Here is a 72089-nt window from a genome sequence, read left to right as displayed (position 1 = left end):
GTATCTCACTTCCCATGTTGGATCACTCTCCCCTTTATTTACTCCATCGGTTAGCGTTAGCAGGTACTAGACTTGTCTATGTGTTCCCTTTGACTCCCAGTCCCTTCACCATGACCAACTGTGAACTGAAACTGATCACCTGGAACAGTGAGATGGCATTGGTACATGCCACCTCGATGGGATTGAATTGGAATCCCCTGGTATGCTTCCAACTCCACCACTTGGGGCAAGTCAGCCTGAGCATGTCCCAAATTATACATCTCTTCCCTCTCCCATTCCCACCACCATGTTCAACAGGGATCACATTTCAGTTAATTTTCAACACTTAAGAATAACTGTGCATCAATTAGTCCATGGGTGTTTTAAAATACCTGAATTTTCTTGGGCTTAAACTTTGAGAGTTTCCATTCACCACCTGTATGTACACATCTAAACCTCACATGTATAGGGACTGGAGGGAAAGCAGAGTACATTTTTACTCTCAGAGACTGAGTAATTATGTAGATATTGATTCTCGTGGTTAAATTCTTCTTTGTTATTTGACAAGAAATTCAAGAGCTCTGTTCCTGAGAGCTGAAAGGAAAGGAAAGATTGTGTCAGATTTCGGTCTGGCTTGTGTGTAAAATAAGGACACTGCAGAGGTTGAGATGCTAGTCCTGAAGTGTCCTGTGAGACATAGCTTGAGTTTCTACTCCATCAAAAACATTAAGGAGTCCCCAAGTGTGAAGTGTTGTAGTTTGGGTAATTAGACAAGACCCCTGCTTTAAAAAGAAATCTTAATCTGGTGATGCTGACAGACTGGAGTGAGTGTACACAAATCAGGTTTAGGGAATGAGCAAAATAGAGATGGTGGAGAAAATGCTGATAAGGTGATGTCACAGCCCACAGTTCTTAGAAGTGTCATCATTGAGAATTATCTTTTAATCTTCGTCTTTGCAAAGTGATCAGTGTTGCACTACCAAAGAGAGGAGGTACTTCTAAATAAATCCTACTGGAATCTGGAATTGGATAACATTCATTAGTGCACCAAAATATCTAGTCTTCTTAAAGACTATAAGTTACAATATCCGTAGTTCTTAAACCTTGGAACAGCTGTATCCCATAGAAGATGTGAATAAATTATGGTTCTTTTCCAAGACAGGGCTGGGGAAAATGTATAGGAACAAGTTCAGATACTTCTTTCTGGAGTCAGGTGCACTGCCGTTGTACCACAAGGTCAGCCTCAGGTACTTCTTTCTAAAATCTCTGGGTAAATCATTCAACATCCTTGTGCCTCATTTTCTCAGTCTGAAAAATGAGTTTGACAAAATCTATTCCAAAAAGTGGTTGGGAGAATGAGGAGGGATGATTGTAGAAAGGATCAGGCACAAATTCCAGAATCAATGTGCAACAAGTGATAGCCATTTCAACAATATTTTTTTCTTCCTTTTTTTTTTATTTGACAGGTAGAGTTACAGTGAGAGCAAGATAGAAAGAAAGGTCTTCCTTCCGTTGGTTCACTCCCCAAATGGCCGCTGCAGCTGGCGCTGCACCGATCAGAAGCCAGGAGCCAGAAGCTTCTTCCAGGTCTCCCATGTGGGTGCAGGTGCCCAAGGTCTTGGGCCATATTCTACTACTTTCCCAGGCCATAGCAGAGACCTGGATCAGAAGAGGAGCAGTCGGGACTAGAACCCGGTGCCTATGTGGGGTGCCGATGCCGCAGGCGGAGGATTAACTAAATGAGCCTGGGCGCCAGCCCTTTTCTTCCTTTTGACTGTGAAACTGTTATTACCCTCATAGCAATGGATCCCCTCACAGAGACAGAGCTGGGGTATCCTGTAAGGGAATGTTCACTGAGAAACGTGCAGGTGATGAGGATAAGTGAATTTCACACCCAGCCATAAAATATGATGAAAAAAGAAAACCTGAGAATTTCACAGGCAGTGTGGGAATGTCTAGAAGAATTTGTAAAGGAATTGTGAAGATGTCCTTCTAGCAACAGATATTTGGTGGGCTTGGTACAATAATCACACTATTAGTATTCATTTCAATATTGGTGGCAAATACGCCATCAATTATTATGTATCAGGCATTGTGTTTAGCTTTGTGGGCACAGATTTTCCTCTTTGTAATATGAATTCATGAATACAGCAGGATGAAATAATATAGTCCGTAATATTTCATCTGATATTCTTAAAAAAGAAATCTTTGCAAATGATAGTTTGAAGCAATTGATTCGGTAGAGTAACCTGATCTGAACTGACATGAGCCTGTTTCAGTCTTTAAGTCATGTAGAGCCAATGCTCAGGCATTTTAAAGTGGAGGTCGTGAAGTTCGGCTGGGGGGGGGGGGTCGCTCTGACACCTCTAGGGTCATGCTGCTTGTTGCCAGGCTGAAATGTGAAAGTCTCCTAATGCCACAGTTCACCTTGCCTGCGGGATTCGGATCAGGTAGGATGAGCCTTTGAGAAAAGCTCACATTTATTGAACTCTTAATCTGTGCAGGTTTTGCTTTGACTTTCTACTTATGCGCATTTATTTATCCTCAGGATCATCCTCAGAGGTAGATAGAATCATCACCCTTCTTGCTTTATAGCCTAGGAAACCCAAGTCCAGAAAGGTCAAATAACCAAGAGTACCAGAAAGTGACTTGGAAAAGTGGCTTTTGAGGCTGGCGCCGCGGCTCACTAGGCTAATCCTCCGCCTTGCGGCGCTAGCACACCGGGTTCTAGTCCCAGTCAGGGCGCTGGATTCTGTCCCGGTTGCCCCTCTTCCAGGCCAGCTCTTTGCTGTGGCCAGGGAGTGCAGTGGAGGATGGCCCAAGTACTTGGGCCCTGCACCCCATGGGAGACCAGGATAAATTCCTGGTTCCTGCCATCGGATCAGCGCGGTGCGCCAGCTGCAGCACGCCAGCCGCGGCGGCCATTGGAGGGTGAACCAACGGCAAAGGAAGACCTTTCTCTCTGTCTCTCTCTCTCACTGTCCACTCTGCCTGTTAAAAAAAAAAAGTGGCTTTTGAACCCAGACAACATGGATCTGGGAAGCTTTTACTTAGTAACTACACAGAGTGTCCCATTTGTATCATGCAAATGCTGAGAATGAAATGTCAAGTAATTAATATGAGATAAAACGTGAAGTTGGACAAGTTACTTAATCTCTCTGTGCCTCAACTTCCTTCCTGTAAAGTGGGGTACTGATAACACCACCGCACAGGGTTGTGGTGAGGACTGAGTTTAAAGCACTGAGGCAGTGGTGGACACATCTTCAGTCTGTTCATCCTAGATCTTTCTATGTATTGCAACCAGGCCCTGTGGACGTCAGGAGGAAGAAGGATGTAGTGAAAGTTAGTCTTCATGCAAAGAAGAGGAAAAGGGATACTGTTTTTCAGGCACTGAGTCGACACTTTCCATGTCTTTCACTCCCAGGTCTCTTGGTGTCTTGTTGCTGTCCTGCCTGTTGAAGGGTTTGTTGCTTCAAGGTGAGGATAGGTACAGAACAAGTAAGTCTTTTATTATTCTTTGGGGTCTGAGGCTGACGTGCTTGAGTCAATTGCAAGGCTTGAGTCAGAAAGCCACACTTGGTTGAGGAACAAAAATGGTTTACAGATTCCAAAAGCTGCTTTTTATACTTAAAAGTCTGGGGATTGGCTTGGTCAAATTGCAGCATTTCTAAGAAGTGGTAGCATAAAGAAAACAGAGATTCTATTGCAAAGGAAGTTTTCTTATAATAAGGAAGGGAAATGCCCTCCCTTTAGGAAGTTTATGATTTGGAAAATAGAGACAGAGAAGTGGGAGAATACAGGTAGGAGTGATTGACTCACCCACTTGGTGAGTTTAGTTTTCGAACCCATGGAGGAAGGAAGGGTGAGTGGTGTAAGCGCCATAGCAAAGCCCTGCATTCCGACTGGTATTGGTGTTCTGCAGACTCCAGACAAAAGGTCTGGGGAAACATTTGAAGGCTGTCTCACAGAATTCTGCACACTTTGTGAGGAAGGTCAGCTGATGCCTTTTGGATGTCCTATTGGATGACAGATTTGAGACAATCAGCAGGATGGACAAAAACCATCGTCGGGTCCTTAGGACTAAGAAACAGGACAAGATTTCGAGGTCTCAATGACAGATGACATCACAACACCATGGAACAAGAGCAGACCCTCAGCACACATTGTGGGGTATCCGTGATGAGGGAGGGTTGGTCCCAGCAGAAGACTGCATGTGCCCAAAGAGCTGTCCTTTAGCTTTGATATTGACCTGTCCCCAGGCGCCAGTTATGGGGGAAAGTGAGCCAGAGGAGCCACTGTAACAGGGAAGAAATCGTTGTGACTAATATGAAAGGACTGATTCTCTCCCCACCCCAAATATTTTAAAATCAAAAGAAGCTCAATTAATTTATTTAGTCAATTTTATTTATTTATTTCTTCAGTGAACAGAAGGAATTGGGCTCTAGAGAATATCTGAGATAAAATATTAAAGGCAACTCATGCATTTTAGAACTGAGTGTGCATTTCAATTTTATTTCAAAAGTATAAAGGATTTTCTAAATTATGTCAGAATTTTCCACACGAGATAACAAGGATGTGTGATTACTTTCTATAAACAACTAGAAAACTGGACAAAGTTTCAAAACAAAAGTATTTTAAGATTCCTAAATAGGTAACATAGGGCAGTGATTTTTGAGGAATGAGAAACAAATGATGTGAGCGTACATTCACCCAGACTTTCTGCCTGAAGGTAATTTCCATAGTGGAAATGTATATTGTTCTTTTTTTTTAAAAAAAAGAATTATTTTAGTTATTTGAAAGAGAGAGTTACAGAGAGAGGCAGAGCCCATTGAAAAATATTAGTTAAATGCTGTTCAGAGACAATGGAAAAAAAGTTCCACAGTTTTATTACGTCTTCAACTGCTTTCCCACTCTTCAGTCTTTCCTGTCCACGTAAAATCAAGAGCTATGTACTGAATCAAGGAAGGTAATGGATTTTTTTGAGCCAGATGATAAGTTGGAGGTTTAAAGAGTTTGACTCACATGATTATTGTGAGTATAAACAAGGTTTTATAAACCTTAACAGTATATGATAAAGCCTCATAAACATCTATATAAACACTCAAATTATCTTAGATTAGATAGTAAACTTTTAATTAAAATCTCCCCACATTTGCTCTTAGACTTCCTGGTTGCTTTCTCAGAATCCTGGGAGCCTCTGAGCAGTAGTTTAACAAAGCCTCTGAGGCAGTAGTGAAGTCATTTAAGAATCTAGTCCTAGTCCGAGAGTGGGCATTTGACCTAGCAGTTAAGATGCCTGCATCCCACATCCGAATTCTTGGGCTCCACACTTAGCTCCAACTCCTGATCCCAACTTCCTGCTAATGCAGACCTGGGAGGTGGTGGTGACGCCTCAAGTCACTGGGCTTCTGCCACACACATGGGAGACCTGGATTGTATTCCCAGCTCCTGGCTTCAGCTCAGGCCCAGCTCCTGCTCTTGCAGACATTTGGGGAGTGAGCCAGCAGGTAGGTGGTCTTTTTGTCTCTGGCTGTGTCTCAAAAAATAAATTTTTAAAAAATAATTAAAAAGAACCTAGCCAGTATTTTGTTCCTGTTCTGGATATTTCCTTTATGAACAGCATATGGATTGCATGAGTACACAAACACACACATATACACATCCATATGTAAAAGACTTCCTTTCTCATAAAATGTTTTTGCCTTATCCATAAACCAAGACTGGGTATCATCAAGGAGATTGTTCTTCCCACCACTCTTAGGGAACAACGTTTGTATTTTTTTATTCATTTATTTATTAATTTGAAAGGCAGAGTTACAGAGAGGCAGAGGCAGAGAGAAAGAGAGGTCTTCCATTGCTGGTTCACTCCCCAGATGGCTGCAACAGCTGGATCTGGGCCAAACTGAATCCAGGAGCTTCTTCCCGGGGTCTCCCACATCAGTGCAGGGGCCCAGGGATTTGGGCCATCCTCTACTGCTTTTCCAACGCCAGAGAACTATACAGATGTGGAGCAGCTGGGACTTGAATTAGTGCCCATATGGGATGCCAGCACTGCAGGGGACAGCTTTACCTGTTATGCCAGACCCATAGGGAACAATTTTGGATTTAAAGAGAAATAATTATTCATAAAATCTCCCAAAATTCTCAAGTTACATTTCACTCTTGTGTTGAAATAATGGTGAAATTTAATATGATTCATTTGTATCTTTACATTTTTCTTACTACACTGTGGGGAGCAACTGGGAGCAACTCGGACTAGACTAAGTTACTGGAATTAAGACTTATTCTATGCATCTGCTCTCCCACAATATGGCGCTGGGAGAGGAGGAAACAGCTTCTACACAGCTGCCTCCAGTTCAACCAATAAACTGTAGGACCTGCTCCTGATTGGAGGAGAGCAGCGTACTCGGCGTGTGGGTAGCAGAGTTGGGATTGGTGGAAGAGGACTATAAAGGAGGAGAGAGACAACATGCACCGAGGAACATCTATCTGAAGGAACACCTGTGCAGCCCCCGAGAGAGCCGGCCAGCAGTGTGCCACTCCCCCGCGGAAGTGGGGAAAGTGGCAGGGGGAGCCGCCCTTCCAAGGAGGTGGAAGGGACGGTAGCCAACCCGGGAAGAACCAGCAGCAAACCCGGGGAGGGCCGAGCAGACGAAAGAACAACGCAGGGTTCTGTGTCGTTCCTCCGCGAAGAGGGGGAGGGACATAATGGTGCCGTGACTCGGATAGGAAGCCTAGGCAGGGTTTAGTGTCGTTCCTCCATGAAGAGGGGGAGCGACACTACACTGTTTAGAAACAATCAATAGAATTAATCTGATGCCATTTTTATTTTTAATTTTTTTTTTGTTTGTTTTTGACAGGCAGAGTGGACAGTGAGAGAGAGAGACAGAGAGAAAGGTCTTCCTTTGCCGTTGGTTCACCCTCCAATGGCCGCCGCGGTTGGCGCGCTGCGGCCGGCGCACCGCGCTGATCCGATGGCAGGAGCCAGGAGCCAGGTGCTTTTCCTGGTCTCCCATGGGGTGCAGGGCCCAAGCACCTGGGCCATCCTCCACTGCACTCCCTGGCCACAGCAGAGAGCTGGCCTGGAAGAGGGGCAACCGGGACAGAATCCGGCGCCCCAACCGGGACTAGAACCCGGTGTGCCGGCGCCGCTAGGTGGAGGATTAGCCTAGTGAGCCGCGGCGCCGGCCTGATGCCATTTTTATTTTATGTTGACTTTAATGAAATCACTACTGTTCCTATTTGCTTATACAACATTTCTGAATTGTTCCAATATATCCACATTGTGATTTTTGGTAGTTTCTCATAACGTATACTATTTTATTTTTAGATATTTAGTCATAATTAAAGTGCCTTATTCTTCCTAGTTGAAGTAGTAATTTTCCTTTTCTTTAATATTCTGCAGAGGATGTGAGCAGATTCTCATATGTTAAAATATTTAAACATGTTCTCAAAATAAGAAGAAAAGGGCCGGTGCTGTGGTGTGACAGGTGAAGCCGCTGGCTGCAGTGCCAGCATCCCATAAAGGTGCCGGTTTGAGTCTTGGCTGCTCTACTTCCAATTCAGCTCTCTTCCTGGGAAAGCAGTAGAAGATGGCTCAAGTCCTTGAACCCCTGCACCCACGTGGGAGACCCAGAAGAAGCTCCTGGTTCCTGGCTTCAGCTTGGCGAAGCTCTGGCCATTGTAGCCATTTGGGGAGTGAACCAGTGTATGGAAGACCTCTCTCTCTCTCTCTCTTTCCTCTCTGCCTCTCCTTCTCTCTCTGTGTAACTCTGACTTTCAAATAAATAAATAAATCTTTTAAAAAAAAGAAAAAGAAAATATTTGCCACATTTTTAATAGCAGAAAATTCAAAGAAACAGATAGCCAATGAAATTACTTGTGAAACCCACTAAGAGATAAGTCATCTCAAGTCATTCACAAGATAACTACAAAAATTTTTTAAATGAGGGTTCAGCATTGTGGCACCGTGAGTTAAACCACTGTTTGAGATGCTGGCACCATATATCAGAGCTCTGGTCCTGTCCTGGCTGTTCCACTTTGATCATGCTCCCTGATAATGTGCCAGGGAAGGCGGTGGAAGATGGCCCAAGTGCTTGTTCCCCTGCCACCCGTGCAGGAGACCTGGATGGAACTCCTAGTGCCTGGATTCGGCCTGGCTCAGCCCTGGCTGTTGAGGCCATTTGGAGAGTAAACCACTGGATGGAACACTGATACCTCTCTCTCAGATCTCTCCTTCTCTCTCTCTCTCTCTTTCTCTCTCTGTTTCTCACCACACCCACCCACCCATTGCTTTGGCTGCCTTTCAAATAAACAAATTAATTAAATGAATCTTTTAAAATTAAAAAAAATTCAGTGCCAAGCATTTGAGCCATAATCTGTTTCTTTGAAATTTTTGAAGTGCTTTTTTTTTTATTTTTATTTTTTGTTTTGTTTTGTTTTTTGACAGGCAGAGTGGACAGTGAGAAAGAGAGACAGAGAGAAAGGTCTTCCTTTGCCGTTGGTTCACTCTCCAATGACCGCCGCAGCTGGCTGGCGCGCTGCGGTCGGCGCACCACGCTGATCCGATGGCAGGAGCCAGGAATTTATCCTGGTCTCCCATGGGGTGCAGGGCCCAAGGACTTGGGCCATCCTCCACTGCACTCCCTGGCCACAGCAGAGAGCTGGCCTGGAAGAGGGGCAACCGGGAAAGAATCCGGCGTCCTGACTGGGACTAGAACCCGGTGTGCCGGCGCCACAAGGCGGAGGTTTAGCCTAGTGAGCTGCAGCGCCGGCCTTGAAGTGCTTTAATACAACTTACTCATTTAAAATATGCACCTACTTGGGAGACCCAGATGGAGTTCCAGGCTCCTCCTTCAGCCTGGCCCAGCCCTGGCTATTGCAGGCATTTGCAGAGTGAACTAGTTGATGGAGGCTCTCTCTCTCTCTCTCTCTCTCTCTCTCTCTCTCTCTGCCTTTCAAGTAGATAAAAATAATAAATATTTTAGAAATTAAAAAAACAAAAATTTAAAAATAGTAAAATATGATAGGAAGGCAAGATTAGTAACTGTTTCTGAAATATAACAAGTTCTACAGGTATATATTAACAAATGTGAGTTAGTTTCAAACTTTGAATAATAAATTGCAAAAAGAAAATTTGAGTGTTTGCTGTTACATTTAGAAACTACAGAGTAATTTTAGAATAGATTATATCAATATTTATTTGAGAGAGATATAGAGTGCTCTCATCTGTTGGTTCACTCCCAAATGCCTGCAAATGTCAGGGCTGGAGCCAGGAGCCTGGAGCTCAATCTTGACTGCCCATAGGGTGGCATGAGCACATTGATTTGAGTCATTACTGTCACCTCCCAGGGTCTACTTTGGCAGGAGGTTGGAGTCAGGAGCTGGAGCTGAGATTTGAACCTGGATCATCCAATGTGTAATGTGAGTGTCTTAACTGCTAGACTAACCACTCCAAGAATAGGTTCATTTTACAGATCCTCCTTTCCACTGGCACCAGTCTGCTTAGCAGAAAGGCAGTTATTCTGTCAGGAGGAGCATTTGCTCTCCACTATGCCACAGTTCCTACCACTCCTCAGTGTCCCCAACTGTGAGAACAAATGTTGGTTGCTATTGACAAATGCACATAGTGCAAATTAGAATGATGTGGAGTTGTGACTGCTAAGAGAGCACGTAAGACAACAAATATATGAGAGAAATGTAGGGGCCAGTGAAATGTTATTAAAATGACAAGCATTTTGACTAAGCTGGACAGAGAGACGAACAAAGAATGCAGGTTCTAAGTGCCCAGCAATTATGTGAATATTGCTTGGAACTGATCCTATCTGGGAGAAAGTTGGTGGAGTCTGAATGGAGGTTACATGTTCAATTTGCCTGAGTCACAGGACAGATAGTGCTCTGCTAAAACGTGTTCTCAGTGGGTTCTGCCAACATCTCTAGCTTTTGTGTGACTTGAACTCTGTATTTATATTTCTGCTGCTTCCACTCTACAGATGTCCAATATCATTATCAGGAACATTATCAGGGAGCATGATCAAAGTGGAACAGCCAGGACAGGACCAGAGCTCTGATATATGGTGCCAGCATCTCAAACAGTGGTTTAACTCACGGTGCCACAATGCTGAACCCTCATTTAAAAAATTTTTGTAGTTATCTTGTGAATGACTTGAGATGACTTATCTCTTAGTGGGTTTCACAAGTAATTTCATTGGCTATCTGTTTCTTTGAATTTTCAATATCATAGGTTGCAGTTAGAATCTCCCCATATCTACTTCTTGAAATGAATTAGGTGCCATCAAATTAACTTTGATTGATGAATGGAGTACCTTTTATTACCTGCAATTTGGTGAATAATTCTTGTTGTATTAACGAGTATTGTTTTAGAATCAATAACTCCCACGCCACTCACATCTTCTGTTTGAAGACGGAACATTGGTTTTTGTTCAGATAATTTCACCTCTTTCATATGCTTTCCCAGTTAAATCACAGTGATCTCTCTCTTGGGTTTAGTGAAGGGTCGAATACATTTCTGGTCAAGGAGCCACAGGGAGAGAAAATGCTGGGGAAGGGGATTTATGGAAAAACTTACTCACAATTTAGAAAAGAGAATGACCTAAATGAAAGATCTCTGTGAGTGAGATCCCAGCGGAAAGAACGGGCCATCAAATAAGGAGGTACCTTTCTCTGAAGGGAGGAGAGAACTTCCACTTGGACTATGGCCTTGTCTAAATAAGATCGGAGTTAGCGAACTCAAAAGGCTTCCATAGCCTTGGCAACTCGTGACAAGAGCCTAAGGTGATTACTGACGTCATAAATAAGAGTGTCAATTGTTAAATCAACAACGGGAGTCACTGTGCACTTACTCCTCATGTAGGATCTCTGTCCTTAATGTGTTGTACTATGTGAATTAACGGTATAACTAGTACTCAAACAGTACTTTTACACTTTGTGTTTCTGTGTGGGTGCAAACTGTTGAAATATAGTATTGTATATATTATATATACAATATATAAATATATATTTATAATATATTATAAATATATAATATACATTATAAATATATAAATATAATATTGTATACATTTAGTATATACAAGTATAATATATTGTATTATATATTATAATATGCTTGGTATAATAAATTGATCTTCTGTATATAAAGATAATTGAAAATGAATCTTGATGTGAGTGGGATGGGAGAGGGGGTGGGAGATGGGAGGGTTGCGGGTAGGAGGGAGGTTATGGGGGGAAAAAGCCGCTATAATCCAAAAGCTGTACTTTGGAAATTTATATTTACTAAATAAAAGTTTTTTAAAAAAGAAAAGAGTGGCCGGCGCCGTGGCTCACTAGGCTAATCCTCTGCCTTGCGGCGCCAGCACACCGGTTTCTAGTCCCGGTCGGGGCGCCGGATTCTGTCCCGGTTGCCCCTCTTCCAGGCCAGCTCTCTGCTGTGGCCAGGGAGTGCAGTGGAGGATGGCCCAAGTACTTGGGCCCTGCATCCCATGGGAGACCAGGAGAAGCATCTGGCTCCTGCCATCGGATCAGCGCGGTGCGCCGGCCGCAGTGCGCTGGCCGCGGCAGCCATTGGAGGGTGAACCAATGGCAAAGGAAGACCTTTCTCTCTGTCTCTCTCTCTCTCACTGTCTACTCTGCTTGTCAAAAAAAAAAAAAAAAAGAAAAGAAAAGAGCACTGGGGCTGGCGCCATGGCTCACGTGGTTAATCCTCTGCCTGCCACACCGGCATCCCATATGGGCACCGGGTTCTAGTCCCGGTTGCTCCTCTTCCAGTCCAGCTCTCTGCTATGGCCCGGGAGGGCAGTGGAGGATGGCCCAAGTGCTTAGGCCCCTGAACCCACATGGGAGACCAGGAAGAGGCACCTGGCTCCTGGCTTTGGATCGGCGCAGCTCCAGCCATGGCGGCCGTTTGGGAAGTGTGTGTGTGTGTGTGTGTGTGTGTACAGGGGTCCAAGCATTTGGGCCGTCTTCTACAGCTTTCCCAGGCCTTGCAGAAAGCTGGACTGGAAGTGGAGCAGTCAGGACTCGAACTGGTGCCCAAAAGCAGTTAAAAGATTTGTCAGATTAAGTGGAAAGTTCCTTATTTTAGGCTCCTATGCCACAGAATAAATTATCCTAGAAAGGAGGGAGAAAAATGGACAGTAGAAAAATAAAAGAGAGCCATGAATACACACACGCACTCATGCATGCACACACACACAGAGAAGAGAGAGAGAGAGAGAGAGAGAGAGAGGTTAGACTATATTCGAACAAATTCATTCAGAATAAAAATGTTTAATATATGTGTGAATATTTCTTTAAGATAGTTCACATGGTTCAGAGAATGTGCTTCTGGTGAACCCCAGCACTTTCTTGATTCCTTAAATTACTTAACCAAAATTATTAATGCTGCACTAATTAAATAAAGTCCTCTTATCTACCCGTCATTAGTGGTGGTTCTATGGTGTGCCTCTGAGCTAAGATTTGATAAGGTTTGAATGTAAATTAAATATTTCTATGAACTCTACTTTTATGAAGCTGAGTTGTTCACAAGCTCCCTATATCATGTCTTGTTTATCAATTAAAGACTTGAACCCTGCCTGCATGTTTAGAAACCATGAATATGATTGGTTTCAATTTGAGTCTGAAAGAGTTCTTTGTTATGATTAGCTTCCTATTCCTTCAGAACCAGGTGTGCATGGGGGGGGGGTGTGTGAGACACACACACACACACACACACACACACACAGAGTGTACACCTTCCCTAGCCCAGTCTGTCTTATATGTTCTATACTGCAAAAAAAAAAATATTATTACACCATCACATCGTTTCACAGAAACTTTCTAGTACAAGTTTGAAATTATACAGGAGAAACAGAAATATAGTCTAGGATAAGTCAGGTAAGTTCTCTGTAGTTAAGTATACCAGAAAACATAAACCAGGCAATTTGGAGTCTTGGGGAGAGTGAACCAGGAGGCAGACAACTGTGTTAGCAGTGATGAGGCATGGGCCCAGACCAGGAATCAGCAAACTATGGCCCAAGGGCTAAATCCAGCTTGTTACCTGTTTTTATATACCCTGTGAGTTAGGAGTAGTTTTTACATTTTTGTTTTCTTTCCATTTTTAAAAGATTTATTTATTTGAAAGAATTACAGACACACACACACACAGAAAGAGAGAGAGAGAGAGAGAGAGAGAGAGAACTTCTATCTGCAGATTCACTCCTTCTCAAGTGGTCACAATGGCTGGGGTTGGGCCAAGATGAAGCCAGGAGCCAGGAGCTTCATTTGGGTCTCCCAACCATCGGGTGTTACTACCATTGGGCCATCCTCCACTGCTTTCTACCACTACCTTCAGATCTCCCAACCATCTACCATTGGGTAGACTCCACTACCATTGGGTCTCCCAACCATCAGGTCTTACTATCATTGGGCCATCCTCCACTGCTTTCCCAGGCTATTAGCAGTGAGCTGGATTGGAAGTGGATGGAAGAGCTGGGATGTCAGGGCTGCAGACAGTGGCTTAACCCGCTGTGCCACAGCACTGGCCCTAGTTTTTACATTATTAAATGGCTGGAAAAAATGTAAAAGAGTGGTAATATTTTGTGATGTGAAAATTATGCAAAGTCCACATTTCAGTGACAACACATAGGTTTTTGTAAAAAAAAGCCTTGCTTATAGCCACTTGCCAGTTATGAAACTAGAATTGAAAAGTTGCAACAGAGACAAATCACAGCAAACATTAAACTCTTTGCAATTGGATCTTTATGGGACATCTGCTGACCCCTAGCCTAGAACAGCCTAGGCCAATACTTCTCAACATGTAGTATGCGTGTGAGTCATTTGGTGCCTTTGTGAAACTGCAGATTCTGAATCAGGAAGTCTGGGGATTGGAGGAGCTGATATTGTGTGTGCCTTATCGACTCCCAGCTGTTGTACATGCCTCTAGGTGGAAGACCACATTATAAGTATCAAGGGCCTTATACAGAGTCAGCAAATTGATTCTCCAAAGGATCAAACAATCTTGTATTTTAACATCTACAGGCTATATAGTCTCTTTTTATGACTGCTCTGTTCCAGAGGGAAAACAGATATCTACAGCATGTAAAAGAACAGGAGTGGCTGTTCCAATAAATGTTTAATTGCAGAAGTAGGTGTTGAGCTGCATTTATCTATGGGCTGTAGTTTGCCAATTGCTGGGCTAGAGTGTTAGCATGTTCTGTCCATCAAGAAATATGCATTGCCCAACTTTCAACTTGCTTACCAGTTCTATTACCCTCCACTGAATAATAATAAGGCTGAAGATAACAAGGAACTTCTATTGGATAATTAGTATGTGCCAGGTCTGCACTAAGTACTCTGTGCCTTCTCTTATTTAATCCTCACAACTACCCTAGGAAGTAGATAATATCATCATTCTAATTATAAACGAGGAACTGAGCATCAGAGAAAAATTACAAAGTTCCCACAGACATTAGTGGTGGACCCAGGCTAAACCCTAATCTACAATATTGGATGGTGGTCTATAGACAATGTCCACTCACAGGAGAGTCAGAAGCTGAGGGACCGGGTCATGATGAGACTAGTCTGCTTCATTATGAGGTCTGGTGCTCACAGTGCTGCACAATAAGAGATGTGCCTTTTGGAGTCAACATTAAGTGTGGCTGTCAGAAAACAGGATGTTTAGTTTGAGGAGGACAGAGTTTTCTATTTATGTCAGCTTTCGTACTTCATTGCATGTTATTGATGTCAAGATTCAAGCAGATCTCAGAAAACACACTTTTCATAGGCTTGGATTTCCCATGCTCCAAAAGTGAAATTGTTTTACTTTACAGTAATGTGTTATTTTAGGCACCAAATACTAAAGCATTCTGCCTTCCCTGTGCGCTTTGGAATTTTTAATTATACAATGAATGTCCCTTCTAACCACAATGACTGAAATTACATTTCTCTTTCCAAATTCTTCTAGATCATTTCCCCCTTTCTTAGCTACAGTTGCTGAAATACGAAATAGACCTTGATTCTGGCTGAAAATATGATTAACCTTATCCTCTTTACACTTTTTTTTTCCTGTATAAATTCATACTTGTAGGTAAAGCACCTACCAGCACAACGATGTTATAATCACTTAATAGAATGTTAAGAACATAAATTTAAATAAGAATGATTTGGAAGATTTTTTTCCTAGAGCATCAGACACAATATGCTTAGATCACAGATAACATAGAGATATGAACAATTATGTCATGTTTATGAATCATCTGTTGAAAAACATACCATCACTGCCTTGATGATTAAAAAGAATTCTCATTGTATGAGCAATCAGTGTAGGTTACAGGGCAAGGAAGAACATAAGTTTTGTAAGTCCCACCATTTCAAAAGTTTAGATGGGGCAGGAGCTGGAAGTAGGATATTAAGTATGAACTCATACAGAATCGCAGATTTTTGGAATCAGAACTTTTGATGATCTGATTTAGCTATTTCATGCTATGCTTCTGTGATTCCAAGAAAGTCCAAATTGATTAAGTGAAATTCTTAATGCTGTTTTCTACTTCCCCAGAGATACACTGCCATTTTTTCCCTTGAATCTGGAAATACATATTAGTCTGCTAGGGATTTGTAACAAACCACCTCAAAAATGTGCGGCTTAAAAACAAGAGACAGAAGAGTTGGAGCATGGGCAGGAGGGAGGGATGGGAGGGAACTAGGTTCCTAAATCTGTGTATGTGAAATACATGAAGCTTGTACAATTTAAATACAATTTAAATAAATAAATCAGAAGCAAGAGACATGTATAATTTCACAGTTGTGGAGGCCAGGAGTAAGAATGCCAGGTGTGAGCAGGGGCTTGCTGCCTCTGAAGACCCTAGGAAGGACCTTTCTCATGTTTCCTCAGCGCCTGGTGTTGACCAGAGAGCCCCAGCGTTCTCTGGTTTGCAGGTGCATCACTTGGGTCTTAGTTCCATAAGGCATTCTCTGTGTCCTCACATGGTTGCCTTCTTCAAAGTCATACTGGAGTAGACGCCTTGTCTTTGCCAATTATGTCTTCAATAATCCAATTTCCAAATAAGGACACATTTTTAGGTCCAGGGTGGGGCACCATTCATTCCACAAAAGAATACAAAGATGGAAAGATATCATTTTTTCCCTCTCTAATCTCACAGTACAGATGAGAAGCCTCCTTTTAGACTTGTGACGACGCAGCATGTAACAGTTCAGTATGCACAAAGTTCTGTTATGGTTTGGCAGTGGGGACAACTCCTTTTTTCTAAGTGAGATGATGAAAGAAAACTTTCACAGGCAGCTGCCATTTGAGCTAGAGACAAATAAGAATTCATCACAGGGAAAAGGATGCCAGATGTGGCAGATCCATTAGGCAAACAGCTCCGAGTGAAGGCATGGAAGTTAGAGTGAATAAAGTGCTTCTTTAAATATCTTTAGCTGGCACATCTAGAAGGTGGTGCTGCTGGGGTCATGACCAGACATTCTGATGGCACAGCTTGTGTTGTTAGCCACTGTGACTAAATTGCAGTTCGCAGTATGTGGAAGTGCATATGGTGGATTAGAAGAAGTAGTTTGGAGACAAATTGTGAAGAAATTGATTTATTGCATCAGAAGTTTGAACTTTGAGGATGATAAGCAGTTGAACAACAGCCAAAGCTTTAAGGAAAGGTATCAAATGGCCATACTCCTGATAAGCAGAGGGTGCACTAGGGAACAGGGAGAGGAGAAACCATTGTCGCTGGCCTTGTTTGAAATAATGAAGACTGGAGCAGAGACAGCTATAGTGTCATGGAGAGGGGTCACGGGGTGGCAGACAGATTTTTATTTATTTGAAAGGCAGATGGACATAGAGAGAGGGAGAGGCAGAGACAGAGAGATCTTCCATCTACTTGTTCACTCCCCAGATGCTGCTACAGTTAGGGCTGGGCCAGGATGAAGCCAGAAGCCTGGAACTCCTTCTGGGTTTCTTGTGTGGGTGGCAGGCACTTAAGTACTTGGGCCATCTTCTGCTGCTTTCCCAGTCACACTGGCAGGGAGCTGGATCAGAAGCAGAGTAACCAGGACTCCAACTAGTGCTCTGTTATGGGATACCAGCGCGGCAAGTGATAGCTTAACCCTCTGTGCTACAACCTGGTTTCTCGGGGATACTTTTCTGTTAGAATCAGTGCAATATACGAATCTCTCAGCCAGTGTCCTCTTGAATGCACCACATTGCTTTTGCTTTGACTCAAGTACAGAGAGAAGATATCAATGCAAGTGAGTATGATAACTTGAATCTATAATCTTGACCTTAGTCTGGCGAGTCCATGCTAATGCCAATTAAATAATTGTATGTAAAAAACATTAAAATATGTTTTAAAGTTCCAAAGACTGAGTTGGCACATTTTAAAACAAACAATATAAAAGGGGCAAAAAAATTTTGTTGAAATGCTTTGGTACAATCTCATCTCTCTTTATTAAGCTGTCACCTTCTTTGGGCTAAATTTGTCCTTGTGGTACTGCACGATTTTGTATCTCAGTTTATTCAACTAAAGTCTGTTTAATTTTAAAAATTCAATTATTTATTGACAAAGTTTTCAAATTTACTACCAATTTTATGTAACAACATTGAGCATACATTTGGAGAAGAGACATTAGTGAAGGTCTCCCAGTTGGTCCTGGGTGGGAAAGAGAGAGAGAGAGAAAGTCAGGTCTCCTTGAGATTCTGGCCCTCATATAGGTCATTCAGGCAGTTTAACTGAGAAAGTGCCCAAACAGTCATGAGTACCCAACAAGCTATTTTGGTAATGTCTTAAGAAAATTTCCATTACAGAGGAAAATTTACTACTATAAGCTGTACTTCCACTAAGTGAATTTCTTTATTTTGTGAAATTACTTCATGGGAGGATCTGGTGACACCTCACACCATGTGTTATCATTCACTTGTCTTTAGTTGATATTTTGCCTTATCTGTGTGTGCTGGGCAGTTTTCCAAGTGTTGGCCAGGGCCATGTTATACAATTGCCCTTAGTCAGGCAAAAGCAAGCAACAATGATGTGTGTGAACCTTTTTTCACTTTTAGCCTGTAACTTAAAAGCACAATATCATAAATTTTGGAAAAATGAGACAAACACTGATATATTCATCTGCACCCTATGAATCACTAAGTGAGAATCTAGTAGAATGAAAAGAATGCTAACAGTTCTGCTTAACTGGTTACATATTGCACAATGGAAACTGAAGGTACCTGAAAATGTCAAGCATTCCTCTTTGAGCGTTCTTTGAGGTACTTGAACCAAAATAAAACAGATTCTAAATTGTGTGGACCTAAAGTGATGTCTTCTTGTGATGAATTTTCAACTTGATATGTTGCACCACTGCTAGATATAAGAGTGCTTAGAGTGTTGAACACTAAAGTAGAATTCAGTATTGCAAGATATATAACAATTATGGGTTTTACATTCTAGTATTCCATCACTTCTGAGAGACTATTTCTTTATGGAGTTTTCTACAGAATGGCAGCTCAAAGGACAGGGAAATGAAGAAGTAAAATAGCAAAACAGGAAGCATTGTCCTTTTCCGTTCTGTTCAGAGGCACACCCAGAGAAAAATGTTAAGTGTAAATATTGATGTGCACTGCTGACAGTGTAAACATGCTGGCATCGACAAAGCAGCACAAACACATCAGTGTCATGATTTCAGCTTAATTCTAAGGTATGCAATACAAGAGGAGGAACAAAAATCCAACCATGTTCCCAGTACCCAAATGGTCATCAGCAACATGAAGAAGGGTCCTGAATCATAGAATGTTTCAATAGAGGCACTGTAGCAGAAGTCTTTGGAAGTACGTAGAATTAACATGCCTGTAGCAGAAGGTAGCAATGATGGTGAGTGACCTCTTCATCCATATATGCTACGTTTCTGGAACCAAACAGGGAGCCAAGCTGGAATCACCTGGCTAAGTAGGATGTGTGACAGCTTTTCATCGTGAGGAATCCAAACACACCAAGAGAATTGTCACATAGTTGTGTGATCCATATGGATGTGCAGGCAAGCCAAATCTTCCTAGCAGTTTAAAAGTTGTTCTGGGGAGGGGAGAGATGGAGAGTAGATGCAGAAGGAGTTGAAAACGAAGGTAGAGGGAGATGGAGATGGAGACAGACAGAACTTCCCCAGGCTATATGTTCTTAGGCCCCTTGGAGAGGGCTGAAAAACATTAGCATCACTTTACCCACTCAGGGATTGCACTGGTTATGATTTAGTCTGGGATACTCCCCTGCACCCCATAGGAGACCAGGAAAAGCACCTGGCTCCTGGCTCCTGCCATCGGATCAGCGCGGTGCGCCGGCCGCAGCGCGCCGGCCGCGGCGGCCATTGGAGGGTGAACCAACGGCAATGGAAGACCTTTCTCTCTGTCTCTCTCTCTCACTGTCCACTCTGCCTGTCAAAAATAAAAAAAAAAAAAAAATAAAAAAATAAAAATAGTCTGGGATACTCTACCTCACGTCTGGATATTCAGAGGTTTAGTGTTTTATTTATTTATTTATTTGACAGATAGAGTTAGACAGTGAGAGAGAGAGAGACAGAGAGAAAGGTCTTCCTTCTGTTGGTTCACCCCCCAAATGGCTGCTATGGCTGGTGCTGCACCAATCCGAAGCCAGGAGCCAGGTGCTTCCTCCTGGTCTTCCACGTGGGTGCAGGGCCCAAGCACTTGGGCCATCCTCCACTGCACTCCCGGGCCACAGCAGAGAGCTGGACTGGAAGAAGAGCAACCGGGACAGAATCCAGCACCCCAACAGGGACTAGAACCTGAGGTGCTGGCATCACAGGCGGAGGATTAGTCAAGTTAGCCATGGCGCCAGCCCCTAGGTTTTGTGTCTTAATACCTGGCCTAAAAGCATTTAGAATCAAGGGAAGGTAGGCAGGGAGTACTGGAATTTCAGTCATCTCGGCAACTGCTGTTTGGTGTGTAGAAAATTCATTTGGTCACTTCTCCCAGAGGATAAAACAAAGCCAGATTCACACCAACTAACTGCAGCTTATTTGACTCTTTTTTTTTAAAAGATTTTATTTATTTATTTGGGAGGTAGAGTTACAGACAGTGAGAGGAAGAGACAGAAAGCTCTTCTGTCTGCTGGTTCACTCCCCAAGTGGCAGCAATGGCCGGAGCGGAGCCGATCTGAAGCTGGGAGGCCAGGAGCTTCTTCCAGGTCTCCCACAAGGGTGCAGGGGCCCAAGTGCTTGGGCCATCCTCTACTTGCAGCTTATTTTAATGGACTCTTCAATGACTACATGGTGATCAAATTAATGAACATCACAAGTGCACAGAAAGCAGCTATGCTGCTAATATTTTACATGCTCTAAGAAAATCTCACTTGCCATTTATGACTTTTCAGCGTTGAAGTTGAGGGAATAGTGTTATAGTGTCTACAGTTTTGCAAAAGTACTTCATTTATAAAACAAAAAGAAGAATGGATTTGGAAAGAAACCTATAATAGTGATGGTGCAAACCAGAGAGGATGTTCTTCCCTGGCTGAAGCAGAATATTCTAGTGTTGTGTGGAGCAGAGACACCAGAGCTCAGGAGAGTTTTGTCCAAATCTGCTGCCCTAAATGTGGTTGTGAGCTTAGATCAGTTGCTTAAAGCACTTATCTAAAGCTTGACAACACAAAGTGATACTAGAACTTCTGTTTAAAGTTTCTGGAAAACCACAGAACAAGACATTTTATTGAACAGAATAAATAGTGGTGATTTGGAATGATCCTTTTGAATTTATAGCAAGTGGCAGGGAAAAAAAGAATTTCTAGTTTTTCAGATGTTTGAGATGAAACAACACTTCCTGGGATTCACATTTCATATCAGACTTGTTTAACCAGCAAAATGCTGAAGTGATTAAATACGAAACCATAAAGCTGAAGCTCAAAAACCTGTTTGGTCAGAAATGTTTCTGGAACGAGCTTTCAGCTTTAGTTATTTCTGTTCCGTTGGTCAGTGATGAAATGTGCGATTCTCACTCTGCTAAATTATCCACAGAGCAAGGTTTACTTTGGTGGTTTTAAGGTATCTTTTTTCAGGATTTTGATGTGGCAGCACATCCCTTAACAGCTCATTTCCTGAGGGATACTAAACAAGATCCAAACCCAGAGAAAAGAAATGTTTAGGATCTCTCACCTCCCTGTGAACCCGTCCCATGTTTAAACATAGAAAACACTCTCATAATCTGGCTTAAACTGGAGCCTGCCACAAAGGCTTACGTATTTATTATGCAGAGACCCAGAGCCCGTTTTTCACCAGAAAAATAAAAGATGTCTTTACTAGATTTGTACTTTGCCCAAACACGAAATAGAGCTCAAATGAATGAAACAAACTTGTTTTTTTCTTTTCTGTAACAATTCAGTTGGAGAAGATTTTAATAGGCTCATTCACAAAGAGTGTTGACATCTCTTGGATATCTACTGAAAATACCAATATACTGACCATACTGTCTATCACTTTATTAAATATTCATAAAGAATCTGGCTTTTAAAATTAAATACCTTGTATCCATTGCTCTTAAGGCACTCATAGTCTGAAAGATGGGCATGCAATATTTTTAGGTATATCTAAACTTAAAGGCGGGGGGCATGGTAAATACATTTTCCAGTGTAAAGCTGAGATTGGAAGACAAAGTAGAATGATTGGCAAGGAGATGTGTTAGGGATAAGTAAGACTTTCTGGTGGTTGTTGAGGGCACTGGACACTGAAGGTCCTGGAACTGCATCCTGGCATTACATTAGGGATACAGTCATCAAGTGTGGTTATGCAGTTGACACTTAATAGCATGTCATAGATATTTGATTGATGATCATCTGATGTTTTTGTCTGACTTCAAAGGCATAATGCTAAAAGGCTACTAATGTACATATTCATGGATAAAGTTACTTATAAAATAAATGTGTTCTCAGGATGTCAAGTTACTGAAACAATAAAGCGAATTCCTCAAAACAGAGGAGGAGTAAAGATCAGCATTGCGTGGAGAGACTCACTAACATGTCTGAGTAAAGTGAATAATATGTACTTGAAAGACATTGTTTCAATTTAAAATAAATAGAGTTATTTATAGCTAAGCCTAACGTAACTTGATTTAATTGGCCTATATCCTTTAAATTTAGCAGCAGCAATTCCTGAAATTCTCAAAATATTGATTTAAAAAAAGTTTTAAAAGCTTTTTTTGGGGGGGATACAGCTAAGTTACATAATGGGCTTTATTTTCCTTTAGCATTTTATGAAAAACTCTAAGAATAGCTGTGACCAATGAGGAGCCAGTAAACGTTTATTAACCAGCTCTCAAGATGAGATTGATTGTTCCTGATTCATAGCAGTTGACAACTAACATGGTGTAAATATTCACGCAATGGCCAATTTCAAAGTACAAATGGATGTCAACCAGCTCTAAAACCTCCTGTAAATTTAACTATTGGCTCCGATGAGGCAAGATGAGCCAACTCCAGCATGCTTGCTATTACTATTTTTGTACAGATCATAAAAACAATTCCCAAAACTTAATTTGTCACATAGGCTACCAAACACGGGCGTGGAGCCTCATGGGCTCGATATGATCCTCCAAAGACCTATGAGAGGAAGGGAAAACACCATAGGGGTGAGCATGGGCAGTGTCACTGTATGTGCTGTATGCAGAATTTTATAGACTCGCATTTTTCAAAGTGTACAGAATTCAGTGAACAATTTCTCAAGCCTTTTAAATGTACCTCTAGATATAGATTTTAGTATTAGCTATCTCATGGTGCTGTTGGAAGTATAGAATCAATAAGCTACTGTGAATAAACTATTAGTGCCAATTGGAAACCTCTTCCTTGCGCTGAGTTTTACATTTATATTCCTCTGTCATTTCCTCTTGGGCATCCTTTTTCCTGAAATCAATCCCTCTACATCAATGCCAATTTATTTCACCAAAACAAAGATCCTTATGAAAGCTCTTTGTCAGCCAGGCTGTTTACAAAGTATAACTAAGTGATCTAATTTTTCTCCTTTGACACTATTCTCTAAATGAAAAGAATATTACAGGGACATTGCCAGCCCTGTGCCAGAGCGTGGGGAACTTTTTGAAAAATAACCTTCGAATAATCCTATCTTACCTGGAAATGTTAATAATTTAGGGCCTTAGTCATTTGTTTTATCTTCCAGAATCAAAAGTTACAAGTAACAGCTTTTTAATTGTATCCATTTCGTCAGCAGTTTAAGCGTGGGACTCAGAATTTCTGTGCTGACTAAATTCATGGCCTTGTGAGATTTTTTTCCCAACTGGCAGCTGATAAGGAGTTGCTTTCACAACTAATGCACTCTAGCATAGTTCTCAGTTACACTTTTTAATAGGAAAAACAAAAAAAAAAATAGATTTACTAAAGAACACATAACAAATCATCTTTATCAAGTCTTAAAAAAGTGAAAAACTGCTTAAAATTTTTTAGCTTGCCTCTCTTATTGTCAATTTTTGTTCTAACAAGAGAGAGATAATGGTGGTTACTCTGCAATAATAAAGAAGAAAGTTATTTCTAGAAGGAATTGCCGGATCAGAGAAAATTTGGAAAATTCTCCATTCAAAAGATGCTCAGACAGGTAAATCTGGGTTCATGGATTTTTTTTTTTTTTAAATTATTTTGTGAAGTGCTGGACTCTATGCTGCCGGCGGAAGGGCTGTCTAACCACATCATGAAGGATAGCTTTTCTTCCCTCCTACAAGCAGATTATTATTATCCATGTTCTTCCTAACCCTTCTGCACTGTCAGTTGGAAACACTGATAGGTCTCATTCTGTAAGTGTCAAAATAACACATCTGTTATAAAGGAAAACACGCACATGTAACGGAGGTCAGTCGCCCCACACAAGGTCCTGCTGGGCGTTTCCATTCTCTTCCAATCAGTTCCTGGTTACAGGATTTGATTGTAGTTCCTAGGGGAACCATTCTGTCAAATGACAATTGAAATAAGGTACCTTTCTATCTGTGGTTACTTAGAGCAAAATGAAGAAAAATAAAGCTTTTATTTCTGGGTAAATGTTGGACAGGACTGTGGTCCAACATGAACCTGTCTATAAGAAAAGTGAGGTGAGCTGGTTGACACCTGGCGAGCACGGCTCCCAGACTCCAAGGCCCTGAACCCGTGTTTTCTACTGGAGACAGACTTCCCAGGGGCTCCCTGCTCCCTAGAGGCCTGTGCAGTGTGAGTGGGATGCTCTGCTCTCCCAGTGCGCCAGGAGCCAGACTGCTTCCCCTGAACTGAATATTTTGGAAACTTAGAACTGTATCCTCTCCACCAAAACAAATGAACAAATTTATCCATGGAGATTGCTAACCCGGTGACCAGCAGACCATGCTGCCTGTGTGACTTTGCGCCCCTTTAATTTTCCTCCCAGATTTCCTTCCCTAGCATCTCTCACTTCTGCTTCTCTCTGGAGTGCCCTCAGCTAGCAGAACACCACTACAGTGGATCACAGTTTTTCTCCCTGCCTCCCTTTGCCTAGTGCCTGCACTCCTACAGATGGAAAGCTGACTTCCTCCCACCTGGTGAGGAGGTGACCACTCCCGTCTTCCACTGCCCCCTGCCCCCTGTTCACCACGAGTGAGAGGAATGTCTCTCCACTACTAAGCGAAGGTTAGTTCCTAACCTAACCCTTTGAAGCCTTGAAAAATGAATATGATAGTTTAGTTTAGATTCTGATAATGTTCTATTAAAGAATAAGAATCTCTGTTATCCAGGTTTGTCAGTAATTATGATTGGATAGTAGAGAGGAAAGTAGTTGGGGAGAACAGTGGAATTTTAGAGATTTGGAAAAAGGAAAGGTAAAATAGTCTCTTGTTCTCTGCGTTTGCTTCAGTCTTTAACAGCCCTGCATCTAGATTTCACTCTGTTGCTATCAGGACTACACAATTATTCCAGAGTCTCCTGAAGCCAAACCTTCAGGCGGATCACAGATAAAATGTATTGGAAAACCACAGAAACTTAAATACACAACAGACAAAACCAAAATTACCCGAACAAAAAACTATTTAATCAAGTGATTTTGTCTTGCTTGCTGCTTTTCTGAGTGACTATGCCATTAAATAAACAGCATGCTCTGCTGTATCATTAGTATGTGTTTGACTGCATCTCCCTATCAACTCTAATTTTCAAATATGGTGTTTCCTTTAATTTAAAAGCGTTCGATGTTCCCATCCCCTTATTTTCTAAGTTACTGTTGGTAGAGGTTAACTGTTGCCCTAGAAACACTCAAAACATCAATTTCCCTGGAGCAATATCTCACTAATCTCAGCACTTAAATCAAAATGTTTAGAGTTGTTCAGTGAGTACTTTAAGGTTGATTAAATAACCATTCAATGTCCTAGAGCAACCAAAGGGAAAAGCTCAGAAGTCACAGATTCCCTGGTCCCCATCACTGGAAAGCAGCCCTTTCTGTTCAGAGGAGACCACTTGAGACGCACAATTATTATTTGCTAATGGTAATTTCAGAGGCACAATGATTTGTAGTGATCCTGTGCTCAATACTTGTATAGTGTTTATATATTTTCTCTGTTTTCCCTGCATGTGGTATTTGGACGCAGGTAAGTGTGCCTGCTCAGAACGTACCTTTGTCTGCTTGTCCTCTCACTTCGTGAGGCGCCTTCCTTCCGGTCCTTGTTTACCATCTTGAGAGGGGGGTGGGCCATTTTGTTTCCCTTTTTTGAGGAATGAGGAGAGGACAGAGGATAGAGTTGAAAGATGGATCTCTAGGCTGTTTGATTTCACTGGGACAGGAAGAGGACTGGGGTTTTGTGTCACAGTTTGCATCAGGTATTAGATCATCTCTTGACAGAATATAGAAAGTGATGATGAAGAAGCAGGTTTGAAACATGGTTACAAATTAATACATTGGCTTGGGGCTGGCACTGTGGCGTAGTGGATAAAGCCATTGCCTGCAGTATCAAAAAACTCCCAGCTAATCCACTTCTGATCCTGCTCCCTGCTAATGTGCAGGGGAAAACAGGAGAAGATGGTCCAACTACTTGTCCCCTGCACCCATATGGGAGACCTAGAGGAAGCTTCTGGCTCCTGGCGTCTGATCAGCCCAGCTGCAGCTATTGCTGCCATTTGGGGAGTGAACCAGTGGATGGAAGATCTCTCTCTCTCTTTCTCTCTGTAATTCTACTTTTCAAATAAATAATAAATAAATCTTTAAAAAAATTAATACCTTGTCTTATGAGAGTTTCTGGGAAGGGAAAGCCAAAACAGAACTAAATCAGGACAAGGGACAATATCAACAGCAGCAAAACCCAAAAACCTGACTCATAAATAAGCCATAGATTTTGGAGGATGGCAGTAAAATGCAAGTGGATTCACAAGGGAAATGCCAACCCTTCCATTTTAAGTAACTCCCTATTAGCCAGGAGACCACTGACAAGCACAGCCAATTCCTGCTTCTAATTTGCCTTGGTGGAACATGCCACAGTTCCATCCAGACTTGAGGCAGTATGGTGCTACTCTATTCCCATTTCAGATATGAGAAAACTAAGGCATAAGGGGTCAATTTATTTCTCTGAGCTTACACATTAGAAAATTACTTTTATAGACACTTACTTTTTTAAAAAAAAATACAATGTCTTGAAATTTGCTTAGCCTTTCTGTGATAATTCACATATATTTGTATCATACAAATATACACATGTTCACTGGAAATTTTGGCTATTATAAATTAAAACTTAAATTGAACTTTTGAAAAGAACTTATAGGAAGGTGTTACTGCCTATAATTGAGATTTATATGTAAAATATGTTTCATTTATAATATGTTGTACTTCATTTTTCACATAATTATTAAACATGGCATTACGATTTTAAAAATGAGAACCCTGGAAGTTCCATTTCTACTCCTAGCATAATATCTGAACACTCCTGCCACATGGCTTACTTTTGTTTTGACTCTATCTGCTCCTTGAGCCTAATTTCTTCCAGTCAGTGGCTATCATGACGCCTTTCCAAGACGCCTTAGCTTGCTTTCAAAGCGTGTGCCTTCATGTAATACAGCTTTAGAGTTCCAAGGTGATTGTCTGCTTTAAAAAGAAAAGACGTGCCAAGTCAATAAACAGAAGACACCTAGTTGTTTGTTCCACTGGATAGTCAAGCTGTAAGGAACTTAAGGGGTCCTGCAGTCAGCCTCGTCTTCGTCTTCTCGTCTGTAAAGATAAGGAAGCTAAGCCCGGTGAGAAGGTGCAGCTGGCCAAGGCCACCCAGCTCGTTAAGCCACAACCGGCACTGCAGCTGACATCTCTTGGCTCTCAGCAGAGACCTTCCCCATTGCATTTCTAGGAGACCATATTTAGAAAAGATTAAAGCACTGAAAATTTCTCTCCACATCTGGATTTTTAAGAACACCCATCTCTAACATGAGTCATGCTCACCATTTCCAGTGTTTGAAAAATCCTGGAGCTCTGAAAATTCTGAAGTGTGCTCTTCATAAGCTACATCAGAAGTTCCGGGGGAGCCAAGTCCATGTCCTGACATGAACATATGCTCACTCCCTGATGTACCTGGTGTTCTGAGCCTCTCTGCGCAACACTATCCCTTTTCCTTTGTTACAAAGTTATTGTTGAAGCGGGGGTGGGGTTGGGGTGGAGTGCTGTGGCACAGCGGGTTAAAGCCCTGGACTGAAGTCCTGGCATTCCATGTTGGTGCCGGTTCTAGTCCCGGCTGCTCCTCTTCCGATCCAGCTCTCTGGTACGGCCTTGGATAGCAGTAGAAGATGGCCCAAGTCCTTAGGCTCCTGCACCCACATGGGAGACCCAGAAGAAGCTCCTGGCTCCTGGCTTCGGATCGTCGCATCTGAGAAGTGAACCAGCAGATGGAAGACCTCTCTCTGTGTCTCTACCTCTCTCTGTAACTCTTTCAAATAAATAAAATAAATCTTTAAAAAAAGTTATTGTGCATTTTGGAACCATAAAAAATATTTCTTAGTTCTTTAAAGTTCACCTTTAAAAATCACAAAGGTAAAAATACTCACTAATAGCCCTTCCCCCTTAGGGTCATCGTTATCATTTAAAAACCGCCATTAAATAAAAGTTTTAAAAAAACCCGCCATTAAGTTAATGTTTCAAAGCAACATTTCAACTTTGATTATAGGTGACATTTATCATCATAATGCTTACAAAGGCATTTTAGAAGAATTTTACTTTTTCCTGGGAGGACGGGTGGTACTCTTAGTACAAGTACCTGCTCCAGGTCCCTTGAGCGTCAGCCCAGTAGTATCAATATACTTCATGAGCGTTCACCAGCTGCCAATTCTGGGACAAGCCCTTTACATCCATTGTCTCATTCAATTTTCACAGCTTTGAATTCTTATTTCATGCTTGAAATGATTGAGGCTGAAGGAGTTAGGATCACAGCGGGTAAATGACAGTGGGGGCTGAAAGACAAGCAGTGTCCATTTGGTCGCTGCTCTGGGCCAGAAGGTGAAGTCCCCTGAGGAAGAGAATGCTTCCCAGGCTCAACATTGTTTGGGTGCCACCTGGGTCTGGAGGACTTCCTCCCTGGAGGCATGGTCAGCTTGCAATTTGAATACAGTAGTCTCTAGGAGCATGCTACTGGGAACTGTGTCCCTGCTGTGCTGCTCACTGAATCTCCTGAAGCTATGTTTCTTTGTCTGTGTAACACCTTTCCTCTGTATCTGTGGGTTCTGCCTTGACAGTCAGCCAACTGCAGACTGAAAACTTTCAGAATAGTATTGCATCTCTACTGAACAGGAACAGGCCTTTTTCTTGTTTCTATTCCCTAAACAATACAGCCTAACAACTATATACATAGCACCTACACTGTAATAAGTGTTATAAGGAATCCATAGATGATTTAACATACACGTGAGGCTGTTACGTGCAAATGCTATTGTATACAAAGAACTTGAGCATCTTCAGATTTTGGTATCTTTGACTGTCCTGATACCAGCCACACCGCATACCAAAGGACAACTGAGTTCTGGGTTTGCTTTGAGGATGGGATGAGATCATCCTTGCAAAGTGTTTTCCATAATGCTAAACACAAAATATGCACTCAGAAAACTTAATTATGCAGTCATTTGTTTGGTAGTAATGACAAAATGCAATTCCTAGGCATTGCCTGTTTCTCTAAGCCCCACATGCAGCCTCTCTTTTATCCTTACTTGCAAGAAAATAAGGCAGACAGGCAGCAATTGTTTGAGTGTGGTGGGCTAATAGAGACTGAAATAAGACAGAACACAAACCGGATGTGGTCCTAGCCCTTAAGAAGCCAAGGAGGGGGCCAGCAATGTGGTGTAGTGGGTAAACTGCTGGCTGCAATGCCAACATCCCCTATGGGTGCTGGTTTGTGTCAACAGCTGCTCTAGTTCAGATCCAGCTCCCTGCTAATGGTCTGGGAAAAGCAGCCTAAGATGACCCAAGTGTTTGGTGTTTGGTCCACTGCCACCCACAGAGGAGACTAAGATGAAGCTCCTGGTTGCTTCAACTTAGTTAAGACTTGGCTGTTGCTGCCCTTTGGGGAGTGAACTAGGGGATGGAAGATCTCTCTCTCCCTCTCTTTCTCTCTCTCTCTCTCACCCCCCCCCCCAACTCCGATTTTCAAAGCCTCCCAGGGACACAGTGAGCAGAGATGTACACATTCATGGCAGACGTGTTGTTGGGGATGAGGAGTGGCATTCCAGGTAGAAAGCTGCTGACAAAGAGGAAGAACTGTGGGGCAGCATTGTGGGAATAATAAGATTTTTGTAAGAAACAGCTGGAGAAGACCTGTTGTCAGTCAAAGAAGCTGTGCTCTGTGCCTAGGCTACTTAGGCAAAATTTCTGCAATAGGAGCTGTAACATAGAAGAAGGATAGATCTTTCCTAAAACAAAAAGGCAATATTTTTGAAAAAAAATTCCTCTGTCTTACACACACACACACACACACAGACAGAGAGAGAGAGAGAGAAAGAGAGAGCAAAGTTAGCAAAATATTGTCAATTCACATGGCAGAAAATATGATCAAATGTTTTCTAAACAAAGCATTTAAAAAATCTTTGTAAATTGGTTCATGAAAATGGATGGAAATACAAAAGGTGACTTAACTGTCTGGCTTTTTACCTTAGTTACTGGAAGGGAAGAGTAGACAGGTATGGGAGGAGGGCCGGGGAAGGGGGAGAAAACAAAACAAAAAGGAATAAATAAGAAAACTTGAGCAATGCATACATTTGGATGCCCATATGACTCCATCTATGTAAAGCTGCATAAGCACATGCGTTTGCCTGGCTGTGCACATACTACTTCTGCAGCTCCACTCTAGTCCAAGCGCCACAAGCCCTCTCTCTGCTGCATTCCAGCTGAAGTCTGTCTGGTCACCCTCTCACAGCCCGTCCTCCACAAAGCAGCAGAGTGGCTCTTGGAAGTGTCAAATCCAATCACGGTCCTCCTCTGCTCCATCCTTTTCTAAGGCTTCTGTCATACACAGAGGAGGACCTGGTCTCGAACTTCTCTGACCCCGGTGCCTCTTTCCACCTGTTGCACGACTATGCATGCAGACTAAAACCTGAGTACCTAGACTATGCACCATATGGCATATGGTAGGCATTTAAAAATTAAGTGCTGAATGAAATATTGAATGAGTAAAGGAACTGGGATGTGAGAGTAAGGTCAACAAAATACTTACAGTGGTAAGTTTCAGGTTCTTTTCACTTCTTCCTTATAATTTTCTTCATTGTTCAAATCAGTGACAGAATTTTTTGGTCTTTGTATTTAAAATCTTTCAAATAATACAAAAAGTATAAAAAAATTTCAATGAGCACACATAATTTTTTTAATATTTTGCCATGTTCATGTGTAAATATGTATGCAATTATACACATATACTATTTCTTTAAAGCAGAGGTGGGTGTACTGATAACATGAGATTCATGATAAAGATTATAATATGAGGCAAGAAGGATATATTACTATGTAAAGGGTATAATTGAGAATTTTTGAACACTCTTCCTCATGGAGAAATCAGATGATTTGGCTTGTGTTTACAGGAATCTCTGACAGGTTTATGGCAAGCGGGCCCCTGCAGAGGAAAGCACTTTCTGCTCTTTCTCTTCATCACAGAAATGCAGGATTATTTATAATCACAGTAGCTTTCATTTCTTTTCCCAGAGAACTTCCTATTGCTGCTCACCAGAGTGGGAGTTTGTCTCTGTGGATGATTCCCACATTCCATACTGGAGTGCCTGGGTTTGTTTCTCAGCTCTGCTTCTGATTCCAGCTTCCTGTTCTTGTGTACCCTGGTAGGCTGCAGTGATTGCTCAACTATGTGGGCCTCTGCCACCACCTGGGGGCAGTGGGTTGAGTTCCTGACTCTTGGCTTTAATGGGCATTTGGAAAGTGAACCAGCAGAAGGAAGATGGCTCGCTCTCTCTCTCTCTCTCTCTCTCTGCCTTTCAAATACGTAAAAACAGCTGGCACCGCAGCTCAATAGGCTAATCCTCTGCCTGCGACGCCGGCACACCGGGTTCTAGTCCTGGTCGGGGCGCCAGATTCTGTCCTGGTTGCCCCTCTTCCAGGCCAGCTCTCTGCTGTGGCCCGGGAGTGCAGTGGAGGATGGCCCAAGTGCTTGGGCCCTGCACCCCATGGGAGACCAGGGGAAGCACTTGGCTCCTGGCTTCGGATCAGCGTGGTGGCCACTGTGGGGTGAACCAACGGAAAAGGAAGACCTTTCTCTCTGTCTCTCTCTCTCACTGTCCACTCTGCCTGTCAAAAAATAAAAAGAAAAAAAAGAAAAAAAACCCTATTCTTATCATTTGGTAGTATGGTTTCATCAAGTGTCTTTTTGTACTTGAAGGATTTACGTAAGAAGCATTGAGAGGTCTAGTCTTTCCCATTAATTAGGGCTTTCAAAGGTTTACTGAAAAACACCATTCTCAACATGACAAGCCTTTGAGAGCTGTTGTGCTGACCTACAATTAGCATTGTTAATAATAGCTTTTCCAGGAACTTAATGGCTGTGAAGAATTTTAAAAATTTAAGTAAAGTGTCATTGTGTCTATGACTTCAATGTTTTCTCTTTTTCTTGTGTGATAAATAGACAGAAAGACTGGTCTCAATGCTAAAAGCTATTACCTCTGAAAGCACAACTCTAAAAACATATTCATTCAATCCCATGTGCCACACTAGTCACTGCACAGAGGCCAACCAACAGTAGGCACCGAATTGCAATTCAGTTTTTCTCTCTCCCACACCTTCTCCATTTCCTTCCAATTCTGCCACCTCTTTTCTCTCTTTCTCTTCCCTTCCTCCCTTCCTCTTGCTTTGGGCTACCAGAGAGAGGAACCAGGTTATTTCCACATGCTCATTTCTGCCATTACTGAGATTGTACTGAGAGAGTTGGGATGGTTTGGGGGGCAGTGGATGAGGGCTTATTATGTTCCAGGCACATAGAGGCTTATTGACTCACCATAACAATCTTTACATTTGATCGAAAAGGAAGCTAAGATTCAGAGTCACTCAGTAATAGGCCCAGCCAGGATCCCATTACAAGTCCATAAGGTGTGGTAGGAAAAGCTCTGGGCCAAGGATTGCAGGTTTGAGCTTTCACTCCAGTCATCATTAGCTGTGTGGCTCAAGTCAACCACTCCCACTGCTTCAAGCTTCACTGCCCCCTTGATAAAGTCAAGGGTCTAGACTTGTAATCCGTGAGAGTTTTTCTAGTTCTGACATCTTGTCATTCTGCGGCAACCAAGATATATCTAAAAATAGCTTAAAATTAAATTTCAGAACACAGGACTGCACATTCCAAATTATATCCTACGAAATAATAACAATGTGAGAGCTATATTACATAGCTTTAGTAAATGCCTGTCCTCATTAAAAACTCAGGAAGTCCCGAGAGATCCCACGTGATCCACAGACACAATGGCTTCATTCTCTCTTTGCAGCTGAGGCAGCGCTTACCAATTAATCAAGGCATTTATTCAATGACCATGCCCTAGACAGCTTGTCTCATTTCAATATATATGAGTGTGTGGAATTAATCAGAATTTATGGTATAAAGATGTATGAGCCCAACAAGAGAGAATCTACGACTGGTAGGATTCTCAGTATTGTGGATGGAGGATTTGGTAGCTCCAACGGGCACTGAGGCATCCAGAGGCTCCGTCTACAAGCACTGGCTCAGGGACAGGGAGCATTAGGCTGCTCCAGGCTGGATTTTGCCAGCCAGACCCTGAGTCCCAGCTCAATCCTGTTGCTCCCTACTGTACGTCCAAGGTAGAAGGAGGGGTGAAAGAAGCAGATCCTCAGCTACTTGGGCAGTCACCAGGTAGGTCACACCTGGGTCACACGGTTACTAGGCCATGGGCAAACCTGGGGTTATAGATGAAGCTGGAGGTGATCCATGCCAAAAGGACACAGGGCTAAGTCCAGAGACTCCACTTGCCTAGGATGGCAGCCTCCTCACTGCCCAGAATGGCACGAGGCAGGGTCACACTGGAGTCCTGCAGCCACTGGGTCCCACAAGGTCCTAGAGAGACATGGCAAGCCCTCCTGCCTCTACTAGTGACACACTCTGAAACCAGTCCCTTCTCACCAGTGCTCAGGTTTCTGCCTAGAGGCTCTCCATCTAGAAATTCGGTGTTAGCACTTGCCTAGGCAAGGGTAGAGACCTCTGGACTGTAACAGGTTCTTGGTCTCAGGATAAGTGGGCCCAGCTCTGAGCTCCCAGGCATAGCCTCAAACTGCCTCTCCTTCCCTGCTCCCCACAGCTGGAGTCAGTTTTTGCCAGTGCTTCAGGCTGGAGTCATGGAAGTTGATCGCTTGGATTGTAGGCTCCAAATACTTGGGCTGCAGTTCTGGGCCTGGGGACAGGGGCTGTGCGGCTAAGTCAATCAAGAATTATTTCTCAGTGGACCTGGCTCTGGGATTCAGTTCCCTCTCCCTCCACCAAGAGGGAGCATCTCTCTTCATGCTGTGTTCCTTGGAGCTGAGAGAAGGGTGCTGTTGGCAATTTTTTCCTCCCTGATTTCTTCGATGTGACTTTTCACATTTTTCTACTGAAAGGCAGCGGGACGGCCTCCCACCAGGCTCCCACTGCTCTTGTGAGGGTGACTTGCTGCAGGAAAATTGTGCAGATTGTGACGCTGTGCAGAGGTGGTTGCCAGAGCATTTTCCTGCGCTGTCTTCTTGGTTTCCACCCCACCTTCAGGCTTTATTTTCATAAATTTTGTCTCTCTCTTTTTTTGCTTATTTTTTGTTATTTTATTTTTGAATGAATAATGATTTCCTTTAATGTTTGCCTTTCTTCTTTAATAATGAATTAAGGCTATAAATTTTCCTTTGAATATAGCCTTAATTTATCTTATAATGTTCTTTAGATTGTAATATATTCTTTTGGTGGCTTTTTGATTATTTTAAATTTGGTATTGATATCTACTTTGATCTAGTAGTTAAAAAGGCATTTAAAAATTTACAAGCCATTACAAATTTTAAAAATCTTATATATATTATTTGAATATTTGAAAGGCAGACACACACAGAGGGAGGAAGGGAGGGAGGAGGCAGAAGAGAGAGAGGGAGGGAGGGAGAGTGGGGGAGAGAGAAAGAGAGCGAGCACGAGAGCGAGAGAGATCTCTTATATGCTGGCTGGCTCACTCACCAAATGCACACATGAGCCAGGGCTGGGCCAAGTCAAAGCGGGGAGCTGAGAACTCAGTGTGGGTCTCCCACATGGATGGCAGGGACTCAGTTACCAGCGATATCATCTGCTGCCGCCTAGGGAGTGCACTAGAGGGAGCTGGATTCAGTGATGAAGGTGGAAATCAGTACAGCACTATGACATGGGACATAGGTATCTTAAGCAGCATCTTAACTATACCAAATGTCAGTCTTCACCCACTATGGGCTTATATAGATAGGTAGATATAGACAATCATATTTTAATTTATGAATTATAAGCTACGAAAGTCTGTAATTTTTTCATTGAGCTTGTTGGTTACTCGATTCTTCTGTGTGTTTGTATGTGTGAGTGTGCTGCTAAGTCTCTGTGTCTAATCTGAAAAGACATGTACTTGACATTTTGACATTTGATTATTGTTAACAGCCCTTGCCTCTACTGTTAAGGAGCAGTGTTTTTTCTTCTAATTGTTGAATTCTTTACTTAGTGGAGGGTTAAGCTTATGATTTTAAAATAAACTGAAAGTATGTCATTGCAAAAAAAATACATGTATTTAAGTCTCCAACTACAAAAGTCTTTTTTTTAAAAGATTTATTTATTTATTTGAAAGTCACGGAGAAGCAGAGGCTGAGAGAGAGAGGTCTTCCATCTGCTGGTTCACTACCCAGTTGTCTGCAATGGCCGGAGCTGTGCCGATCTGAAGCCAGGATCCAGGAACTTCCTCCAGGCCTTCCCACATGGGTGCAGAGGCCCAAGGACTTGGGCCATCTTCTACTTCTTTCCCAGGCGATAACAGAGAGCTGGATAGGAAGTGGAGCAGCCGGGACATGAGCTGGCACCCATATGGGATGCCGGCACTGCAGGTGGTGGCTTTACCCATTAAGCCACAGCACCAGACCCTACAAATGTATTTTTAATCAAATTATCTGTTCACTGGGATAGTTTTTGCTTTCTACAGTTGTAGCTTCTATGTTGATTAGAAGATTCATACAATGCATTTCTTTCATGTATTACATCTTTTGTCATGATATTATTTCCATTCCTTATCCAATTTCTTTTTTTTTTTCTTTTTACATCTGCTTGGCATTTTCTTAATTTTTGGTTTTATGACTTAAATACTTTTTAAGTTGTTTTCTCTTTTTTTGTTCAGCTTTTTCGTCTAAAATGACTGATTTTCTAAATGGACTCTTTCAGTGTAACAGTCCATGACATTGAGCAAATTGGCTAACAGATGCAATCTTCCTTTATTTTTTGTATTAATTTATGTTACTATTTGCACTTTATTCTTATTTTCCTGGTTTGTTCAGGTTATTGCTCATTCCACTTTCCACACCTTGACTTTAAGTACCTCTTCTGCTGCTTTTAGTCAGACACATAGTTTTGTGTTGCTATTTATAAACAACATACCAATTTATTTCTCTGCCAAGTCATTTAACTTCTACGTGCCAACCCACTTACTCCAATGAGTCCTTTAGCACACTTAAACTTGCTTATTTTTTCTGCTTCATTTCACCAGATGAGAAAGTTGGAATATTTTATTCCCCAGATACCTCTCCACTCCATTCCCACCCTGCCATCATTCCTTTCTAGGTTTTGCTGACATAGTGAAATATGTTTAATCTAAACTCATTAAATTTTCAGTTGAGTGTATCCTTTTAAGAACCCTTACTTAACACTTAAAAAACACATACTCAGAAGTCTATAATTAGTCTATTTGGGTTTAAGTATACATACACATACACAGTCGCACACATATCATAGGTATTGGTGTGTGTGCGTGTGTGTGTGTGTGCCAGTGTATGTGTTATGTGCTGTGTTAAAACTCTCTTTAAGTTCTTTGTTCAACTTGTCATAAGTCCCCCAGTAATTCTATCTCTTTGATCTTCCTCTTTCAGGTTGTCATTTCAATATTTTGTTTTCATCGTGGGAGCAAGGGAATCTGAGTTCAGACTTGAGAGTGTCAATCATCCTGTAAGGAATGGAAATCAAAGTTTCACCTGCCTAACTCACTGGGGAACTCTGAAACAAGAAGCAGGCAGACTTGAATTGGCAGAGAGAACCGTCGTACTTCCACTCACACTTTCTCATCCTCAGACATAGGGAGGTCTTGGCCTACCAGATACACTTCTGGGGCTCTGTGGCATACAGTCAGTCTAAGAATACTTTCCTGGGACCAAGCTGATCTTAGATGACAGGGGTGCACAGAGCTGAGAAGTTTTTCTCAGCAATGCATCAAGGGCTCACTTTGCTTCTAGGGTTTCTGATTTTGGTGACCAGATGCAAGCATAACCCATGTTGGAGTCTCACACAATTTCCTCCGCTAAGACTTTCAGTACTAACTGATAGAATTAAAAAGGGAGAGAACGATCCAACATGGGAAGCAGGATACACAGCAGACTCATAGAATGGCAAATGTCCTAAACAGCACTCTGGCCTCAAAATCAACCCTTAAGGCATTCGGATCTGGCTAAAGAGCCCATGAGAGTATTATAGGCATGGAAAGCCAAGACACTCTGGAAAAAACAAACAAACAAACAAAAACAAAACCTAAATGAAAAATCTCTGTGAATGAGATCCCAGGGGAAAGAACAGGTCATCAAAGAAGGAGGTACTTTTCTCTGAAGGGAGGAGAGAACTTCCACTTGGACTATGGCCTTGTCTAAATAAGATCGGAGTTGGCGAACTCAAAAGGCTTCCCTAGCCTTGGCAACTCATGACTAGAGCCTAGGGTGATTACTGATGCCATAAACAAGAGTGTCAATTGTTAAATCAACAACAGGAGTCACTGTGCACTTACTCCGCATGTAGGAGCTCTGTCCTTAATGTGTTGTACTCTGTGAATTAACGGTATAACTAGTACTCAAACAGTACTTTACACTTTGTGTTTCTGTGTGGGTGTAAACTGTTGAAATCCTTACTTAGTATATACTAAATTGATCTTCTGTATATAAAGATAATTGAAAATGAATCTTGATGTGAATGGGATGGGAGAGGGAGTGGGAGATGGGAGGGTTGTGGGTGGGAGGAGGGTTATGGGGGGGGGGAGCCACTGTAATCCAAGAGCTGTACTTTGGAAATTTATATTTATTAAATAAAAGTTAAAAAAAAAAGACTTTTTCAGAACTCAGTACCTTACTTATAAGCTCGTCAACACCAATCACTGCTTGACTGAAGACAGACAAATTAGATTCAGGCTAGGAGTGGATAGGATATAAGACATTAAAATTCTATCCCTCTGTTTCTCGACTCCTCTCAGAACAGACTTATAGTTCTTCAGTTAATTGATTTTATAAATGATTAGAACATCTTTTCAATGAAGGAGTAAGCAGCAACGAAGAAGGGCAGGATCTGGTCATATCCAATATATGGATGTGGCGGGAGCTATTTTTATTGTGTGTCCAAAATTCTTCCAGTAACCACTGACCTTCCCCTGACCCCCAGCTCCTGTGATTTCAACCTTGACAAACTGCACTATCAGTTATGAATATTTCTGTTGGTAGTAAGAGAAGATTCAGTGTAATATGGCTTATGTAAAAATGGAATTTATTCACTCATATAACTTTCTGGAGCCAAGCAGACTCTGGGGAGGATAAGTATGTTGGACTTTGCATAATCAGTAATTAAATTACACTATTGATGACTAGTTTCTGCATACCTTGTAATTCTTCTGTGTCTCAATTATTCCTTTTCAAGATTGTAAGATGTCTACCACAACTCCCACGGATATGGGTTTCTTGGTCGTGAGCAATGGCAGAGAGTGTCTACTATTAGACCTCATGAAGAGTATGTGTGCAAACCTCTTTCCCAGCGGCTCCTAGCTGTCATCAATCAAATTTCACTGGGTCTGCTAGGACCATGTACAGTACATAATCCAGTAATGGGCAAGTACCTGCCCTATTCTTGTCTTGCACATGGTGATCAAGGTAACAAGGACATTGTTATTCATTTCATTATTGAAATTTCATTATTTATTATTTCATTATTGAAATGAAATTGAATGTTCACCAAAACTGTTCTTGTCAAGATCACCAGGTTTCCATATTATTAAAACAAGTGGTCAGGTCTCAGTCCTCAATTTACTTGATGTACTCATGTCATTGAACTCAACTGGTCACCTGCTCCCTGAATGACTTTATCCCCTTTGTTTTCAGACTATGCTCTCCTGAGGTGTCCCCTAACTCTGGCTGCACCAGTTTATTCTCCTTCTTTGGTCCTTCCTCAGGATCCTAATAACTTACAAATGGAGAGGGCCTGAATAATCATCACATCTCCCTTTTTTTTCTGTATAGACTCACTGTCTTCATAGTCTTACCCAGTTTCATTCCTCTAAATATAATCTATACAAACTATGTATAATCAACATTGTCATCATCATCATCATCATCATCACCTAGCAAAATATATTAAACCAATGTGATAATTCTTATCACTAAATGCCAGGGAAATATCAGATTTATACCTGGAAGAACCCTACTGGGTAGATTGAGTCATTGCCTCCATTTAGCAGGTGAGAAAACTGAGACTGAAGTGAATGTAAATAGTTTGGGTGGGATCACAGAGGGAGTCAGTGGTAGAGCCAGCCCTTGAATGCTGAAAGATGAATTACAGATGCGTTTTTGAGGCCCGTGTGTCACTGCCTCCATTGTGTCAGTAGCTTCTAGGTTTATTTCAACCCTTAAAAGCATGTATTTGCCGTATATGGCTGGAAATCAGATATCATTAGGGTGCCCTGCTCTTAGAAACTTGTTTCACTGTCAAGAATTTTCTGAAATTTACTTTTTTTAAAAATTTATTTGACAGGTAGAGTTATAGACAGTGAGAGAGAGAGACAGAGAGAGAGGTCTTCCATTCCTGGTTCACTCCCCAAATGGCCACTATGGCCGGAGCTGCGCCGGTCCAAAGCCAGGAGCCAGGTACTTATCCTGGTCTCCCATGGGGTGCAGGGCCCAAGCACTAGGGCCATCCTCCACTGCACTCCCGGGCCACAGCAGAGAGCTGGACTGGGACTAGAACCCGGCGCCCATATGGGATGCCAGCGTTGCAGGAGGAGGATTAACCAAGTGAGCCATGGCACTGGCTCCAGAAATTTACTTTTTCTTTCAAATGAATTTAACATTTTCAGAAGTAAGTTTTCTTGTCACCATGAAAGTTTGAGATGCCAAAATACCAGTGATTCTATGTTCTTAAGAAACGAATTAAAGGTGCTGAAGTGAAGAGGCTGGTAGCATTCTTGCAAACTTTTCTTTCCCTGGCTAATAACCCAGTTATTATTTATAACTTTTTATATAACTTATTATATATTTCTTTCCTTCTCAACCACCTTATTAGAATAATATTTTAATAAAACAAAACTTAAACTTTAATAAAATAAATAAATGAATCATAATATAAAACAAAGAAAATGCTTTGCTTCCCTATTTTCCCATTTGTAATCTGAATTCCATTTTTTTCCATTCAGCCAAAGTTACTTTCATATCACCTTTTACCTCTGAGTTTTCAAATCCTGCAGACATTTCTCAGACTTTGCTTTACTCAAATTTCCCAGAATTTAACAGTGCCAATCATTCCCTCCTGAAACTATTTCCTTCCTTGAGTTCATGACATTAAGTTCTCTGGGTTTCCTTCTCCCTCTGTGACATTTTCTTTGGAGCACTCCTTATTCAAAGTTTGTTTTAAGTTTGATTTCCTCCAAGGCTTTTAGTACTTTTCTCATTTTATTGTCTCTCTGCAAGATGTCATCATCCATTTATGACTTTTAAATTATTATTTTAAAACTAATAATTCTAATCATGTATCTTCGTGTCTTTCTCTGGAAGTCTAATCAGTCCCTCAGTCAACGTAGGTGGAACTGAGTGATCTGGCTCCCCTTTCTCCAACTGTCCCACTTTCTCTTTCAATAGTTGCAGTAGTAATAGGCTACACCGTCTATGCCAAGTCCTAAAAATCCTACATTATGTTGTGCTTCCTCTGCTTCTTACCTTCAATCTGCAGTTGGTCAGCAGCTGCCATGTCACAAGTCTGCGCCCTCTGCAGCATTGGCAATGCTCTCTATTTCAAATACTGTTCATCTCCAGACTGACCTATTACAATAGGGGGCTGTTTGATCTTCCTGAATCCAGAGTTGCCCCTGTAATCTGCATCCATGCTCTTTCCAAATTGCAAATCGACCACGTCATTCCCTAATGGGTTCAAACCTTCAGGGATTCCCTGATGCTTAGAGAATGACATTCAGACTCATCAACCCTTTAGCAATCTGGTCCCCATCTACTTCTCAAGTTCTTTTTCTGTGTCCTCTCCCACTTTTGTCTTCCCCTCACTCTCCTCTTCTTCCTTTTCCTTCAGTATTAAATTACTTGTATTAAATTACTTGTAGTTCTTTGGGGATCACAAGTTATTTGGTAGGCCTAGACAAGGCCAGTTCACTCTGCCTTTCTCATTTCTCCAGTCTGAGTTAATTTCTTCCTTCTTTGTAATTTGTGTTGGAACTTTTTGCATATACTTTGCTTACATGAGGCTATCTGGTTGAACTTGTTTGGACTCTCTGGCTCATTTGATTGTAAGCTCCTTGAGGGCAGTAATCCTGCTTTCTTTACTTTTTATCCCTTATTACAATGTTTAGCACACAATAGGGAGTCAGTATTTGCTGGCCTGGGCTTAACTGAAGGCATAAGTTAGTTTCTTTTGGTAAATTCACATAATTCTAGAAGTGTTATCATACATTTTGATATTAAGTTCCTGTGTATTGTACATTTTTTATTTCTGTACAACCTTCTATTAAGTCTAGGCAATTTTCACCGAAAGTTAAGCATATAATGAGTTGTATTTGTCATCCCATGGCATTAAGATGGCATTTAGTTTCATTAACAAAGTACATATGTCATTTTGTGCTAAAATCCTAAAAATTTTCCATATGGAAAAGTCAATTCTATTTCCTTATGGAAATGACAGCAAATGCAGTGCCATCTGGGATAACATTAATAACTGAATCCAACTAAATTTGATTACATCATTTTAAGGCGTCTATGTTCCATATTCTTCAGTCATCTATTTTTGTAGTTTCAAATTTCTCTAGCACATGTAGAGATTTAATAATGACAAAAGAACTAATTTTGATTGTTATCAGAAAGAACTCAGCTAAGTTTAGCTTTTAAAAACAAATCTAAGAGTTGTGGAAAAATGAGCCTTGTACTTCATCTCATCTGTTTTTATAGTTAAAGCATTCCAAAATTGACTGCTATAGAATTTGTCTCCCAATAGTTCTGTTTTTCATTTCTGTCCTCTTTCTCAAACCTTTGAAACTTGATAGAAATAAAACATGGTGACAGAAATTTAACTTTCCACAAATGACTGATTTTTATCATGTGTTAATTTGTGTCTCCTTTAAAGTTTGATTCGAGACAGAAAATTCATGGAATTAACCCTTGAAGGCTCACTAAGGAATGATGAGAAACACCTGGGATTGGTCACTAACCACCCTCCCCCCACCAAACCACTGAACTTTTGAAGCATGTGGGAACAGAGATTTGTGTTTTTAAAATGTTTTCCTGGCCAAACAGAACATATCAGTTGTAGAAAACTAGGTCAAAGGTCATGAAATTCAATGAAATCTACAGTGGATGGAAGATCAATAAAGTCAATTAGGGCAGTGCTTCTGTGCCAAATTGTACTTTTCAAGCTGGTATTGAGGTGAAATTCAAATGTCTTAAAATTAACCTTGGCATGAAAATTAAAATCCACTTTTATTTCATAATATGAAATATTTTTTCATAATATATATTTTTCATAATATATATTTTTTCATAATATATATTTTCCATTGAAAGCCATTTATACATTTACAATCACTGTTTCTCCTGCTGAATTGATTCCTTGGTCATTATATATGATCAACATCATCTTTTTATAATTTTTGTCTTAAAATTTGTTGGATCAAAGTATTACTACTCTTGCTTGCTTTTTGTTTCCATATGCATGTCCTTTTTCCACCCTTTCACTTTCAGTCTCTTTAACAGTGAAGTGAGTTTCTTATAGGCAACATAAAATTTAGTCATTTTTTTTTATATTTTATCCATTCAAATGGTCTGTATCTTTTTTTTAAAGATTTATTTATTTATTTGAAAGGCAGAGTTAAGAGAGGCAGAGAGAGAGAGAGAGAGAGAGCGAGGTCTTCCATCTGCTGGTTCACTCCCAGATGGCTGCAACTGCCAGAGCTGTGCTGATCTGAAGCCAGGAGCCAGGATCTTCTTCCAGGTCTCCCACAAGGGTGCAGGGACCCAAGGACTTGGGCCATCTTCTACTGCTATCCAGAGAGCTAGATCGGAAGTTGAGCAGCAGGGTCTCGAACCTGTGCCCATATGGGCCACAGCACTGGCCTCAGGAAAACATATTTCTTAATCCAGAATGTGGTTTTGAAAAAAGAGATAACATGGGGCCAGCGCTGTGGCGCAGCAGGTTAAAGCCCTGGCCTGCAGTGCCAGCACCCCGTTTTTGCACTGGTTCTAGTCCAGGCTTCTCCTCTTCTGATACAGCTCTCTGCTATGGCCTGGGAAAGCAGTAGAAGATGGCCCAAGTCCTTGGGCCCCTGCATCCACGTGGGAGACCCAGAAGAAGCTCTTGGCTCCTGGCTTCGGATCAGCACAGCTCTGGCAATTGCAGCCACCTGGGGAGTGAACCAGCAGATGGAAGACCTCTCTCTCTGTCTCTATCTCTCTCTGTAACTCTCTTTCAAATAAATAAATCTTTGAAAAAAAAAAAGGAGGAAGGTGTAACATTGGGTCTGTCTTCAGAGTCATGCCAATTTGGGGTCTGAACATGACCTAGGACTCCTACATTAAATTATAAGCACACACAAAAAATCTTAGGCTAGCAATATCTCCTGACACCTGGTAAAAGCAAAGACAAAATATCTTTGGAAAGAACACACCCTCAAACAAATCCTTCAATTTTCATCAGTTTTATAACACTGAAGACAAAGTCATAATTCATGGCTGCAAAACACATGATACAATTCACAATGTAAAGTTAGAAGTCATAAAACTAAAGGATAAAATGGATCTCCCAATAATTTAGAATACAGAAACATTTGATTGAGACTGGTGACAATCACTGACTCCTCACTCCTTTGTTACCATGTGGAGGATCCTCTCTGGAGTGACACTCCAAATTCTTGCGCTACCTCTAACCTACTCAGTTAGACAGCTGTTTGGGTCCATGTTGCTTAAATGGGTGATGTTATTCTAATAGAAAGCAGTAAATGCTGGAGATTTGTTTCTTTTCCTTGACTTTATAACCTGATCCAGAGCAAGCTGGAAATCCTAGGTGTGTCTGGGTACAAGAGCTGTCTCAAGGTCTAGTCTGTGAAAGGGGCAGGAGTTGAAACAGGGAATCAAAGTAAACCTATAGAGGGAGGCCAGTGCTGTGGCACAGTGGCTAAGCCTCCATGTGCAGTGCCAGCATCCCATATGGTTGCTGGTTCTAGTCCCAGCTGCTCCTTTTTCAATCCAGCTCTCTGTTATGGCCTGGGGAAGCAGTAGAATATGGCCCAAGTTCTTGGGCCCCCTGCAAACATGTAGGAAACCTGGAAGAAGTTCCTGGATCCTGGTTTCAGATAGGCCCATCTCCAGCCTTTGCGGCCATTTGGGGAGTGAACCAGCGGATAGAGACCCTTTCTTTCTGTCTCTCCCTCTCTCTATAACTCTACCTCTCAAGTAAATAAACAAAATATTTTAAAAAGGAAAGTAAACCTACGTAGCCACAGCGTGTTCTCCATCCTAGACATTGTCTCCAAATACTTTACTTGTACTACCTTTCCCTTGTAGTGAGGATTCTCTCTGGCTCGATTGCTTGGGTTTCAGTTTCTTATTAACTTTTTCTTTCTATACGGCCATTCTAGTTCTGTGTCCTACACTGTTCCTGTGTCTCTCTTGCTGACTTTTAGTGTACTTCCTTAACTATCCAATTCAGACTGCTGCTGCCTATTTGTTGTTTGGTTGATTTATTTGTAATTCTTTTCAAGGAACGTGCAGAAGTTCTTAGTTTTCAAAGATGCTTTTCTCCCCTTCTGGCCTGTTCTGCACAAGCAACAGGACAAGTAACTGCTACACAGACAGCCACGTGTCTTGTGGGCCATCTGTGACCTCCACACAGAATATGGTTCTTTGAAATTAAATTTTAAAAGTAATTTTCTGTGGCCATAAGATTTGAAATGTTAATGCATAAATTCTGGATTATGTTGTATTGTAACTATTTTTAGTATGCAGTTATTTAATGAAATATAGCATTATAACAAATTTTGATAAATTATTATGAAACACAGGAAAACTTTCTTGGAAAGACCTATCTTATTGAATTATATAGATCTGGTAGTTTTCATCTATTAAATTATTAGTGGATAAGTATTAGCGATTGCTATTTTGAGACAGCATTCACCAACCATTATTTTGCTATTACTTGCTTATACACATCAGCATTTTTCAAATTTTTAGACTCAGGACCCATTTATTGTAAATTCTTAAAAATTGTGTAGGACCCCATGGAACTCTTTATTCATGTGGCCTTTATCTATCAATATTTACTACATATGAAATTGAAATAGAAATTCACACTGTACCTCATAAAAGTGCAAATTATTATGTGTCAATTAAAATAAAATTTAAAAAAGAAATCAAAATAGATTAAAGTATATATTCATTTATAAATAAAAGTAATAAAACATAACCATAAAACGTTTTAATGAGGAATTTCATTATTAACAAAGGATGATGGTGGTCTGTTTCCATTTTTTAGACTTCTTTAACAATTGAATTAACAAAAGGAGGCAGCTGGATTCTCTTTTCTATTTATACATTCAGTCCTTTGCAATATGTTGTTTTGATTGAATCATATGGCAACAATCTGGCATCACACAAATATGTAATGGAAAAGTGAAGACCACGTTTTTGAGAATGACTGATACAAAGATAAGTGTTAAAAGAAGACTCACTTCTCTAAAATGTAGATGAGAATCAAAGGAGAATTGTTATAACTGTTATAATCTTGCTTTTTTGAAATTCCTGACAAATGTTGATTTTTTTTCTTTTTTTTTAACTTTTATATAGTAAATATAAATTTCCAAAGTACAGTTTATGGATTACAATGGCTGATTTGATTTGATATTATCAAATATTTTTAATGATCTACAAGCTAACAATAAAATCAAATCCTTCTTCAATTTTGTTGGAAATAAATAATACACCAAGAGGATCTTTGAAGAGTTAAGCAAATAACAATCATGGTTATGACTCTCTTTCTCTTAGACACATCCCCAATTTGGTTTTTAAATCAGAAAAGTTGGAAGATCTGAATGTTGTCAATTCATTCATTCATTCATTCATTCTAGAGGCTGAAAGATATAGATAGACAGAAAGATACTTCAATGCCCTGGTTCACCTCCCCAAATGCTCACTCTCCAAACAGTGTTCTGGGCTAGGCCAGGGCCAAAGCAGGGAACTAAGAACTCAATCCAGCTCTCTCATATGAATGCAGGGAGCCATCTCTTCCTGTCTCCCAAGGTGCACATTAGGAAGGTGGAATTGGAAGTAAAAGTAGGATGTGAACCCAGGCCCTCCAATTAGAATGAGAAATGATACAACCATTTTTACCATTATACTAAACATATGGCCCCAAAACTTTTTGAAAAAATTTAGAGCTATAGAGACACAAACATTCCCCAGATGCCTGCAATAGTAGGCCTAGGCTGGTGCTGAAGCTGGTAGCCAGGAACTCAATTCAAGTCTTCCACGTGTGTTGAAGGAAACCAATTAGTTGAGCCATCACTGGTGACTCCCAGGGTCTCCATTAGCAGGAAGCTGGAGTCAGGAGTCAGAGACAGCTATTGAACCCACGTATTCTGATGTAGGATGTGGACATCTTAACTGCTGACCTGAATTCACACCTCTCAATAAAATTTTAGAAATACTTTGTTTTAGATAGAAAAGATTATGCAAAGACACCATTCTCTGTCTCTGTGTGTTTTCCCCTCTACCTGGAGTTGCAGTTTGTTTATTCACTCTATGGAAACTATCTGATCAATCATCTAAATCAGATTTTCTCATCTTTTTAAAAAGTGAATTCAAACCAATGTGTTAACATTTTTGACAACTATCTCATTTAGGGTTTCTAACTCTTACCTGGAGAAGTAAGTAGTTGGAGAGATAGACAATTCATGGGTGTGTTGGTATGTGTAGATGAGTGTGTCACCCAGCGATAAGCTTTCCTTCTTCAATATTTCTCTTCCAAGATATCTTTGCTTCATGCTCACTGAGCTCTACCTCAACACTGATAATTTTTCAGATAATAGTTAGTAGATTGAAAAAAGATTATCATCACTCTGACTGTATCACTCCAGAATGCAGCTGTCTTCAGCTATTGGCCAAATGGACATGTTCTCACCACCACTTTTCGCTAACAGAATGGCCTCAGAGATAGGGCGTGCAGTGATCCCGTTAAAGGAGGCCACTCTGACACCAAAATTGAATTTGTACTTCAAAGAGTTTGCCTTCCTGTGCCTAAGTGATGTTCCCTGTTACATTTGAGATTGATGAGAAGAAAGTTTTACTTTCATAAACTGAGAAAAAGGTGATTCTGAAAAGGGAGGAGGGAGTGGAGGAGTGGCATTCATGCCCTGACTTTTGGCAGCTTTTCAGGTAGATCAACTTCAGGAAAGGAGAAAAACGGAGGTGGAAGGTCTGGTGTCCAAGTACCTGAAAACAGTCTTTACCCCTGCACTCCTTGGAAGCATTTTTTGTACACCCGGGAGTACCTCTACCCTGGTTTGAAGAATGCTATTATACAGCACAGAGAGGCTATCCCCTGGCCTCACAGAGTTGTGGGAAATGCAGACAAGTGAAATCCACAATGACATCGCAGAGAGAGGGTGATGCAGGCACTAGGAGGACATCAGTCTTGTCTCCAGGTTGGGGTCAGGGTTAACAAAAGTCTTCTATAAAAAGACAACATTCAGCTGAAAAAAGAACAAATAGACAGTGAGCAGGGGACTAGGGAACAGACAGGTGAGGGAGAGTATGGAAAAGGAGGCAGAGATCGGATCCTGATAGGACCTGCAGGTTGTAGAGGACTTGGAGTTTAACCAGGGGCGAATAGGAGCCACTAGCAATTTGAGAAGGTAAAGCAAATCACTGTGTTTGTGTATTCACTTGCTCAGCAATTAAAGGGACCGATCCGATCCTGAGACCAGATACTACTCCGTATTTCTTGCAAGTTTTCAGCTTTTCTCACTTCTCAGTTTTTTTGGTCCTTGCCTGGGAGAATTTTTTTTAACAAAAGCCATTAAAAATAATGATTTCACATCAAACACTTTAAAGACATAGCAAAAATAATATCCATAGAGCAGAAGATTGACATTTTGAATACCGAATGGGTTATAAAGTAGATTTCCCTTTTCATTTGTGCTACAGAAATCCATTCTCTTTTGAAGCACTGACCTAGAGGCAAACTGAATATTTAACATGTGTTATGAAATTTCAGTCAAGGGGCCAGCACTGTGGTACAGAGGGTTGACGCCTTGGCCTGAGGCGCTGGCATCCCATATGGGTGCTGGTTGAAGACCAGGCTGCTCCACTTCTGATCCAGCTCTCTGCTATGGCCTGGGAAAGCAGTAGAGGATGGCCCACGTCCTTGGGCCCCTGTACCCGCATGGGAGACCCAGAGGAAGCACCTGGCTCCTGGCTTTGGATCAGCACAGCTCTGGCCATTGCAGCCAACTGGGGAGTGAACTATCGGATGGAAGACTCTCTCTCTTTCTCTGCCTCTCCTCTCTGTGTAACTCTGACTTTCAAATAAAGAAATAAATCTTTAAAAAAATTTCAGTCAGTCTTAATATGGATCACAAGAATCTTCAATTACAGAGACTGGACCCACAATATTGTATGTGAAACACCAAGCTAGGCACTATGGTGACTTTCTGCTCTTGATATGACAGGTCAATGAACCCATTCCAACCACCATCTGGGACAAACTAGATACTTTCATTAATATCTCTAATATCCTCATATAAATGGACTTTTAGTAAAATTTTACTATTAACCCTAAAACTGGTTATGTTTTAGTTAAGAATAAAGATGAACATATTGTGAAAGATCTTAAAAAATGTCCATGGAATTAGCAAGAACAATTAAAATAGGGAGATACAGTTTGTGCCAGTCCTTCCTAACCTAACTCCATGAACTCAATTAATGGAACACTTAACATGAGACTCTACAAAGGAAAAAAATAGTCTAAGGTCTGAGTATATTTATTGTATGTAATGAAGAGACAGGAACATTAAAGAGCACAAATTCTTTTAATCTTAGATCCTTGGTCTCAAGGAAGGACTTTTCTTTTTCTAATATTTTATTTATTTATTTGAGAGGGAGAGTTATAGACAGAGAGAGGAGAGAGAGAAAGGTCTTTCATCCACTGGGTCACTCCCCAGATGGTTACAATGGCTGGAGCTGGGTCTATCTGAAGCCAGGAGCCAGGAGCTTCCTCTGGGTCTCCCACTTGGGTGCAGGGGCCCAAGGACTTGAGCCATCTTCTACCGCTATCCCAGGCCATAGCAGGGAGCTGGATCAAAAGCTGGGGAGCTGGGATACGAACCAGCATCCATATGAGAAGCCAGTACCTCAGGCAGAGGCTTAGCCTGCTACGCCACAGACCCTGGAAGACATTTTTATGAACTGAATATAAGCCATTGGTACAGATGTGACTGATGGTGGATGTAATGTTAGTGACTCCAGCTGTGTCCTCATCAAGGATCCCTATTCTTGTAAAAGCCACAAGTGTGAGGTTGGTTTGATGAATTCCCTGGGCAAGCAGAGAACTGTGAGTCTGCTTTGACCAGGGCTCAGTCCTGCTTCAGTCTTAGCTCCTTGGCGTCTATAATCAGAGATTCAGGCTTGCCCTGCTCTTCTGTCTCATCCCTGGCTGCTTCATTAGAAGAAGGACCTATGCTTTATAAATTACATTTCTGGTGTTATTGACTAATTGAGAAATAAAACTCAGAACCTCATAGAACTAAAGTATTCCTAGATCTATAATATCTAGCACAAAGTTGTACTTCATTCTTGGAAATCTATTTTCCTATTCTCATTTCTTGAAACAGATATTCTCATTTCTTGAAACAGAGTCACTATAAAGCATATTTAAGAAATATTCTACATGTTTATTGTTTTTCTCTTTTTTTTATCCTACTAGCTATCAATTAAAGCCACCTGAAATAGCATTGACTCTTCAGATGAAAATATCACAATCTCAGATGAAAAAGCAAATGTGTAGCGATATGATCTTCTGTATATTAAGATAATCGAAAATGAATCTTGATGTGAATGGAAGGGGAGAGGGAGTGGGAAAGGGGAGGGTTGTGGGTGGGAGGGACGGTATGGGGGGGAAGCCATTGTAATCCATAAGTCGTACTTTGGAAATTTATATTCATTAAATAAAAGTTAAAAAAAATGGCAGGTGGAAACAGTATTCTGGATGTGTTGCATTAAGTAAAAGATGTAAAAAAAAAATGTGTAGCAATATTCTTCATGAATGTATGCCAGAAAAGAGAGAACTTCTGAGTTTTGTAAGGTGTCTAAAGAGCATGTCTGAAGAAATTCTACCTGATGAGATAAAAGTGGCTTTGCCAGAGCTACCTTTAGGTAGTTTAGGATTTACCTAAGATGACTACAATAAATGACCTCCAAGCATACAATACCCATTTTACATCTATGTGAAATCTGGATTAACAGCAAAACATAAGATACATTTTAAAAGTTTCACAGAATTTTAACAGCCTACAGCCAGATTCAGTCATGCCTGTGGTAATTTTGTTTTCATTATTTGTGTTCTGGGTCATATTTGGCATCAACTGCTGAAATCCATCAACCCTCGCTATAACCTCAGTGAGATTCTAGTTCCTAACATCTCTTTCCCTGTGATGTCATGGGCCCTTATAAAAATGGGACACAGCGATTATCTCGTACACTCTCCTAGAGATATGGTCCTGGTATTTAGTTTGGTGTTCACATAGTTTGAATGAATTGGGTGAGAAGGCATGTGCTCTCGTGCTCTGTAGTTGTGATTTCTCTCTTTCTCTGTCTCACTTCTTATTTCCCTGATTGGCAGATTACCCCCATAGATCCTGGGTCAGATAGGAGCTTCCTTCTGTTTTTTTTTTATTGAATATTAAAATAAGCTCAATTGCACAAATATTTACTGAGTTGGATTTGCGACCCTGTTTGGTGTGCTTTCAAGATCTCGAGAAAAACAAAATCATTGACCTCAACCTCAAAGATTCTGCAATTTGGCCAATTATTTTATCACAGAGTAAATTTAATGTTCTATGATTCATACAAAAATTCATACTAAAAATAAGGGAGAGGTCATATCTTTATTAGAAGATAAAGTAAAAGCTTAATGGGATGAGAACACAAGGTTTGAGAACTGGCTGCAGGAGTGAAAGGAAGTAGAAACAGTATATTCTGAGTTCCTCTGCAGGATTGTGTCCTTCAAACTTCAAACTATGACTGTGAAGTATGAACTGAGTACATTTTACATATTATGAAATAGAAGATCATTGCCCACAGACACAGTTCATGAGTGGGGAGTTGAACGCAGTGCAGCATGATCCCAAAGCTCACAGCTCTGCTTTCCACTTTGTGTTCCTGCCCGTTAAGTGTCTGGAAGGAAAGAGACTGCTGAAGGATGAAAACAGGAGTCCTATTTCTATGGGGCTATAAGATTTGATTGGAATATGTAGGAGTTGAGAGAAAATATTGGGAAATTAGATTGGGAATGTGTGCCAAGTCCACAGAATTTGAAGAAAGTTGAATACTGGGGCAAAAAATTATCTATTTGGTGAGCCGTGTGGATACCGTTATAGAGCTACAGAGTGAGTTGAGAGTCATAGAAAAGAAAGAGTAATCTGGCAACAGAACGCAGGATGGACAGGAGAAGAGAAGACTTTTTCCCTCTGAAGACAGAGTTAAAAGAAGGTGGAGGGAGGGGAGTGAGGATGGAAGGAGAGGGACAATGCGAAAGTCTCCTGAATGTGCGATCAGGCATTTAAGAGGCTCGAGAGACAGAAGAGCAGAAAATGGAAGTATGAGAGAATAGAATTCCTATTACCTGAAAGCTAGAGAAGAATCTTGCTTGGAGTAGAAAGTTGTTTAACTGATTTAGGCTGTGCTGGACTGATGGTTTGGGTAGGTGATCCAGGAAATAAAAGCCAAGAAACAGCTGAGGATGTGACTGAGGCTCCACAGAGAGCCTTGAGATGAGCATGTGAACTTAGTTCCATATGGAAAATGTGAGGTAGGCTGAGAGGGAAGACCCTTGAGGGAAGACGTGTGAGGACAAGAGTGGAATCTGGGAAATAATGACAGAGAAGAAGCCAGGAATACTGCTTGTGAGTGATTAGTTTGCATCCAGATTCTGCAAAGGCAAAAATTTCTGTTAGTGCTTGAGGGTGTCAGCCACTGACTAAAATTATAGAATACACTGCACAGATGTTTCAGTCGATACCTTTGCTTTATTATCTAGTCATCTTCTGAGCCTCATCTTTTGCTCTCTCCTTTAATGATAATCTATGGTGTCAAGCATAAAAATGAATGCCTTTGAGAGTCCAGCATGTTTAATATATATTTAATATTGAAGTTCATCAGAGATGATTAGACATATGTTTTCAGTTTTATCTAGTGACTTCAAAGCATCTTGAATTTGTTTCAGCTTCTTGTTAGATTAAAGGCTTGCATTTTTTTAAACCCATGAACAGTGAGGAACAAAGGATGGGATAGAAATAAAAAAAAGAGGCCTTAGGGAGTCATGGCAAAAGTATAAGAAAAGGAAGTTTACAAATAAAGTTAATAGTTTTCTCTGTTCCTCCTTTCATTTAAACATGTTATTCTTTTAAACATTAGGACTCATTGACCTGTCTGTTAGGAAGCTCAACTTTGTAAAAATTTATTAAACAAATGATTTTAAGTGCTGATTTATATGTAGAGATGTGTATTGGCTTCATTCGTTTATCTAGCATTGCTAGCTTGGTGCACTTAGCATTTCTTAGCAGATCCCTAATTATTTTTGAGGCAGAGACAGGATATTGAGGCTTGTCAAAGGATGAAATTACAACAATTTAATTAACTTTATTTGTAATTCTAGAATCAGGCAACACTTCATTCTATAAAACAGAATAAAAGTCCCAATGAGCTAAGCAGAAGAGGTTGATTTCTAGACATAAAAGGGCTGAAGAGAGCATAAACAGCAACAACAACAAAACCCAAATCAGATTGGTCATTTCAAAGTTAGTTCCTAACAAGGCAGGGACGAGGAGCCACAACAATAGACCAATAACTGATTGGTTAACACGAAGTCACTTTTGTAAAGACTAAAGCAGAGGGCACTTCTTTTTCATGCTCAGTGAATGGGTCTGCTTGGGAAGCCCGGCTGTTACCTGTCTTGATTTCAGGTCAGATAACGATTTAGTTTCGGTTTGGAACTGTATTCTGAGTGTCTACGGTTATTCTTAATCTAGACTGTTTGGGTTTAGTGCAGGAGGCTTGTTCAAGATGATTGCCTCCTGTTATTTTCATTTACCAGGCTTAAAATGATGATCCCGCAGAACTGCAATGGAACCTATTGTGGCTGACCGTGTCAACCATGCTTCTGCAACCTTGCTGACCCCATCACAGCTTGTGTGCACTCCTCTGTCTATTTGCTGCCTCTTCTCCCATGTTTGGCTTTTGTTTGACTTGTCTAGCAGGTTCCATTTGCGCCTTTCCTCCTGCTTCCACAGTGAACAGCTTTCTGAATCTGCCTTTTGGCTCTTGTGCTTCGAATTTGGTTCTGCTTTTATTTAGGACTTGAACCTAATTGTAACTTGACAACTTTCTTTAGGGTTAGATTTCAGCTGTCCCTGCCTCCAGGCCAGCAGCCATTCAGAAGGAATTTAACCTCCCTTATTTCAAGTACAGGGTCAGAAAACATCTTTTTCCTCTGTTCATGTTAGGTGCTGCAGCTCAAACCTCATAAATTAGATTAGCAGAAGGCAGATCAGTAAGATAAAATGAAACAGAAGCGCATCACATGCAAGCATGCTAATGCTGAGCATTAAATAACCCAAGGAAGTGGTGAGAGCTTGGAATTTATATGGCATCTTAGCACAAAACCAGTAAATATTCAGAGAAGTGATAAGGCAAAGGAAAAGACTGAGCTAGGTGTGGCCAATTGTGGGAAGGTACATACATGCAGAAAGTAAAGGTAGATATGGGCTAGGTATAGTAAGTTTTGCAGGGTAGACCCTCTGGTGCCATCTCTGTCCTGTTCACGGTCTACATTGTCAACAGTGATGAACTTCTGTCCTCCTGGTAGAGAGAGGAGGAGCAACACCTTTGCAAATTTATGCCCTGCTTTTAGGAAAATGAGAGGAGAGCAGAGTTTTTCTTAAACCTGTCCTCTCAGCTGCTTTCAGTTACAGTAATTCTTATGCCAAGCGGGCATATTTTGAAGTGGCGTGTTTTGCTTACCTTCACAAGCTGTCAGCTGGGACTTGAAAGTTACTGCTAATCAAATATGCATCACGAAATAAAATGTGTCTGGAACTGCATGGAAGCTAATGGGAAGATCAGGTTTAATCACATTAAATGCATGTATGTTCAGCATTTCAAGATTATAACTATTATCCAGACTGGTCTTTTCTTTGTATTGAAAAAAAATCACCTGGGGTGTTTGATAACATAATCTAGGTCTCTCCTGAAAAGCGTTGATTCCATGGGTCTAGAATAGGACCCTCTGCTTTACAAATTTCACTGACAGCTTAACTCTTTGTACACAAAATCTAGGCTCTGCACCAGCAGCATTGGCATCATCTGGGAGTTTGTTAGAAATGTGGACTCTGAGTGTGCCAAGAATACAAAACCATTCTAGCTCTTTACTTGGGCTGGTTCTTAGGACTGCAGTTTCGGGAACAACCCTGAGAAACTAAATATTATTCCTCTCTGAGGTAAAGAGCAAGCTTGCTTACCTCTTGCTGCACAATGGTAGGTTCTCCAAGATCAGTGGGTTGTTCTTTCTTGCAATACAACCTGCTGCACATGCAAGAATCTGCCAGGGCCCTCTTCCACATTGGCTTTCCTCGGGACTTGCAAAAGGGGAAGTGCTGCTCAAGTTGCTTGCTGTGCCATGAGTAATGAAGTTCTTAGTTTCTGACCCAAAGTACCATGTCTTCTACCTGTATTTATTACATTTTTTCAGGCAAATGTAATAGTTTGTAGGTAGAATAAAAAAAAAACACCTCAGACTTGTAATACTTTTTTTTTTTAACTTTTATTTAATGAATATACGTTTCCAAAGTACGAATAATGGATTACTATGGCTTCCCCCCCATACCGTCCCTCCCACCCACAACCCTCCCCTTTCCCACTCCCTCTCCCCTTCCATTCACATCAAGATTCATTTTCGATTATCTTAATATACAGAAGATCAGCTTAGTATACATTAAGTAAGGATTTCAACAGTTTGCTCCCACACAGAAACATAAAGTGAAAAATAATAGATGATTTTTTTTTTAATGATGATGAAATCAGATCAGACCTATTGTCATGTTTAATCCCAGTGAGAGTCAAGTTGGGAGTTGATAGTTTCTTTTCTTTTTTCTTTTTTTTTTTTTTTTTTTTTTACAGAGGATCAGTTTAGTATGCATTAAGTAAAGATTTCAACAGTTTGCACCCCCATAGAAACACAAAGTGCAATATATTATTTGAGTACTCGTTATAGCATTAAATCTCAATGCACAGCACATTAAGGACAGAGATCCTACATGAGGAGTAAGTGCACAGTGACTCCTGTTGTTGACTTTACCAATTGACACTCCTGTCTATGGCATCAGTAATCTCCCTATGCTCCAGTCATGAGTTTCCAAGGCTATGGAAGCCCCTTGAGTTCTCCGACTCTTATCTTGTTTAGACAAGGTCATAGTCAAAGTGGAGGTTCTCTCCTCCCTTCAGAGAAAGGTACCTCCTTCTTTGAAGACCTGTTCTTTCCACTGAGATCTCACTCACAGAGATCTTTTGCCAGAGTGTCTTGGCTTTCCATGCCTGAAATACTCTCATGGGCTTTTCAGCCAGATCTGAATGCCTTTAGGGCTGATTCTGAGGCCAGAGTGCTATTTAGGGCATCTGCCATTCTATGAGTCTGCTGAGTATCTCACTTCCCATGTTGGATCACTCTCCCCTTTATTTATTCTATCGTTTAGTGTTAGCAGGTACTAGACTTGCTTATGTGCTCCCTTTGACTCTTAGTCCTTTCATTAGCAATACTTTTTTTTAAAGATTTTATTTATTTATTTGAGAGGTAGAGTTACAGACAGTGAGAGGGAGAGACAGACAGAAAGGTTTTCCATCCTCTGGTTCATTCCCCAGGTTGCTGCAATGGCTGGAGCTGCGCTGATCCGAAGCCAGGAGCCAGGTGCTTCCTCCTGGTCTCCCATGTGGGTGCAGGGTCCTAAGGACTTGGGCCATCTTCTACTGCTTTTCCAGACCACTTCAGAGAATTAGATTGGAAGGGGAGCAGCCGGGACTAGAACTGGCACCCATATGGGATGCCAGCACCAGAGGTGGAGGATTAACCTACTGCACCACGGTGCTGGCCCCAGACCTGTAATACTTTGTATTATCCTACTCTAAGTACTCTGATCTCTTTTCTGACAGGCTTGGCTCTTCAGCCTTCAGCTGGGTGTGGATCTCATTGTTGCCTATATTTGGGATTCTTCCTCCTGTACTCAGGTGCCTCAGTGCCTGGAGGCTATGACTCCCCTAATGGTACCCTTGTTCCAGAGATTCTCTGTCAATGTCTAACTTATGCTATGAATGAATTAGGCCTACCTAGGCTCCAGGAAAGGACCAAATTTTATTGTGTTAGGCACATAAATTTTTACAGTAATTATGACAAACTAGTCTTCAAACAGTGCTTTGTGTGTCTGTGTGGGTGCAAACTGTTGAAATCTTTACTTTGAATAGAGCTGATCTTCTATATATAAAGATAATTAAAAATGAATCTTAATGAAGAAAGGGATGAGAGAGGGAGTAGGAGGTGGGATGAGAGTGGGGGAGGGAGGGTGGGTATTGGGGAAAGAACCACTATATTCCAAAAGCTGCACCTATGAAATTTATATTTATTAAATAAAAGCTTTCTAAAAATTAAATGCATATGTTTATGTCTTTATATACTTGATAAAAAAGATAAATGTATATTTTCAAGTCAGTCTATAGCCTTTATTGATTATCTACACTAGTTTATATGAACTTTTTTATTCTTTTGGATCATCCTCTCATCCTGTCTCTTTGAATTTGAACAGTTAATCCTTGGAATAACTTGCAGATAATATACACAGAGAAGAAGTGAGGGGTGATTTGCCATCAAAGGGTAGCAGCATCTGCTATCCATAGTTGTCAGCACTCTCCAGAAAAATCTGTCCCACAACTCCTGCTGCTCAGCATGGCCCTGCTGGATTCAGTACCTCTAGCAGTACACCTCCCATAAAAAAAAGAAAAAGAAAACATGTTTAATGTCTTAAAAATAAATAAATAAATAAATAAAATAAATCACAACCAAGGATGGTTTCCTGATTTTGTGTTTAAATGATGGAGGAAAGGGACAGTTCAGGAAATGTGAATCCTTAGTTTACTTCCATAGCCCTACAGCTATAAGATGGCTTGAAAAGAAGGAAAGGGTAAAGACCATGTGGCTTTAGCCAGCTTACTCCTCTCTTCTCCATTCCTCCCCTGCTCCCTGAGCTTGCCTGTTGAGTGCATACAGGTAACTTAGGAAGGTGCTACAATTATAGGATTACTGAGACACAGACAATTAAAAGGGGAGTAGAACAATTTAACAGAGGAGTTGATGAATACACATACTCTTGTTTCTCTTTATTGTCAGAAGTAGAACTTTGCTACCCCTGAATAGCCCAAATGTGCCTAGTCATCCTTTTATTTTTTTCAGATGCAGAGAGAAAAGCAGTATGCATTGAATGGGCTGACAAGGGGTCCAGCAGCTAGGGAGTGCAGGGAGTTTTCTTGTTAGAGACAACAAGTAGCCTAATGGCTTCAATCTAAGAATGCCTCACAGTTTTGAAACAAAAATGACAAAATTTCGGGCCATTTTCCAGGCAGTATGCTTTATTGTTTTGTTGTTACACATAGAAATTGACAAGGGGGTCAAGTTTTTTTTTTTTTTTTTTTTGAAGGTCTTCAGTTGCTATTGGAAACATGGATGTGTTTGGAAAAAAATGTAACAAAATGGATTTTGGAAATGTTGGTTTGGTATTGTGAGGGGGCAGCATAAAAGAGAGGTGAGTATTGTCCTCACTATAATAATAATAAAATAGTTTCAATGGTCACAGGGGGATTTTTGGTTCACTAAGAGAACGCTTTGGAATCATAATTTATTAACAGAGTTTGGTGAGGGGTACACTTTTTATGTTAAACAATTAGGAAGACAATTCCAAAAAATATGTTTATATAATCCTTACCATTGATATAATATGGGTATATGAAAAGATGAAGGGCTTCCAGACACACACACACACAGGAGTGATCAGGCTTTGTAGAGAAATGGAGACCTTGCAGGCCGAATTGGAATTAAAATTGAAAGCTGTATCCACAGAAATGAAGGCAGCATTTCTTATACAATGAGCCACTGCAGAAAGAATTTACAGCACACATTGGATGGGAGGGAAGCTCATTAAATTCTTTATAACTTAGAGCAAACTTCAAGAGCTACAAGAATTGTTTATGAAGAGTCTTTAAATAAAATGGAAACGCAAAACAGTTGCAGTTGGGGAACCTCAGCATTCTTGGTACTTATTTTGATTCCTAAAAAAAGAAAGTGAAAAGTTTAGCAAGTCTCATATGAGATATAAGTGGTGTGGAATGCAGATAGTCATTTTTTTCTAAAACTTCTAGCTGAAAAAAAGAAAATACAAGGGTACCTCAAAAAAGTGTTTTATGATAGACAGAATACACTGCCTGTATATCTGCAACAATAGATGCTCGTGATTTCCATCTTTACCTTTGATTGGTAACCCTTTATCTTTATACACCAAAATAAACCTGTTTTTTCATTTCATTTTCCATGAATTTCCTGATTTGTGAATCATTTTCTTCGGCTCCACCTGATGTTAAGAGCGGAATCTGCTCCTTAGTTTGGAAGAAATCACAGAAGTATAATATTGTTTATGAGGTTTCGGATCTATACATAATCATACTCATTAAAACTTGGCCGGCGCCACGGCTCACTAGGTTAATCCTCCACCCTGGGTTCTAGTCCCGGTCGGGGCGCCGGATTCTGTCCCGGTTGCCCCTCTTCCAGTCCAGCTATCTGCTGTGGCCCGGGAGTGCAGTGGAGGATGGCCCAAGTGTGCACCTGCATGGGAGACCAGGAGGAAGCACCTGGCTCCTGGCTTCGGATGTGCACAGCCAGCTTGCCGTAGCAGCCATTTCGGGGGTGAACCAATGGAAGGATGACCTTTCTCTCTGTCTCTCTCTCTCCTTCACTGTCTAACTCTGCCTGTTAAAAAAAAACTTTATTATATTATATGGTTTGCTCATTCCATAGCTTAGATTCAGTTACTATCAATGTTGTAACTCAGAATTTTATAAAGAAAAGGAAGAATCTACTTAAGTACTTTGTTATATAAATTGAATGAGTCCAGCTCATATTTTTCCATACAGATTTGTCCCCATTGTGATCAGAAGTAGGAAGTCATCCCCTAGCTCATTCCTGAAAGTAGGGCCTTGATAGGGCCTTCCTCCATGGGTTTGAAGCTTCCTTGCCTTGCATTGCTCAAAGCAACTTGACTGTTCTGGATTTGAAATGCTGTTTTCAGCGCATTCCTTATATCTTATGTACTGTAGTTTTAAGTGATCAGTTTTCAATTCTATATAAGGCTCCATTATATTTGTGTGTCCTAGGTACTTTAAAAACTTCTCTTGTTCAAGCCGGCGCCTTGGCTCACTAGGCTAATCCTCCGCCTTGCGGTGCCGGCACACGGGGTTCTAGTCCCGGTCGGGGCGCCGGATTCTGTCCCAGTTGCCCCTCTTCCAGGCCAGCTCTCTGCTGTGGCCAGGGAGTGTAGCAGAGGATGGCCCAAGTCCTTGGGCCCTGCACCCCATGGGAGACCAGGAGAAGCACCTGGCTCCTGGCTTAGGATCAGCGCGATGCGCCGGCCACGGCGGCCATTGGAGGGTGAACCAACGGCAAAAGGAAGACCTTTCTCTCTGTCTCTCTCTCTCACTGTCCACTCCGCCTGTCAAAAAATAAAAAAAAAATAAAAAAAGAATATTAAAAAAAAAAAACCAAAAAACTTCTCTTGTTCTCAGTGTAATTGACTGGGCCGGTGCTATGGTGCAGCAGGCAAAGCTGCCACCAGCACTGCAAGCTTCCCATATGGGCTCTGGTTTGAATCCTGGCTGCTCCACTTCTGATCCAGTTTCCTGCTAATGTGCCTGAGAAAGCAGTGGAAGATGGCCCAAGTGCTTGGGACCCTGCACCTGTGGGGAGCAACTGGGAGCAACTCGGACTAGACTGTTACTGGAATTAAGACTTATTCTATGCATCTGCTCTCCCACAATATGGCGCTGAGAAGGGAGAAACAGCTTCTACACAGCTGCCTCCAGTTCAACCAATAAACAGCAGGACCTGCTCCTGATTGGAGGAGAGCAGCGTACTCGGCGTGTGGGTAGCAGAGTTGGGATTGGTGGAAGAGGACTATAAAGGAGGAGAGAGACAACATGCACCAGGAACATCTAAGGGGAACATCTAAGGGGAACACCTGTGCAGCCCCCGAGATAGCCGGCTGGTGGTATGCCGCTCCACCGCGGAAGTGGGGAAAGTGGCCAGGGGGAACCGCCCTTCCACGGAGGTGGAAGGGTCGGTAGCCAACCCGGGAAGAACCAGCAGCAAACCCGGGGAGGGCCGAGCAGACCAAAGAACAGCGCAGGGTCCTGTGTCGTTCCTCCACGAAGAGGGGGAGCGACAGCACCCATGTGGGAGACGCAGAAGAAGATCGTGGCTCCTGGTTTGGGATTTGCCCAACTCTAACTGTTGCAGCCATTTGGGGAGTGAACCAGTGGATGGAAGATCTCACTCTCCCTCTCTCTGTAATTCTCTGTCTTTTGAATAAATAAATAATTTATATATATACATATATATTTATACACACAATGAACTATGACTCCCTATACAATTTTCTTGATTTTTGATATATCTCCATTACAACTCAAATAAAAAGAATCTAATAGTTCTGTTACCAGAGAATGGCAGGGTCCTTGTCTTCACGCAAGAAAGAATTCAGGCATGAGACAGAGAGTAAGTGGAAAGTAAGTAGCAAGGTTTATTAGGGCAGGGACATCTGTAAGAATGGATGGGCACATCTCCAGACAGAACCTGAGAGTGCCCAGTCCTCAGACTGGGGGAGAGTGAGGTTACATGGTTGAGTGGAGATAGTACACCTGGCCAGGCCAGGTGGGTGGCTCAGCAGAGAGGCAGAGGCTGAGCACGCAGTCCGAATGAGGTGAGGGATTTTTAAGGGGATGGGTCTTGCCTCCCCACCTCTGCTCCTCCTGGAACAAAGGAGTTTTTGGATGTAAATATGAAAAATTCCTATCTGAGTTTTCCCCCTGAAGTTATCAGACAGGAGGAAGCCTGGCTGATGTTGCCCTGGTTAGAGGAAAGATGGGCAGGACCCCCTGAAAGATCCGTAGGATGTTTGAAGTGCAGATACTGGGCTGCACCTGAAAGGTTATCAGGCAGAAGGGGTGGGACCCCCACCTGTCAGGTTATCGGGATGATTTTGAGATGCATATGCTGGACCTAGATGTCAACACTTTAGGCCTTTGTCACACAAACATAAGCTCATATCTGACTTTCTACCTAACATTTCTACATAAATTTTTGGTGAACAGCTTTAATATTATATGTATATATAAAATATGTATATATAAGTTATATAGTTTAATAGGAAACTTATAGAATTTTTCACACAAAAATAAAGGATTCAGAATATAATGCTTGATGAAAAATATACTAACTTTAAAGACAAAAGTTTACAACAAAAATAAAAATTTGTAGGATTTGTCAGTGCAATATTATTCTAATGTTTAAAAAATGAAAAATTAGAAATTTTGTATAGACATTGCTGAGAAACTGATGTTAAGGAAGAAGATTCATGGTATAAGTGACTTTTTCTGATAGCTGGATGTTGGGATGAAAGTTAGAGGTATTTTGGAAAAAATACTCGATATTTTGAGGTTATGTAGAGGAAAAATAAATTCTTTTTTTTTCAAGTAATAAAGAACCTTTATTACTCTCTTAACAGCCTCTCATGCTTTCTTGCCAGATGCCTTTGGCGCAGGTGCTTTCTGGGCAGGAGGCTTCTGGCCTTCTGAGCTTTAGGAGGCTGTGCTGCCTTCTGGCCCGCTGCTTGCTGGGCCAGAGCCTTCTGAGCCAGAGCTTTCTGGGCTGCAGCCTTCTTGCCCACAGCGGTCGCCTTAGCAAAATAAATTCTAACAAGTGTTAAAAATCTTTAAAATTTGGAGGAAAGAAATATATACTCATTAATACAGTAAAAAGCTATTGAAAAATGAATCAAATCACACTTGGTTTAAATTTTTATGGAGAGGAAAAATGGAACTTAAAAATAACACATATTTTCCATGAATTTTTGAAACCCTGTCATATTTGAATAAATATTTTATTATTTAATTTTTATGGGTGAACTTAAGAATGCATTCTCTCCTTTAATAACTTTTATTCTAATAATATTTCTCAGCTAGAAATACTTTGCTCACCAACAGACCTTTCTCAAGTGACTATTATGTGTAGACAAGGTGTTGTTTGCTATGTATGCAACAGAAACAAAAGTAAAGATGGCAACATCTTTGTCCTCAGATGAGAGAAAAATTCCATGGACATTTAATTAGAGCCATTTAACAAAGTAAAATATTACCTCTCAAATTATTTTAATCTCAGGACTTGTTTAGATTCTCAAAAATTACTGAAAATGGTAAAAACCTTTTGTTTGTATAGCTTGTATCTGTCACCCCAAACTACACTGGAAGTCAAAACCGAGAATACTTAGGACACAAGTTGTGATAAAATGCTGAATTCCTTTAACTGTCAGGATGAGGCTCTGATGGGAAACTCTACTAGGCACATGTTCTTGAGAAAATGAAGTGAAAATGGTAAAGCATATCTTACATGATTGAGATGACATTGTTGACTTTGAAAAGTCTCTGGAAGACTCTTTAGGATCCCTGGGACCATACTTTGGCAGCTGATGAACTAGAATACAAAGTGTCTGATGCTACAGTAGACGCACATTAAAAATGCCATGGGGCTACAGAAGAGGGAGGTGATAAAGTAATTAATACCACATTGTCAATATTAGTCTCCAACTGAGTTTAGATAGTAATAAAAATAAAACAAAATAAAATAAATAGCTAAACTGCCTTTTGCCGAGTAGCTCAGTTCACAAAATAAAGGCATTCCCCTGCCACCTGGTGGCAATTTACCCTAATTAGGGATTGGGAGGTTTTTGAGTGGCATGCAATTATAATATATCTTAATTGCAGATTAAGAGTTTTTGAATGTTGAGTCTACCACCAAACACCATGAAATTATACTTGGAACCTCTGAAACATGCCAACTGAATGCTAAATAGTTCTCCAGTACAATAAAAGCATATAGACTAAGAATCCTACCGTGCTTTTAAAAAATCAATAAAAAAATCATGCAGGGTTTCACAGTGCTTTGATTATATTTAGAGCTCAGGATGGCAAAAACAAGCGCTTTCATTGTTTTTCTCCAGCGTGTTTTCTCACTAAGTGATAAGAGAGACAATAAAAGCAACATACAACATTCAGGTTCTGAGACTATGTCCTCAAGAACAGGATAGCAGATTCTCTGAGTGACTCTCCATTCAGAGAAGTTCCAGACCATAGGGGATGGGTGTTACTGCAGCAAGTGGAATGAACAGGTGTCAGGATACCTGTAGAAAGGAGGGGAGTGATGGAAGACCTCGAGAATTTATATTAAGAGACATGGTGGGATAATAAGGATTTGCCTAATGCCACTAATCTTAGTCAGATTAAAACACATTATTTGTGCTATATCACAATTTTTAAATAAATCAATAAGAGTAGAATTTATCTCTTTACTGAGAGGGTTTTGTGCTTCCATGAATCAGTAACTTAAAAACACAGGATTTGCATAAACTTCCAACTTCCATCCCAACACAGAGAGAGGTACAGATAGCGTAGGGCAGTGGCCATCAACCTAAGACATTACAAGACACCTCAGCATGGGTACATTTTTTTCCTCCTAAGATTTATTTATTTGAAAGGTAGACTTACAGACAATGAGGGACAAACAGAGAGAGAAAAAAAGAGAAAGAGTTTCCATCCACTGGTTCACTCTCCAAATGGCTACACTGGACAGGATTGTGCCAGGATGAAGCCAGGAGCCCAGAGCTTCTTCTGGATCTCCCATGTGGGTGTAGGGACTCAAGCACCTAGGCCATCTTTCACTGCTTTCCCAGGCACATTAACAGGGAGCTGGATTGGAAATGGAGAAGCCAGTACTCAAACCAGTGCCCATATGTGATGCCAATGTCGCAGGGTGCAGCTTAACCTGCTACACTACAGTGCTGACCACAGCACGGCTGCTTTTAAGGCAATTCATTTCCTGATACCTGACTTCTCTATGTGGTTTTTATCCTAATTCAATCTGACAGAAAATGGGTCTACATTCACTAAGACCTGAGTCCCTCTTTATAAAGCAAGTGCAAATTCCTCATTCATCTTATGTTTCACTAATATGCATTGCCCCAAAGGCAATCATTATCTTGGTGTTGGACAAAGGGAAATGTCCTCCAATGGTTAATCACAGCATCATGAATCTCAAGGACTTTAACTCTTTCCCAGCTTATACAGATTTTTTTAAGGATAAAGTCCAATGTTAGAATCTGTTGTATTTGTCCCTTAAGTTTTACAGAATGAAGAGGGACCCCATGGAGCAGTGTGGAAGATGGAGCCAAGCAGCAGGGAGCAGAAACAACATCCATGACTCCCTAGTGAAGGGCTGGAGAAGACACTAGCTTCTTTTTTTTAAAATTAATTAATTATTTATTTATTTGACAGGCAGAGTGGACAGTGAGAGAGAGAGACAGAGATAAAGGTCTTCCTTTGCCATTGGTTCACCCTCCAATGGCCGCCGCAGCCGGTGCGCTGTGGCCGGCGCATCGCGCTGATTCGAAGCCAGGAGCCAGGTACTTCTCCTGGTCTCCCATGGGGTGCAGGGCCCAAGTGCTTGGGCCATCCTCCACTGCACTCCCTGGCCACAGCAGAGAGCTGGCCTGGAAGAGGGGCAACCAGGACAGATTCTGGCGCCCCGACCAGGACTAGAACCCGGTGTGCCGACGCTGCAAGGCAGAGGATTAGCCTAGTGAGCCGCGGCGCCGGCGACACTAGCTTCTGAAAGCAGGTGAGAGCAGAGAGCAACAGCCTGTGCCACTGATCATAATGCCTGAGGGAGGACCTGGTAACCAACACTGAATTTGAATGCGGCCTGGATCCCTAGCAAGGGACAGGGGACCCACCTAATCCAGAGAAGGAAAAGCACCACTCTTTCACCCCATAAGAGTGCTCAGTGACCAGTGGGGATAAGGTGGCATCTTGACACAGTAGAGGCTTAGGATGCTTGTGCCTGCCTGCAATCAGGAGATTTGACCAGAAGGAAAAATCTGTGTTCCCCACCTATTTGGAGTGTTCCACCCTGGCTGAAAGAGTTGGCAGGGGGCTGAGCACCAATTTAGGACTGTGAGATACTCCCATCTCCTCAACTTATCACAGGCTCTAAGGTTCAAACTGCCAAGGCAGAGCACCTACAGGTAGCTGGCTCTGGTATTGTCTTTGCTCTCTAGTGGAAGGGGCAGGCTGGTGGGGCTAACAGTGGATCCTTTACACCACATGACTGTGGAAGCCTTGCATGCTGTGATTGTGGGAATTCTGTGTCTGCATGATAGGGTGTGGGGGGTAACTGGATCACTGGGCAATAACTGTGTTTGGTATCAGAGGCTCAGAGCTCCCTGTCTGCCTGGGTTGGGGCATTGCAGAGCATTCCGTACTCACACTGAGGGCCACACAGATCCTTTGCACAGTTCATGTGCTTGCATGGGTGGAGTTGTGCCCACTGTGGGCTAACCCTGGGCGTTAATCAACTTGGAAGAGAGGAAGTGAGGTGATTATGCTCACAGGTATGATCATACACTCCCCCATGTTGACAATAGAAGATATCTACCATGCCCAACTTGAGTGTCGCCCTGGATTCTACCTTCACCATGGAGCAGGAGACCAGAGCTCCCTGGTCCCAACTAGCATACACCTCTGGATATCCACTAAAAGAGCAGACACTCCATTAAGCCACAGAAGGACAATTCAAAGATAAAACCCATCAGAGGAGAAAACCAACAAATGTTTCTAAAATGCCTAAAAATAAATGCAGAAATATAAGAAACAAGAACAAATAAGACAACAAATAAGAACAAATAGTGACTCCCCCAAAGGAACATAGCACTTCAGTATTAGAATGTGAAGATGAAGAGATTCATGAAATGCCTAAAAATAAATACAAAAGAATGATCATAAAATTACTTACAAACATAGAGAACCAGATCATGAGATGAAGAAATACATACATATGATGAAAAATTTTGCCAAGAGATTGAGATACTGAAGAGAAATCAAGTTTAAATGTTAGAAATGAAGAATCCAATAGGTCAATTAGAAAATATAGTGGAAAGCCTCAACAACAGACTTATGAGGCAGAAGAAAGAAAATCAGAGCTAGAACACAAGTCCTTGGAAATATCTCAGTCAGACAAAAAAAAAAATAATTGGAGATTTATGGGGATACTATCAAACAACCAAGCATACATTTCTTAAGAGTTCCTGAAGGTGTGGAAAGAGATAATGAATTAGAACTTCTATTCAGTGAAGTAATCACAGAAAACATCCCAAATTTGGAGAAAGAAAGTGACATCCAATACAGGAAACACATAGAGCATGATCAGACATGATCAGTAAAGATCTTCAGAATAACACATTATAGTCAAACTGTCAACAGTAAAACATAAAGAAAATATTCTAAAATGTGCACAAGATAAACTCTAGATTAACTTCAGAGGATCCTCAATTAGACTAAAGGCTTATTTCTCATCAGAAACAAAATAGGCTAGGAGAGAATGGAGAGACATAGTCCGAATCTTAAAACAAAGAAACTGTCATCCAAGAATAATGTACCCAGTAAAGCTCTCATTTATAAATGGAGGTGAAATGAAGACCTTCCAAAACAAACACAAATTAAAAGAATTTGTCATTTGTCCAGCCTACAAATGATTCTAAAGGATGTTCTACCTACAAAAACAAAGACCAGTAGTCAACATAATGAAAGAATGTGAAGGCAGATAATCTCTTATCAAAAATACAAAGGAAATCCAATGCAAACAATAGGAATATATGGAAAAATGGAAGGACCAAATTGTTGCTTATTGATAATAACCTTGAGTGTAAATACCTAAGTTCTCCAACTAAAAGATATATACTGGCCAAATGGATTATAAATCAAGACCCATCTGTTTGCTGCTAACAAGAAATATACCTGACCAAAAAAGAAACATGGACACTGAAAATGAAAAGAGGGAAAACGTATTCCATGCTAACAGAACGCAAAAGCAAGCAGGTATAGCCACCCTAATATTAGACAAAATAGACTTTAACAAAAAACAGTTATAATAGACAAAGAAGGGCATTGCCTAATAATTAAAGGATCAATTCAACAGAAAGATATGACTAAAATAAATATATATGCACCCAATGCCAAAGCACCTAGATATTTAAAGCATTTTTTAATAGATATAAGGGATATACAACTCTAATACATATTAATGGGGAACTTCAACACATGACTTTCATCAATGGAGAGATCAGCTGAACAGAAAAATCAACAGGGGCCGGCGCCTTGGCTCACTTGGTTAATCCTCCACCTGCAGCGCTGGCATCCCATATGGGTGCCGGGTTCTAGGCCCGTTTGCTCCTCTTCCAGTCTAGCTCTCTGCTGTGACCTGGGAGGGCAGTGGAGGATGGCTCAGGTGCTTGGGCCCCTGCACTGGTGTGGGAGACCAAGAGGAAGCACCTGGCTCCTGGCTTTGGATCGGCACAGTGCCTGCCATGGCGGTCATTTGGGCAGTGAACCAATGGAAGGAAGATCTTTCTCTCTGTCTCTCTTTCACTGTCCATAACTCTACCTTTCAAATAAATAAGAAAAAAAAAGAAAAATCAACAAGTAAACAAAAGAGTTAATCTACACTGTGAACCAAATGGACCTAACTGATATCTATAGAACATTTCATCTCACAGTTGAAGAATACCCATTCTTTTCATCAGTGCATGGAACGCTCTCTGAGATAGACCATATGTTAGGCCATAAAGTCTCAGCAAATTAAAAAAAATTAAATCATAGCATGTATTTTTTCTGACCACAAAGGAACGAAGCTAGAGATTAGCAACCTAAGAATCTAAACACATGGGGACTGAACAGCATTCTCCTGAATGAACAGTGCATCATAGAAGAAATCAAAAGAGAAAGCAAAAAATTTCTTGAAATGACTGAAGGTGACAATACAACATATCAAAACTTATGGGATAGAGCAAAAGCAGTGTTAAGAAGGAAGTTTATAGCAATGTGTGCCTACATCAAGAGATTAGAAAGACACCAAATTATTAATGTACCTCAAGGCCCTAGAAAAACAACAACAAACCAAACCCAAAATAGTAGGAGAAAGCAATAGTTGAAATTAGAGAAAAAAATACACAAAATTGAAGCAGAAAACTCCAAGAGATGAGTGAAATGAAGAGCTGTTTTTTTTTTCTGAAAAAATAAGCAAAACTGCTACACCATTGGCCCAAGTAATAAAAAAAAGAAGCGAGAAGATGCAAATCAATAAAGTCAAATGCTAAAAAAGCAGATATTACAACAGATACCACAGAAATAAAAAAGAATTATCAGGAATTACTACAAAATATGCCAACAAACTGGAAAATCTAGAAAAAAATCCTAGAAATATACAATCTACCAAAATTGAGTCACGAAGACATAGAAAACCAAATGGAATAATAACCATTACAGAGATTGAATTGGTAATAAAGACCCTCCCAAAAAAAGAAAAGCCCAGGACTGGAAGTCTTCACTGCTGAATTCTACCATGCATTTCATGAAGAACTAATTCCAATTCTTCTCAAGCTATTCAAAACAATTGAAAGGGAGGAGTCCTGCCAAACTCCTTCTATGAAGAATGTATCACCCTAACCCCAAAACCAGAAACATACAACAAAGAAAGAAAACTATAGACCAATATCCCTGCTGAACGTAGATACAAAATTCTTCAACAAAATACTGGCTAAAGGAATTCAACAACACATTAGTAAAGTGATTCTCCTGGACCAAGTGGTATTTATCCTTGGCATGCAGGGATGGTTCATTATATGCCAATCAATAAATGTGATATGTCTCATTAATAAACTGAAGAACAAAAACTATATGATTATCTCAATAGATTCAGAGAAAGCATTTGATAAAATACGACATTGTTTCATGATAAAAACCTTAAGGTAACTGGGTATAGAAGAAACATTCCTCAACACAATCAAGGCAATATACAACAAACCCACAGCCGGCATCATATTGAGTGGGCAATAGTCAGAAACATTTCCCTAAAATCCAGAACCAGACAAGGATGCCCACATTCACCATCAGTATTCATAATAGTTCTGGAAGTTTTAGCGAGAACTAGTAGGCAAGAAAAAGAAATCAAAGAGATACAAACTGGCACAGAGGAAGTCAAATTATCCCTGTTTGCAGATGGCATGATTCTATATATAGAAGAACCAAAAGATTCCATAACAGAAGCTGGCGAGGATGTGGGGGGAAATGTATACTAGTCCACTGTTGGTAGGAATGTAAACCAGTTCAGTCATTGTGGAAGACAGTATGGAGAATCTTCAGAAAGCTGAAAATAGATCTACCATATGACCCATCAATCCCACTTCTGGGAATTTACCCAAGGGAAATGAAATCAGCATATGAAATAGTTATTTGTCAACAATAGCTACTATATGGAGTCATATCAATTGATGATTGCATAAAGAAATTATGGCATATATATTATAGAATACTACCCAAATATTAAAAAAAGAAATCCTGTCTTTTGGAATAAAATGGATGCATCTAGAAACCATTATATTTATTGAAATAAGCCAGTCTAAGAAAGACAAATACCATATATTCTCCCTGATATGTGGCAACTAATAGAGCATTAAAAATGTAATGTGTTGGAGTGAAATTGACATTTTGAAATTCCTAGATTGTTTATAGCCCTTGTATCTACTGTTGGAGAACAGTGTTTTTTTTTTTTTTTTCATATCATTTGTCGAACTCAGTAGTTACTGTAGAGTTAATCTTATGAGTATAAAGTAAACTAAAAATAGGTCTTTGTGGAAATTAACAGTGGGAATAGGAGGGAGAGGAGGAAGAAGGGTGGCAGTGTTGGCTGGAGGAAGGGTAGAGTGGGAAGAATCACTACATTCCTAAATCTGAATATATGAAATACATGTACCTTAAAAAATGAAATACCCCCCCCCCCAAAAAAAAGACTATTGGAAATCATAAGAGTTTGGTAAAGTTGTAGGATTTAAAATCAACACATATAATTCAATAGCCTTTGTATACACAGAAAATGCCATAGTTGAAAAAGAACTTCCAAGATCATTCCCATTCACAATAGTTACAAACAATTTAAATTCCTTGGAATAAATTTAACCCAGGAGTTAAGATCTCTTTGATGAGGGCCGGCGCTGCGGCTCACTAGGCTAATCCTCCGCCTAGCGGCGCCGGCACACCGGGTTCTAGTCCTGGTCGGGGCGCCGGATTCTGTCCCAGTTGCCCCTCTTCCAGGCCAGCTCTCTGCTATGGCCCGGGAGTGCAGTGGAGGATGGCCCAAGTACTTGGGCCCTGCACCCGCATGGGAGACCAGGAAAAGCACCTGGCTCCTGGCTCCTGCCATCGGATCAGCGCGGTGCGCTGGCCGTGGCGGCCATTGGAGGGTGAACCAACGGCAAAAGGAAGACCTTTCTCTCTGTCTCTCTCTCTCACAGTCCACTCTGCCTGTCAAAAAAAAAAAAAATCTCTTGATGAAAATTACAAAACATTAAAGAATATAATAGAAGAAGACACACAAAAAATGGAAAATTTTCCAAGTTCATGGATTGGAAGAATTAATATCATCAATATCCCCATACTACTGAAAGCAATTTTTATTGACTCAATGTGATTCTTTATCAAAATATGAATGACATTCTTCTCAGAGTTAGGAAAGATGATGCTAACATTCATATGGAAACACTAGAGACTTGAATAGAAAAAGCAATCTTAATCAACAAAAGCAAACAAACAACAAGGCATTTATAATCAAAATAGCCTGGTACTGGTACGAAGAGACATATATAGCAATGGAACAGAATAGAAACTCCAGAAATCAATTCATCATATACAACCAACTAATCTTTGTCAAAAGAGCTAAAATCCACCAAAGAGAAAGGACAGTCTCTTCAACAAATGGTGCTGGGGAAGATGGATCTCAGCATGCAAAAGTATGAAGCAAGATCCCTACCTTACAGCTTTTACAAAAATCTACTCAAAATGGATAGTTTCTAAATCTATGAACTGAAACCATCAAATTACTAGAAGAAAACATTTGGAAAACTCTGCAAGTCATTGGAATAGGTTTAGATTTCTTGGAAAAAACCCCAAAGTACAGGCAAAAAAAAGTAGAGATAGACAAATGGGGTTACATCAAGCTAAGAAGGTTCTGCACTGTAAAGAGAATACACAGCAAAGTGAAGATGCAACTGACAGAATGGGAGAAAATATTTGCAAACTATGCAACTGATAAAGTATTAATAACCAGAATCTATAAAGAGCTCAAGAAACTCAACAACAACAAAACAAACAACCCAGTTAAGAAACGGGCAAAAGCATTTTTCCAAACACGAATTCAAATGGACAATAGACACATGAAAAAATGCTAATAATCACTAATCATCAGGGAAAGGCAAATCAAAATCACAGTGAGGTTTCACCTCGCTGCAGTTTGAATGGCTCTCATACAGAAATAAAAAAATAAACACTGGTGGTATGGGGAAAAACGTGAATACATTGTATTTAGTGAAATAAACCAGTCCCAAAATGAAAAATACCATATGCTTTTCCTGATCTATTCTTGCATAAAATTTAAATGTAATGTCTTTCAGATTTAATGCATATTTTCCAACATAGTA

The 72089-nt window shown here is 40.9% G+C and overlaps 1 long non-coding RNA gene across 1 annotated transcript; it reads left to right on the top strand.

Annotated features, from left to right (window-relative positions):
• The first annotated feature begins 53028 nt into the window (after nucleotides 1-53028).
• Nucleotides 53029-62060, top strand: LOC149125055 (uncharacterized). Its single transcript, XR_016212564.1, has 3 exons — nucleotides 53029-53114; nucleotides 57888-57992; nucleotides 60022-62060. It is a non-coding gene; the product is annotated as an uncharacterized LOC149125055 (long non-coding RNA).
• The last annotated feature ends 10029 nt before the right edge of the window (nucleotides 62061-72089 follow it).

This window comes from Oryctolagus cuniculus, chromosome 8, assembly GCF_051225735.1.
Source record: "Oryctolagus cuniculus isolate XC-2025 breed Fujian yellow rabbit chromosome 8, ASM5122573v1, whole genome shotgun sequence".
NCBI classification, from domain to species: domain Eukaryota; kingdom Metazoa; phylum Chordata; class Mammalia; order Lagomorpha; family Leporidae; genus Oryctolagus; species Oryctolagus cuniculus.
The sequence above is the reverse complement of the archived record's forward strand: the minus strand, read 5'-3'. Positions and strand labels throughout refer to the sequence as shown.